Below are 71,047 nucleotides of genomic sequence, written 5' to 3'. Positions count from 1 at the left end.
TCCTCTGACCTTGGCACACATTCTGCCCAGGCAAGTAGCAAAGCAATAATAGAGTAAAAAACCTGAGTGCTTGGAGATAGATTGGGCTGAGATGGTGATCCAAGATCTTTATCTAATTAAGCCTTCAGAAGTTTGCTTTGCTTCTGCAAACTGTTGGTGAATAAAGGTTTTTTAGTAGTAGCTGATGTTTATAATGATTTTGAGAGCAAATCACCCAAATTTTCTGCTTTATAAGCAGTGCAGCTGTGAAAGTTTTAGGGACATATGGAAAAAGGGAAATACAGTGTTATTTCTGTCCAGCAAAATATTCAGCCTTCCAAAGGCAGGCAAAATTTTTGGGTTTTCAGACATGCAGGTTATTTAGGTCTGTTTGCATTTAGATTCAGAACCTTAAAATTTAGTTTCCCAGCAGTATTACACCCCTCCTAAAACTGAAATACCTGTTTGTAATAATATAAGATACATGCTCGGGGCATGGCCATGTAATGAGAAAAAAATCTTATATATTCAATTTTTATGCTAAATTTAAAAAAAAAATTACTTTTGGCCAGTTAAAATATTTTTTTATATCCACTGTGTTCTTCCTATAACTTCTTTGATTACTTGAACACTGAAATCACTTTCTGAAATATGGTAAGAGAAAACATCTATTTAGCATCAGAGTGGGAGGTGTAATCTGTGGCCTTATTGTTCTTATTTTAAATCTGTATGAACCTTTCTTATTATAGTGGAACAGAAAAATGTGGGAATCAATAGTGTTTCAGTATGAGCTAGCAGAACTGAGGAAGTTCAGTTGGGGATAGAAGATGGCTAGAGGCTGCTTTGTAGACTTTACTAATCTACAGTGTGAAATCTTCACCTATGTACTTTTCCTTTCTTCCTTTCCTTCTTTCTTGGGAATAACTTCAGTCAATTTATTGATTTGTTTTTACCCCAGATTTTTTAATTTTAAAAGTTGTTGTGACTCCTGGTATCTCCAGATACCTGTAACCTTTGTTGGAATGCTAGAAATTTAGGTTTAAGATTTTGGTATATCGTAATACATGAGTCATGATGGAGGATTTGGGGTGTTGCCTAAGTCCTCCTCCTTCCCCTTCTTCTTCCTTCTTCTTCATGGGTTTGGGTGGTTTTCTGTAATTGAGTGAAAAAGGTCTGCATTGCAGGCCTTGGGTGATCGTTACTGGGTCAAAACCATAAATAATATAGGTGTCATCTCATTATTGAGGGATTATCACTTAACCTTGGAAAGAGTTAGAAATGCTCCATTTTACATCATTTTTCTAGCTTGCTAGTTAAGCTCATGGCTCGTGAGTCTGTAAATACTGTAAATAGATAAGCTATAATAAACAACCAAGTCCAAACTCGATCCCTCGTTTCCTGTGTTATTCATCCTGACTTTGGCAAAGAGGGAAAAAAGAAGCCAAAACCGCCACAGCCTTGGCAGCATTTGCAGGCTTGAATCATATCGACCATGCATGTTTGGAAAAGTCCTTAGTTTATGAAGGCCCTGCCAGCTCATTGAATGGGAGCATCAGAAACCAAGGCTATCTTACTGTACTTCTTTGCAACACAAAAGTGTACATCGGTGTTTTATGTAAGGTTTAATAAGAGCTTCTTCTTTGACCACTCATGCTTTTAAGCCAAAAAAATAATAATATGACAAATAGGAGACAGGGTGTGGAGGACATGTGAACATGACTAATCAATGCATCCTCATTCTCTGTTTGATCTGCATTATGGAATTTAATCCTGCTTCTTTGTGGATACAGATGGCTCCTTTGCACAGCAGCCAGCCTTTGATTTTCCACAAGAAGACAGAAAACAGTGGATGGCCACATGGGAGTACGTGGGTGATGGACTGCACAAAGCTAAATTTCTTCACTTGCTCACATGGCAATAACATAATGGAAGTAAATAGATGAAGGATAATAATTCTAGAATAGAAATAAATTTAATATTATACACGCAAACAGGACCCAATAAATGTGCTGTCCTACCATAGCAGGAAATGAGGCATCTCTACCTCAGCTTCCCCATGTATAAGCTGAGTTGGTCCACAAAGTTTCTTGGCAACCATACATTTTGAAACCCAGACATAGGTCAGGCAACTTTTCTTACAGGAGACTACTCCTAATTAAAAATAGTTTCTAGTCAGGACACTTTCCTTCATTCTCATCTCATCTGCTTTCGTAATGTCCCATTATTTCTAATTTCTGTATTGCATTATTCTCTCAGCCCACTCCCTGAAGTCCCTCTCCCAACACAGTTAAGAGTTACCGTGCCCGCCTTGGTCAGTGTTCAGCAGCAGTACGTGATTGTCATAGATGTTCCCTGTCACTCAAATTGTTCTGTGCTTAAACATTAGCATTGCTTCCTGGGTTTTTTTTCCCTAAACTCAATGTGTCACCATCTATCATTGCCCTTCTTTTATAGCTTGTCAACCAATTTAAAATCCATGGACAGTGTTCATTTCTAACCCAAATGAGTTTCATTTTTCAAGTACGATTTCTGAGGTATTGCATCTGCTGTCTACTGTTACTGGATACAAGATCCAAAATTGCTCAGGGTTACAAATTTGTGACTCCCCACTGTAGTCAGCCTGGGCTCCAACACGTATGTCTGGGATCATAATTTCATTCATTGCTGTTTATTGCTCATGTTTCTGCTGTCAGCTGCTTGCTTTCCTTTAAAAAACCCCAAACCCTCACTTCTGTTTTCTTCCTAGGGAATGTAATGTGGTTTAGCAGATGATCATTTCCACAATTACTCTTTATTCATCTTCTAAAGTTCAGTGCCATCCAGCCATCTGGTGTTTCATTAGTTCTGCAAAAGCCCTAACCTACAAAGAAAAAAAATACACACATGGCTAATTTTAAGTATGTGAATCCTGATGATGCAAAGAAGACTGCTCATATTTTTTGACAGAGGCATATAGATAACTCTTGCAGAACCAGGCCATAAAATACTCTCAAAATATTTCTGTGGTTAATCATATAAAGTAATTAGCATGAACACTGCAATGTACTTCACACAGAAGTGCTAATAAGCCTGTATTAAACTTTTCCATGCATTTCTTTACTAACTCTTTATCAATCACCTGGGCATCAGATTTGTGACAATATGAAGAGCAGTGTAAGTATTCACCTGAAACATGTTGATGGATGTATACTGTCAGGACATTTGGAATCAGATGCATAGTGTTCATCACTTCTTAATTAGCCACTTTGATTTCTCTCTTCCTCATTGGTGCTAGAGATCCACATACGAGTACCTTCAGTTTAGAATCAGCATGATCTTTTTTTGGTCTTCTTCCTTAAATAGCAGATTTTCTCTCTTTAAACTACTTGTCCTCACTAATATAAGTGTAAAATCCCATCTTATTTGTTTTGTAGTCTGCAATGAGAATTCATTTCTTTCTGTCTAGAGAGGTTTTACTGCAAAGGAGCAGGTTTTCTCATACCCCTTTTCCTGACTGTATCTGAGAAACACCTTTCAATTTGTTAATGCATTGCCTAGTTAAAAAACATCTGCCCTGCACCAATTTTTAGAGTGCCATTATTTAGGTGTGAACCATTTTGTGAAAGGCAGCTTGTTACTGCTTTATATCATAAATATCCTTTAAACACCTACTCTTTGAACTTCTGATTCATCAGTCTGGCATCTGAAATTTCCTTCTGTTAATTACAAAATACTGATCTTGCTCATAACCACCATAACAATAACACCTAGTTAGGCACAGAATGCTGCTTCTCCTGGCAAACTGCAGTGTCTCACGTTTCAGTGCTTTCTGTCACTTAGCTTGTTAAAACAGTTTGCACATAGCCAGCTTTGCACATGCGTCTGCAAAATCCTGAATCTGAATTCAGACCAGGTGATGTAGAATATGCAGGATGAATGTCACTTGTTAGCATTAATTTATAGAGCTTACCCCAACCCAAAAGTGCATTGGTGTGCATTTTGCTGAGCAACAGAGATTATTTATTTTATCTCTTTGAGTATGGATCAGTAAAACAAAGAGAAATGTTTTCCCAGGACCTGTAGTAACTCTGCAACTGCACTTCTAGAAAGCCAGTAAATGGCTCGACTGCAACACTGCTTCTTCTGAAAAGGTAAGGCCTCCAAGGCAGTCCTTATCTGTTGGAAAATATCAGTCAGATAAGGTAAAGGCAAATTCACCTACCTACCTCTAACTGATTTGAGTCAGCAGGGACTATTCAGGGTTACTTTATCTGCTTTTATATCATTTATTTGTTATGTGCTCTTTCCTACAAGAACAGCCTAGGAGAAAGGAACATCCTGAAGATAACTTGACCAGGAGAAACAGATAGACTGGCCAGACTCTGGAGTTGGACTTTGCACAGATGTAAATAATCAACAAATACCTCTTCCCCTGAAACAAAACCACAAAATATCCACAGTAGGATCTTCCAGATTAAAAGATTAAGATTCCCACTATCTACTTATGTAATCACAGTCCAGATGAGATATTAGTAATGATAATGAAAGCGGGTGTTTGGTTGACGTACCAATATTAAACTCTCAGCTGGAAAGCTACACAGGTAGTAATTAAGTTTAAAATAAACACTACAGTGTGTTTCCTGACCTTCACAGGTCAGGAAAAAAAATGTATTTGTATACTTCCTGATACTGAAAGAAAGCCACTTTTAGAAGGTCTTTAGATTAAGATTAAAAGCATCGTGAATTCATTTCAGGCTTAGCATAACAGTGCTGATGAACCAGGATGTTCTCTGGGATAAGCAAACATGGCATATCCAGAAAGAAGAAACTTCAGCAGAGCCGACTCAGTTCAGGATCATTTAATGCAAAATCTCCATGCAATTTCCTTTTATTTAAACCATTATTAAGAAATATCCTTCAGCTTATCACTTGTGAAGCATAAGCTTCCTTTGGTATTAACTTTGACACTTGGGGGATTATATTAATATAGGTGATAGTACCTTTTAGTGAGCATTTGATGGCCCTCAATGCAGAAGGATTTACTCTTGTTATTGATTTGTTGGCTAATATATTGGTTGGAAATCCCCTGGTATTGCTGGTAGCTTCGTATTCTAAATTTTATTGGATTTGTGGGCAATTTTCCTCTGTCTTTAAACTTATGATCACTTTATAAAAAGAAAGGCCCAAGAGTAAGCTGAAAAACAATCCATGTTTTTATTTTGCTGAAAAGGAGAGCTGTCTTGCTTTGCTTTGTTCTGGGGGTTGTTGATCGCCTTTGTCTGGCTTTTGTGATGGTTACTCTCGAGACAGGCAACAAACTGAGAATACATTGCTAGAGGAGCAGGCAAGAGGGGAGCCATTACCTCTAATGGGCAAAGGGTCACCCAGGCAAATTTTGTTTCATGCACAGGATAGAAATCAAACCCACATCCACCCAGTGTACTCACGAGTGTACGGGCTGTTGTGACTTCTTTTACAGCACTATTTTCCTCCTAATCATTTCCCTCAGTCCTTTAGGCAGGGGTTGATGGAAGCCAAGGATAAGCCAGGCTGACCCCTGAGGGCAGGGCAGACAGCCCCTGCCCGCTGACACAGCCCACGGTGGGCAGGCCATGGCACCCAGGGTGTGCAGGGCTCTCTGTCCTCCCTGCAGGTGACACAGCCAGGGAGCAGCTCCTGCATCCCAGAACTGTGCAGGGCTCTGTGCCCTCCCTGCAGGTGACACATGGCCAGGGAGCAGCTCCTGCATCCCAAGGGTGTGCAGGGCTCTGTGCCCTCCCTGCAGGTGACACAGCCAGGGAGCAGCTCCTGCATCCCAGGGCTGTGCAGGGCTCTGTGCCCTCCCTGCAGGTGACACATGGCCAGGGAGCAGCTCCTGCACCCTGGAAGCCCGTGGTGGTGACAGCAGTGTCTGGCTTCCCCATTCCCATGCTTAGCCTTGCTCCGTGCTCCAGTAATCAATATATTCTCAGTCTTTGTTACTTGGTCCCCAGGAGAGGTAAATTGATTGATCTTTTTCTTTTCTTTGCCAAGGTGTAATTCCTCTGTCCTTACAAACTAAAATTTCTGGTAGAATACCATGGAAGTGTCACAAATAATAAATGCAGAATTGGGCCTCTAGGACACAAAAACTCTCCTCTTTAGTTTTCCTTAAGATTGATTCATAAAATTTGGTCGGAATTAACAACAACAACAATGGAAAAGGGAGTTTAATTTAACCCATACTGGGAAATGTCTAAAGAAAACAGAGTGTTTCATTATGTTCTCTTAATATATCCTACAATATTCATCCAATTAAGGTTGGCACTCAAGCTATTTTTAAGATGTGGCATGAATAAGATAACCTAAGATGTCATAGGATTGCTCCAGCTGAGACATAATAGTTGAAAGTAATTTTTTCCAATAAACATAACAGTGAACAGTGCTAATAATTCAATGTAATGATGCTACTGGGAGAAGTGTATGACTTCCACTGCTGAACAATCAACAAAAGTAAATTAGATTTAAGCAACAAAATGTGCATGTATGTTTATGTGTGAGAGTGTAAATGACCTTGAGAATGAAGAATTGAGAAAAGGAAGTTAAATACAGTTTTAACCATCATAAGATTTTTTTTTTTAACTGTGTATTTTGAAATAAAGTCCATGTAAATTCAGTACTCTGCAGAGCGAAATTCATTCAGTATTCATTCATAGTCTCTTCTTACCTATTATAGCTAAAATTCACTGATGTGTACTTGTACCTGAAATATTTCCAAATTTCTGCTTTATCCCATGCAGAAATATGGCCTCCAGTGCATGTGATTTTTTCTTCTAATCAAGAAATTCAGGAGCAAAATATTAAATCTAATAAATCTGCAGTTTCTTGCTCTTAGTTTCTCAGTCCTCACTGAGCTGTAGCTAAAGAGAAAGCATTTCTTCATTGTAGATATTTTTGATCAGCCTTTTCAAGCTGGTTTAAAACATTCAACTTTTTAACATACAGAATTAATTTTTAGCTGTATTTATCTATTAATTTGGGTCCTTCCTTCCTTCCTTCCTTCCTTCCTTCCTTCCTTCCTTCCTTCCTTCCTTCCTTCCTTCCTTCCTTCCTTCCTTCCTTTTGAAGACTAAATATTTTTCAGTTTGGAGTGCTTCATAGCTGGAAAATTAGAATTACCGGATTAAGTGTCGATTATTTAATTTAATAATATCCCCCAATGGCTCTTTCTTATTTGTTTGTTTTGAGATGTTTGTTTGTTTTCATTTTCCATGAAAATGTAGATAGAGATATATAAAGCAGAATCAAACACTTAATGAAATATTGATTTTTATCTTGTCTCAAAAAGAACCAGTACTTCCACAGTTTCTCTGCTACAAATGTTTTGTGCACTAATATATATAAACAGAACATTTTTGTTCTCATAGAACATAACCTCAGAATGGCCACTGTGAAATCATTCTATTTGTTTGGTGTACAACTCCTACCAACAACTATTTTCAAGCAGAATTTATTAGAGCTTTTTAGAACAAATATGCATATTAGGGGACATGTGAATTCCATAGTATTTCTACAGCCTGAAAGTGCAAATTGAATGATGATACATGTATGAGGCATAATTAGAAGCAAATTAGAGATGGATTAGTGTGGACATTCTAACCACGATTGATTTTAAGATACTTAAATCTAACAGTATTGATGTACTTCAGCCCATCAAAATTTCAGGCAAATGTTCATGTGCTTTTGTGTTGCTTTAGAGTCAAGAATCAAGTCTCAGTAATCAGTTATGAGATTCAAACTTCTTTTGATGATAAATCACCTGAAATAAATATTGTGACGTTCACACCTATCTGTTATATGGTATTATTGACTAAAATACATGAATGAGTTTTGTTAAGTACAATATATATGATGAATATATTTGTGACTGTGCTGAATGACAATGGCTAAGTAGACAAATCATGCCTTCCATTGATTAGGATTGATTAGAACCTATGCCTTAGATTTTTGTTGTCTGGAATTATCTAAAACTACAAAACCACAATTAAGCCTGTTCCAGTGCCTGAGCAACCTCTCAGGAAAGAAACACTTCCTAGAGCCCAGGCTAAACTTTGCTAAATTCACATTTAATTCACAGGTTTAGTCAGTGTCTCAAGACCTTGTCATTTGACCAGTCAAGGCTCTGCTGAGAGGAAACGTTCCCCTGCCCTGCATGCTGTAGCTGTTGGTGTGCACAGCTGCCTTTGCTCGGCAGAAAGACAAATTCTGCATTCTACGGCTGTGAGAGGCAGGAAAGACAAGCATTATTCAGTGGGGTCAGTGTGTTCCAGAGCCTCTTGCTTCATGCAGCGCGTGTGCCTGTGTGCACAGAGGGACTGCTGGGGCTTTCCCATCTTTATCTGTAAGTGATGTTTCTATTCAGATATTTGGAGCCTCATCGCTGTTTGGGATTTGTTTTAGTGCGCTGTCAATCTGAGAGGAAGTGGTAACGCGCTTGGGCTTCGTTACTGCGCTGCTTTGCTTTTTATGGTGCCTTGTGAAATAAAATGCTTGATTAAATTTTATAACGGTTAAAAAACTGAGGCTCTAAGGTTCCTGAAAGGTTGGCCGAAAAAAAGAAATCCTTTATGAGATTTTATCCCAAGTCTATTTTTGTTGGCAGTTGCATAGTAACGATGAGGAATTGCAGTGTGCTTTAGCTGTGTCCCGGGAAGAACGCTGGCTGAAAAAGTGACTCAGAGACTTTCCGTGGACTACTGGTGTGATGAAAATATGTGTCAAAATGTCAGTCAGACATCAGAGCCCTAAAGACCTACACAGCTGAAAATAAAATATCATTGTCCCTAAATTCCAGCCACTGTGAGCTTTTAACAATGGTTTTCAGCTTGCTAGATAATAGATGTAAAAATGTGGATTTGGTGGCCCAGTTTTGGCACCCAAACTGGTACTGGATATCCTAGGTTTGCCTGAATCCATATGAACTCAGCTGTAAGAAGAATTGTAAATGGGAAAGCAAAAGCTTCTTTTTAAAATTGCCTCTTTAACCTATGAAATAACACATAGAGTAAGAAACTCATTCACTATTTTTTTTTTTTTAATGTGAATAGCTGCAGAATATTTAAAACAAGTGACCCTTCCATCTTTATCTAACATGGGGAGTTTTAACATAAACTGACTTTAGTGATTGCACTTTGGCCTTGCCTATTAAAATAAAAGTATGCTAAAGAGAAAACTAGAAGGAACAGTTACAAATAACAGATACTTTCATTATTATAAAGCATTTCAATTGCATTTTTGTTGGGAAGGGGCTTATAGGGGAATTAAAGGACATTAATGCAGATATGCTACATAATTTGCTTCGCCTGCACATTTTGAGTTCTAACAAAGTTTTGAGGACCTGAACAGAGAAAGTCCTCCTGAGCAAATAAACTATAATAGTGATCTAACATATGCCTTCAACCATCTGTGCTTTGCTGCCTTATAAAATTTCTATGAGAGTTTGTTTTGATGATGTAAGCAGCATTTTCTCATGCTTTCTATGCATGAGAAAACAAACAAATGCAGGGATATTGCACTGCTGTTCCATCAATGAAATATTGTCAGTATCCAGTTTTCTGTAGGAAACCGTGCTACAATGGCACTCCGTATCTTCTCCACTGCCTATAAACCAATAGGCCTGAGCCTTAGGGGAAAATAAAATAAAATAAAATAAAATAAAATAAAATAAAATAAAATAAAATAAAATAAAATAAAATAAAATAAAATAAAATAAAATAAAATAAAATAAAATAAAATAAAATAGCCTTCTCTATAATACTACAGACTGCCTTTTTCCACACCTGTTTTCTGTTAAACAAATATTTAAGATTTTCTAAGATTGATTTTCATCTGGCTAAAGCTAGAAAAATCTTAGAGACCCCTTCTCACAGGACAAGAACAAATCAATACTGTGATTAATGTGAATTTCTAGAACTAAAACTTTCCTCCTGGAAGGATAGAATGTGTTTCTTTTAAAGGAAGAAAAGTAAGAGGACTCTAATATTAAATCTCTTAGATGCTTTAAACGTGCTAAGTATATTTAAAGCTATTTGTCCTAGAGTAAATATGAACTGATAGAATTTTGTTTCTATTATACTGGGTAGTAAAACCTTCCTAGCAGGTTCCTCTATTTCCATAAAATTTCCAGCTAAATCACTGAGATGGAGCTTAGAAGTGCCTATGTTCTTGAGAACCTTTCTGCTAAAGGTAAGCTTCTATTCTTCCGATTTAGAAATTCATCTGAACACTTATAAACACAAAAGTAGCCCCCAGAGAGCTCTGTCTGAATTGTTGTCTGGACTATGCATTTTGAAAATGTGCATTAAACTTCTTAATTTGGCCTCTTTTAGGGCTGTTCAATGTAAGCACTGGGTGTTCAAAGAGCTAGGAAATCTGCTCACTCACTTGGTTTTTACCTTTCTGGTCAATATTGCAGTAACATGTTGAGAAGCTAAATCTACAGTGCTGTATTTCCTTCTAAAAAATTAGTATATTTGCTTGCTGGATTACTTTTCATGCAAAAATGCTGAAATTATCATATAACTATCCTTGGGCTTTTTATTAGATATGATGGAAATACAACAATATCTGGTATCATCAAGTGTGCTGATGTTCAAGTTTTAGCAGAACACCTATTTTACTATTTTTAAGTCTCTGGGTTTTGAAAATTCATCTCTCCTATTGCTGGTTTCCTAGCTTTATGTGTTATCCAGAGGTTGCTGAAAAAGTTATTGTATCTTCCTGCTCATTATCAATTACTTTTCCTCTTTCTAGCAGTTCCATATTAGTCTGATTCTGTGGGGGGCAAAATCCAAAACAATACTGACACAAGTTTTTAAATACTTTGGGGAAGAAGAAGATAAGCTGGGGAGATATTCCAAATATTTCAATGGCAACAAATTTAAACTGAGAGTGATTTTAACAGGACATTGGAAGGAGATGTTGAATTTGGAGCAGAATGGTGACTCCCTGCTCATGTTGAATGTAGCCAGAAAAGTAAATTTGACCTGTACACAGTGTTATCTTTTTTTTGCTAGGAAAACTGTCAAAAATTCAGTCACTTTTCAAAAGCAAAAAATGGATTAAAGTACCAGGGGAAAGCCTTGCAGAGCTTCTGCAGTCTCATGTAAAAAACATGTACAAAGAGATCTAGAGATGTAGATGAGATTCAGACAGGTTTTGCTAAAATGGCTGGGGTAAAAAAAAACCACAGAAACCTGGCCAGAAGCCATCTTTCAGCAGACAGTATTTCAGCTGTACACCACTCAATATGAGCAGTTCAGGTTCCTGCTGCTGATGGTTGCCTCCAAAAACTTTCAGGGTCATAACAGTATTGGTTTTCACCTGTTAAAGCTGGATTATGTAGCACAGGGGGCTTCCCTCTATGAATTTTCTTCATACAGGCAAAACACACAAGGTAACCAATTCCGCTTCCAGTGCCAGCCCACAAGGAGCAGCTGCTGCTTGCTAAATGCCTCTTTCCACACCCTAATCTGTGTCACCTTCAGTAATTCTAGATCTGTCTTGCAGCCATAGCATTATTCTAATTTTCTGCCAGTGTCTTCTGTTTTCAAGTGCCTTCTGCTCCCTCTCAAACACAAAAATAAAACCTGTGCTCCTTGCCTCTGTGGCAGCATTACTGCTCTTTAATAGCAAATAAAAATGGTATAAATAAAAAATAAAAAATATTTGTTGCTGTAGTAAGAATTCTTTAACCTGAAAACATTGTGAAGGAATTTTTTCTATGTTTAAGATAGAATAAAGAAGTGTAAAGGCTAGAAACCTTGGTGCTTTGTGCCTTATTTTATTTAACTGAGCAGCTCCTCACATCTAAAGAAGCTGCCCTATAATATTCCCTTCCATCCTTTTCTTGCACTTTCTATAGATGCTGGTCATTTTCAAGGACAGAATATTGGATGTGATATGTGGGGCTTGTGCTTTGGCACAGCAGATCCAGTGCTCAAATTCAAGGTGACTTACGGCACAGCTGTTGTCCTTTGGTCCTGGAGCCCGCTCCTATGTCATCCTCTGAGAAGGTGTGGCAAAGTGACAAGTTACCTAGATGTATTTAATGTGAAATGAAATATGTTGCTTTTTTTTTTTTTTTTTTTTGCTTCTGTTTATTAATTTTTTATTTTAATGGCATGTCATCTTAAAATATATACTTGAAAATACTTCTGAACTAGGGAGCGTATTAGCCTACAGGTCACTTTATTATTTATTTATGCTTTCTTCCACAATGTCATGCTACAAAAAATGCAGCAAAGAGATTCTGAGTTTTAGGAGAGGTAGGTAAGGTCACAGTGCAGAGTGAATAAAATAATTAGCAATATCAATTATGATTTTTGTGTCTGTGTGTCTCTCGTACTGCTTTGAAGATACACCTATGAACGCAGAGTGTGGCCCACACTATATTTCCATGTTTGCACAGGAAAATACTAAAGGTTCTGCTAAATCCTTTCCTTTTCTGGCCTTCCAGACCTCCACTGCTTTGGTGAAGCCTTTTGCCTCCTGACCTGTAGCAGGTTTGGTTTGTTACGGTAAATCCTGACAGGTTGTTTCTAAGGTCCAGCACTCCATACACTTGATACTAAGAGCTGTATGTTCTCAGCCTGCTGCACACATATCCTTCACCCCTACTTCATTCCATACAAGCTGAGAATTTGAGTTGGAAGGCAGGTAAGACAGTTCTTTGCCTAATCACCTTTAAAGGCAGAGCTCCCCCATGGGACACTCAAACAGGTAATTAGGTATGAACATCTAAATACTGGAGGTATAGGAGAAAATTCAATTTTTAATAGTTGTGTGGAGAACTGTAACTTTTTCTCAGGAAAACTTGAATTATGACAGAGAAGTTACACTGAGATCAATGTGAAGTTTTTACTTCCATAAAGAGTAGATATTGATGGCTATTGATGATAATTATGTAGCAAAATCTAGGTTAAAAATCGTGCCTGAGTGGTGTGCTCACAATGCTTGGATGTCCAGACAAGCAATGAGTGGAAAAGATGGGTTCATCTGGCACTTGATATCATCTCCTTTAAAGGAATCTGTAAGAGTGAGACTATGCAGTTCAAGATAGGAGAGAGGTAAGACCTGCAAATAAAGCAGGGTGAGATACTTGCTACTGCTTATTTTGAAATCAGGTTTGTGCAATGCAATAAGTTTCTCATTGTCTAATAAAGTTTTGGTTTTAAATAGTTTGGTTTAAAACATATTCTTAAGAGTTGTTATTTTCTGGAAATAGTTTCTGGAAATTCTGTAAAACCTTTCCATGAGAATTGAGCTCAGTTCCATATCCAGTAGAAAGGGGCATACTTAGGGCTAAGAACTGCACTCTTAAATTAATGTCAATAGCAGCTGTGTGTGAGCATCCAAGGACAGACTTTTTTTTTCTCAGGGTACATTCCACTTTGATGTTCCTAGAGTCTACAGCCTTTTAAAGTTAATGGGAGTTACATACTACAGTATACATCAAGGAAAAAAAGATACACCCTGCAGTTAAATATAATAACATTCCTCTTCATAGACCACTACTGGGTACTGTGTTCACATTGCTGAAAAACATGCCTTGAATTAGGCTCTGTAGTAGTGATTTATGTAGTTATTTGCATCTGCCACTGCAAACAGAAATAGAAATGTTGGCCTGTCACGGCAGCGGGCAGACTAACAAGTTCTTACTACACCATGACAAATCATCGGTGTGGCAAATCAGCAGCTCTGCAGCTGCATCTGCCAGCTCCCAGCAGTGCTGCCTGGCACGGGGACTAAAGCAGCAAGGGCTGACCTGCTGAGAGTGATTTCCCTCCTTATTCTGGAGGCATGCATGTACCTAGGACTCCTCTGGCCACTGGTGGAGAGGCAAGACAAGATTTTCTGGGTTGATATCGTTATGTGTCTCCCTGGAATAGAACTTCTTTATAGTTTTCCACCACTCCTTTCAGCACAGTGAAAGCTTGCATGGGTGTGTTTGTGCCCATGAGTTCCCCTGCCTTTCAGGACCCCTTTGCCTGGCTGTGGCACCAGTCAGTTCTCGCTCCCATGCTGGGAGCTCCCCACCTGTCTTCGAGCTCTGCTGCAGAAACACCGTGCTGTGATTGTTTTGTTATAAGAGACAACAGCAATAACAATTTAATAACATAACCAGGGCATTGCCTCAGAAAAGGGAATATGATGTTTACCCTTGAGTATGCAGTATCATTTTATCTGCTTGCTCTGAATGACACCTTTTGCATGCGGCACATTTTATATTGATGAAGCAATGCCATGGCAGCTTCCTGCATCTGCTCTCTCTGCTGCCTGAAAGTGGCTGTAATTATTAACGTGATAGCTAATCAACAAGAATAGCTGCCAGACACTATTTAATGGCCTCAAATTTCTCTTCTTCAGAAACTGAGGACATGAAAGAGAAAACGAGTGTGCAATATGTTCATTGATTGCAATACGTTCATTCTCATCTCTACACGCTTTTTGTTGAAATCCAGTTACATTGTTCCACTGGAGTCTGAGCCACAATATGGAACAAGAACCTGTTCTGCAGTATTTCTTAAAAGGAAAATGAAAACAAACCCTGAAGATATCACTAACTTGTGATTATCATCCTTGAAAATATCCATCTTATACTGTAGTTGTAAACAAGTGGTGTGAGTTCTATCTGCTATGGATGTTCATAACACTATTGTTTCAGTTGAGTAAGCTTGATATTTTAAGCAGTACTGCCATCTTGTGGTACCACAAGTTTTATCATTTTGTTTCTTTTTGCAACTTTTTGATCTTTATTTATTGGCAAGAATTCCTGAAATGCTGTAGCACATGCAAGAGCATAAGTATTGCCGCAGTTATAAAAGATTCACAGAGAGAAAAAAAAAGCCTATATCTGAATGTCATATCTGAATGTTCATCAGTCCTTTAACAATGCAATTTCATCCTCTTCCACTGTAAAGAAGGGAGCAGGGTCATTGTGAGGTACCTGCCTTATTAATGATTGCCCACTTTTGAAATTATTGTGTTCCAGACACATATCCTTCAGCAAGTGTCTGGACTCTCCTCGTGTGCTGAGTAACACCTGGTGTTACATACTCCCACTGAAAGCAGGAGGCTGTGACTTCTGCTGCAGATTGAGATAGGCAAGACATTTTTTCTCTCTCAAGAAAAATGTCAAGCTGCTCGTTTTCTGTTCAAATAACTAGTCTTGTATCAGAACTTCTTATATTCTTATCAATCTTCTGGTGATCCTGAGAGCCAGTGCTTTCCTTATGTGAAGCAAGGCCCTGTAAGTGGGCAATGGTTTCCCTGGGTCTTTGCTCTTTCACAGTCATATTGGAATTGTTCTACCTGCTATAAAATCAGTAGTTTTCAATATTCTGGATTTGAGGTCTTGTAGAAATCTGCCAATTACTAAACAGGTACCTTTGAAAATCTCACCAGTGTGAAACACTCTATAGTGTGTATGAACTCATGAACTCCACCTTTTTTTTTCTTTCAGGACACTGAGCTTATGAAGAAGAATTCTCTGGTTTGGAGGTAAACAAAATGGAGCAGGGACACCACATTGTTAGGGAGGGAATTTTATTGGCAAAAAATTTTTCTTGATAAACCAAGGATTCCTGACAAACTTTCTCCGTATTCAAGCTTATCAAAGCTGTACATGTTGGTGAAGTATTCTGTTTTAACTTTCCTGGCCACTGATCAAAATAGATGGGTTGTGGAAAGTACCAAAGTGGGTAGCCGGCTAATGAAATATGCCAAACACAAAAAACCAGGATGTGTATTTACATATGAGTTTCAGGACTGAGTTATAATGTTTACTGACATTCAGTTCTTCCCTTGAGCAGTGGGGAATGCTTCCAGCATTGCTGGAAGATCTGTGCTACATTGCTCCTGTTTTTACTTCAAAAAATGAATAGCCTATTCGAAAACCACTATTCTGCTTGGTTAGAAACTTACCCTCTGTAAGAAACCAGAAAGCAAACATGAAAATAAATTAAGGCTTTAACAATCTTTATGTCTTCTGATGGAAAAAAGCAAAATAAATCATTCTTTCACCGCAGTGATACCAGAAAATGTAGTGTTGTGATGGTTCAGGTTTCAGAACACACTACATGTGATGTACTGCACATCCTTTACACCTAGAACCTGACTGACATAAAAGATGAGGATTAAATTTATCTGTGCATGAATGTAGTGAACATCTGCCAAAATATATCTATATTTTAATTCTCCTGTTCAACAAAGCTGACCATCTGCTCTGTTATCAGCAAAGATCTTGTTCTGAGAGCTAAATCAAAAGATCACCTGGCTTGCATACCTTGTTCTTGCTTAACAGAAACAACATTTTAATGGTATCCATCTGTAGGAGTGATGGTGACCTGCAGCAGGTACATACTCATAGAGTCAAAATTAGCAGCTGGAGCTGTAGGAAGCAGAATGTCAGTTTAAATGTTTAGGCTCCATCAATGACTAAAAGGCATCAAATTAGGTGTTCTACTTAAAAGAGTCATTCTGTCTAATTGTAATACAGAAAGTTCAGACACCTATAAAAGCCATTTTCTTAAGGCGATACTTAAGGTGATACTAAAGTCTGCAATGAAATCATTGAACTTTTATCTATATATTTCTGGGTACACAATAATGCAGAAAGGTTCTATCACTGCATAAATATAAAGTGTAATACAATCATACAACAAATTGACAAGTGCTTTTTTAATATGAGAAACTGAGGGTTTTTTATGTTCTGTTTTTAATGTAATTTTTCAAACTACAGAAGAGAACATTCCATTTCATGAGAGAAAGTAAGAGGCAGATGTTAGAACCTTGACTCTACTTCAGTGCTCAATAAGAGAAAAGCTCTAGAGAACGGGATATTATCAGATCATTTGACTTAGTTAATGGGTTTCTGTATTGCTTGCACAGCCATCGCTGGCCTGGCAGAATTTTATTGTCTTAATTTTAACAATAAGAATGTGGGAGCTTTTCAGGGTTGCAAAGACTCCCACAAAGTGTTAACTTCCCCAAAGAGGGAGTTCTCCCAGAACCAGGGATATTGGGCTCTGGCTCCCCTGGCTCAGGCTGCAACCCCCAGGTGTTTGTTCCTGCAGCCCCAGCCAGCTGCCCTGAGCCTCAAACCCTGCCAACACTTACAAGGCTTTGCTACAGTTGCCAAAACTCGAAGTTTTCTCTAATTGAGGCTGCATTGTGGATGCTTAGCACTTAGCAAAAGGCACCATTTATGCTTTGTGCTTATTTGCAGTTCAGCAGAAATCTTTTTTCTAGCATTGGAGTGAACTTGTTTCTGTGTGCTGGGTATAGAACTGTCAGCAAAAATTACATTACTTCATCCTTCCCTATCAATACCAATTAGTGGCTATTTTCCAGAACAGTCCAATTTAGACTAAGCTAAGCTATTAACATTATTAGTATTTACATTACCCTGATGATCATGATTCAGCTTCTTTAATTAGGCGCATCAGTATGTCTATGTAAGAATGCATTTCTGTAGACAGTCTTTTTATTTTTATTTTTATTTTTGTTAGAGACTCATTACTGACACTTTGTGTTCCCAGAAACATGTAGCAATTGGGCCTTATCTTTGAATTGCACACGATCTTTTCACAATACTTTTTAATTGAAAAATCATAGGATGGCATTCAAGGAGTAGAGATGATTTGAAATTAAAAAGAAAAATCAATGCTTCTCTTCACTATAGAGCTTCACAGCAGCTGGGATTTCCCAGGCTCAGCCTGTCTCCCTCAGCCTCCTGTCTCTGCAGTTTAACTGCTGGGCTGGGCAAACTGGGGGAAAAGGGCCTCTGATATTTCATATAAATTTGATGCATTTTTTCCTCCACAGAGAGTGGCCGGTTTCAATATATCAGATTTTCAAATAGATGACATCAGCATACCATCTCTGAACAAAGCACTTTCCTCTGTGCTACAGTTGTCTGGATAATGGCAAAAAAGTAATTCCGAAGGCTGATACTAAGTATAATTGAATGCATTCAGGGCACAACTGCAAACCTCTTGAAAATGTCATAAACTGTGCAAAGCTACTTCCATAGTGACAGTTTGTTGAGCATAAAAATGGAATCTGAAGAGCCTAAGCTATTTATTTCAATTCAGTGAGATACTCAGCAAAGCTTACAACTCTGCTACATTCTGTGCAAATGCAGGGTCTCCTAAACACACAGACAATGTCATCTATATTATAAATATAGATCCAACGCTGCCTTTTTGTGTATCACTGGGTATATGCAATGTAAACACACCAGTACCTAGAGAAGAATACATTTACTTTGCACAATTTAAATACTTTCAAAATCAAACAGCAACAGAATTTTGGTTTTGTACACTGTTTACCTCTGGCTTTGTGCATATTGTTTCTAAAGTAAACAGCAGGATAGTTTAAAATAGCAAAATTGTGCCCATGATTTGAATGGTAGCATGGACAGTTTCCCTAAAATCTTTAGACATTTGTTTCAGAAAATTTGTACATTCTCACTTAGTAACACTATGGAAAGTCCTCAATTTTACTGATACAAGCATTTCTGGATTTGTGTAGTATGGCTCCAAGCTAAAAACAGGCAAAGGATGAAGAGAGAGTAAGATAATAGCTTAAAGAATATTACATAGCTGTGAAGAAAATAGTTTTCTAATGACATGACACAAGGAATTAAGTTTTCCTGATGGTTTTTTGAGCACAGAATGCCTTTTATTTTTCAAGAATGGTAGAAAAATGCATGGAGCCATGGCCTGAAGAGTTGTTGCCAAGGTGCTCTACAGCACTAAGTTCCTAAAAGTCCAAAGTAATTTTAATTAGTAACAGCACAAATATATTTTGAACAGCTGAGCAAGTAATTGTTTCATTCTGTATGTGACTGCCTTGAAATGAGACACCAAACTGACCTGTCAATTCTCCTGCTTTCTTTATGAGACTATTCCATATGAAAAGAGAGGAATATCATCTCTTCCTTCTTCCAAATCTGAAGTCACTTCCCACCACAGTAAATATTTCCACTGGCCATGTAGAACCAGAATGTATTCCTGCAAAACAGTGAAGGGAGAAGGACAGACATCGGGTTTCCTTTAAAAAAAACTCCATAAAGACAAGTTTGAAAAAGAACTACCATTTCTGAGAAATAAAAGGAGCAGGAAGAGTTCAGACTGCAGATGCTTTACTGGGTGAAGGGTGTTGGGCTTCAGTAAAAAGTTCTCCACTATTCCCTCATTTGTTAGGATAAGGGTGAATTAAAATTCCATCTCACTGCAAAATCATACATGCATCTTTAAAGATGTTCTAATCTCAGAACTCAATAAAAAATAAGACTCAATATTTCAAACACTTTAAGGGAAATATGCATAAACAAAACAAGTTAACTGTATCTTCTCAGTCTCAGTGCTAATTTTTTTCCCATAGTGATATCTATTTGATCTCAATGAGAATTCTGGATGCACAAGAAATGTGAGATTACACCGTTAATTTTCCCAGGAATAAAAGCTTATTTGTTAATTCTGATTCCTAAAAAGTTATTTTTATTATAAATTATTTTTTGCAGAAATTGAGCACAAAGCGATCCATAAATATTTCATTTAATTTCCAGCTGAGGAAGCATAAGGAATGAGGAAAACCCCCAACACATAGATGTAAATGTGTGAGATATGTGCATATGTGTGTGCATGGATACACACTAGATATCCATATCCATATCCACAATTATATGCTACTTGATTTTACACTAGTCAGACCACTTGTTTCCTAATATTTTCAGGGCAGACAGATGCATTGCAACAAGGTTATTTACACCTGCAATTACTATGGATTAACTAAAAAGTTTATGTGTGTAGGTATCAGATCATTTGAGGCCAAAATTCTACTGAATTGTGTAGGACTAGAAAAAATCTCATTACTAGTTTTTTGTGTCTACCTAGATAAAAAAAAGTGGAAGGGAAAAATGAAAGCGCATTTCATTTTATGGCAGTTGATTTAATTCTTGTTAATCAGCACTATACTGACATGCAGCACATACTTAGTCTCTTCCTATTGATAAGAAATATTGTCAGGGGAAAGAAAAGGGGTTTTTAAGGCAATTAAAGAACGATGAACTATAATATGAAAATGTAAATTTTATCTTACTGATAAAAAGAAATCTGCCATAAAGTCCATTAGGCAGTAGAGTAGCACTTCAAAAGAAGTCATGGATGGATCAACAAAGTCATGTTCAAAGTAGACCAGATAAAACATTTAAGAGGTGTGTTGAGAGGATCATCTTGTAATTATAGTGCAACTGAAATGACCCCAGTGATCTTACTCAACCCTCTGATCTCTAAGTGTGGGATAAACAGAACATGGCATTTGAATGTGAAGATCAAATGAATAGAAAGCCACTTGCGTCTCTAGAAGATGAGTATTTTTCCAAAGTTAGCAGACATGTAAAAGGGCAATTGTATTTCATCCATAACAAATAGGAAGATAATGAATCGTGGCTGAATTATGGGAGGTTTCCTTCTTTTAGAAAAAAACCCTACAGCCCTCCACAGTGAAGTTACATCCCTTCTACAGTTTCTCAGCTTTGTAAATATGCTGTAGACTTGTTAGGACAAATTTTGTCCAGTCTCATGTGAGGTGAAAAAATTATTTGGTTGGTTGTGCAATGAGGTTTTGATACCCACACAGTGCCACAAGGAACATCAGCAAAGATAACACATCGTTTTGCTCTTGAAGATCTGTAGAAAGCATTTTCCCACAATGTAAAAAAGAATCAGGAAAATGGAGTTTTATTTCAGCTATTTTGGCTTCTGTTTTGGCAGTTTTTACATGTGTAGGGGCTTTTTTTTTTTTTTTTTTTCCCCCAGAACTGCCATATTCGCTTCCCTCAGCAAGCAATGGGGTATTTATGTAGAGACCACAACTTAATTTATGATATCAGGGCTGGCAATGAATGTGGTAGCGATTATATGTAAAAAAATAAGCATTTGTAGGAGAGATACTGAAACTGTAGAAAACTAGATCCAAATCCATTGCTCATATTTTTCTGACACATTTCCTTCTCTCTTTTTATCACTTAAGCTCTCTTATTAAGAGATTTTAACATCCTATTCTTCTTATATAGCTTACAAGCCTGACACTAAAATATGGCAATCTATTTGTCAGCACAATGTCTTTACTTTTACCATAAATAGACCGTTTGCTGCAGGTTACAGCACCATAGAGTTCTTTCACAGCTGCTCTAAGACATAATTTCTTCTCCACTTAAAGCATGCATGTCCTGTCTACTAGACACAAACATGGTGCTTGTTGAGCTACTAGTTTTACTCCTGTTTTTGCCATTTCAGACTGCAATTTCTACCCATGAATACAGTTTGGTCCTCCAGACAAGTCATCCAGGACTTTGCCTCTTCTCTGTGTTCTGTCTTGTTCTAGCTATCATTTTTGTCAATATTGGTATTACTCCTAGCTTGCCACCTATCTAAATGTTCTGCCCTGCTGTCTAACACTGCTCTGACTGCTCTGTCCTGTCCCTGTCACCACTGCACATGTCAGCTGCCCTTTGCTAACTGCACTGTCTAGAAAAAGGTAGGTTCAAGGAGTACCTGATCAAAGGCAGAAACGTGCACAGAAGCCAGACTGAGAGACCTCATGCTATATTAGCCTTCATTGCCTTATTGTTCTACCCCATTATCTGACTTAACAAGGTTCAGAGGAACTTCTTGGAGATTCAATGATACCAGTGCATGGAAATACCCGTTCACTCCATGCCAGTTCAGACATCCCAGGGTTGATCTCAGCAGGCAAGTTCTGATCTGTTGTTGTTCCCAATATGATCTTGCTGCAGCTTTACAGTAAAATGTTGTCCTGCCATTTTCTACCAGACCACACAAATTACGTATGTATAAATATAATCAAAAGGGTGATTACAAATGCTGAAGATTTGAGCAGGAGAGTAAATGACAAGTGAAGAGAGATTTAGATGTCTTTAGAGGCGTGGATATATGTTTGTGAAGCTACCCTCATTGTCAGGAAACCTCCATTTAAAGAAATGCTATTCTTGGAATTGTACTGCTTTGTGAGAAGCATTAGCCGGTCTGCAACCAAGGCTGTTGCTGCATCTATTGTGCTTTTAACAGTGGGATGTGACCCCATGACTTCTTAACAAATGTTTATTAACCTCAGTTTTCTTGCTAACTAGAGGTACAGAATAGGCTTTTTCCATTCACTTCGGTTTTAGTACCAGAGAAGAAGACGTGGGAGAAAACAAGAAGAAAACATCTGGGGGAAAAAACAATTACCCTTTTTGTCCTGGTGTCAATTTGTTCAACCTTTTCTCTTCTTTTTACTGTTGCTAAACATTACAACCAGTGAGATTCAACTTGATTGGTATTTAAATGACCAAAATTCATAGATATTCTGCAAGTGAATTTTTTTATTCTGCGAGGTCAGGCAGGAATTATTTGAGTTTAGCCTTGATGATTTCTAAGGCACAGATGTGCTTACCAAACCTCAAAGACAGAAGAGGTTAGACAATAATGGTGCAATAAATGACACATTTTTAAATACAGACCAATTCCAATACTTCAAATCTATCATGAGGTCCTGCAAGATAATGAATCAATATTTTAGGGACCACTTTCCTCACACATTGCAAGGGAACAGCTCAGGAACAACACCAGTGTAAATTAGGCCAAAATCTGAATGTTCGTTATTACAAACATAACGAGTTCCATGTTGTCACCTTGCCCAAACCCTAAAGGTTAACTTTCTTCAAGGATCTTCTGACTGACTTCATGCTCCAGGGTATTTATAAGATTGCAGAAAACAGCATCCACAATTATTATCATTTGTCATCTACAAACACACAGGAAGTGCAAAAGTTCCAAAGCCTTTCTTCCAGCTGAAATGAAAAATAAAATACAGTGGCATATTTACCATGACATCACACTTTCTCTTTGGGGGAGGAAGGAAGGGAGCCCCAAGAAAACAAGAAACCAAAAAAAAACCCAAACCAAACCCCAGTCACATAAATGTTGGAATAATAGGAAAGTATAATACAGTTAGTTAAGTTGGCTGCTTCTCAGTTTTGTTGGCTGGATAATGCAATCAAATTATCAATTTAGGACCATTCTCTGACAAACGTTTAGTATTTCCATTTTGAACTCAGAAGTGCCACAGCACAGCTCACTCTTTACTGCTCTCCTAGAGGGTGTAAGTCACTTTCTTAATCCTACACCAAGTGCTCTGGCTATTTATTCCCACCCTGAGTGCTTTAGTGAGCCAAAATCTGATTTTCAGCGGCTGAAAATCCAAGCACTCACTCTCATTTTGACTCCAGTGACTGGAGATAATTCACTACCATCATCTCAAACAGTGTTACCAGCATTCATTCTTACAAGCATTCTGATTTAACATTAAGGCAAAATTAAAATTGCCACAGCATAAAACACCTGCAAAGGAAATATCTGTACACTGTTCAGAATTGTGCAATGAGACTAAAACACTAAGACTGTTAAAAACACAGACTGCAGATAAACACACAATCAGCAATTTAAAACTTAGTGTTGTGTGTTCCGTTTTTCATTTGTTCCCCCTTAAAAGAAAATAACTTGAATAAAAATTTTACAGTCTCCATAAATGAGACAATAAAGAGACAATAAATTGTTAGTTTCCCTTTACAGAACTCCTTCTCTTAGAAAAGTAGCAGTGATTCAGGGAGATATTAAGCTGGCACAAAGGCATGCAGAGCTGAACAAAAGTTTCTATATTTGCTGTTGCACTTAGCTGAGAAAATAAATTGTCATGAATAATTCAGGAAACAACCTTCTGGTCCACTCATAGACAGTACACTAAGAGTTCATGGTTTTTCTAATCTCACTGTTTATTTCATCTTATCTGACAAATACACAATTTTAACTCCATGGATTAAACCCGCTAGAAGGATAAATTATCAAATAATAGTTTCTTTTTTCAGTTTGGATGAATGTGAAAGTGTGTACTGCCTGAATGTCTCTTTCTCTCTCATATGCTTAAATATGAGCAGTGGTACATACTAGCAGCTATTCACTTTGCTTTGCTTTACTGTGCATCACTTCCATTAAATTCTGATCACTGTTATGCTGAAAGCCCCATTTGGAAGCAGAACTATGGTGGGAAAAATCTCCAAAATAGGAAAAAAAAAAAAAAAAAAAAGAGGAAAAATATCCCCAACACACCATAATTGTAAATTTCCAATGAATTTATCAATTCAGAGATTAATTACACAGCTAAATTCACTATTTGGCCAATAAAAGTGAGCACTATGTCCAACAGAAAATTAAATATTGCGTTGTGCCACAAAATTCTAAAATTTTACGATCCAGCAGATCTGTTGTGCCATCCTGTTGTGCCCTAGCAAATATCTTACCTTAAATATGATAAATTTCATAACATAACTTCAAATTGTCATTGATTATTGATATAAAAAAATAAGGTCTTAGTGTCATCACTTCACATAGAAGAGTAGAAATTATAAAGAAACATTTCCTAGTAATAACATTTTTTTGAAAACTTAAGAGATCAGCAGTAATGTTGACTGTAACTGTGGGTTTAGTGAGTTATCTGAAAGACCTGGTGATGCTCTTGATGATGCTGTTGCTTTCTCATCATCTTTATGTTCAAATTATAAGGCAATGTGCCAAAATCCTGAAATAAAAGGAAAAAACCGCAAAGTCTGAACTCAGGTTAGGTCCTTTCAAAGCAGTGAACATTTGGCCCACAGAGTTTTACTTAGACCTAAAGGAAGTGTCTCATGATTTCTTTTTCTCCATGTTGTATTTAGTACCACTGTGAAATGCAGAGCTACAAGAACCTACATTAGGCAAAGCATTCATTGCACTCCAAAATCCTTGGAAAGTGGATCCACATATGTTCACAGGCACAGACAATCTTCTCCATATTCAGCCTGTTGATTTATGGCCACCTCAGTGTGTGTTGTTTCAGATCAGTGTGTCATTTCAATCATTTGCCACAAAAGCTGTGGGGCTTGGGGACGGATTTGCAATTTGAAGTGCGAACTGATTATTCCATTTGGGAATGGGCAATGCCTGAATAATAGAGTGTGCAATCCTAGTTTCTGAGGGGTAGAGCTGAATGCAGGGCTTAAGACAGTTCCCATCAATTTCAGAGGGGCCCAAAGACTCCCTGACCTGCCCCTCTGGGCAAATAACAGGTTTGTAAAGGCTATCAATGCCCTGCCACACAAGTCCCCAGACCTTTGGCACCTCTCCAGTGGATGCAGGGGCTGAGTCCATGGATCCAGGAGGTGCTGGCCACAGCCGGCAAGGGAGACAGATGGACGTCCAGTGACGGGCCAGGGACACTTCCCACACCATGACTGCCCTGACAGACACTTGGAGCCCTAGGGCACACTGAGAGCCAACATCCACCCCCAACACCACAGAAAGGAAACAGCCCTTAAAAGCACACCTCAGCCTCAAGTTGGAGCAACTCCTTCCATTTTTCCCTCCAGGATGCAGTTTTGGCCTAGCAGAGATTCTGACTCAAAGCAAGGCCCGCACACTCGCTCTCACCTCAGCATCTTCTCACAGCTGACAAGGGATTTGGGAAAAGCTGCCAAACCTGCGCTCTGTTTGCACAATTCTTGGAGATATTAGAGAATGAGGGAGCCTAAGGCACCAGAGGAAGGAATTTGCCATGCCTCAGCCGGTGGCACAAGGTGGAAGCAATGTCTGGATACACGGTGTGTTCTCAGGCACCCTCGGCACCCGCACAGGGAGCGTTCGCTTGCCTCAAACCACTGGGGCAAACGATGCAAGAGCTGAGGCTTTGCTTTGTGCACCAGGTGACTGCTGGTTTCATTGATGCCAAAGGCTGGAATAACTGGTTGGAATGGCCCAGCTTCCTTCAGTGACCCAGACCCCAGGTTTGGTTTGTCATAAAGAAGGGATAAACTCTCTATGTAGGCACTGCTCCTAGCTGACAGCCCACAAGGTGGCTGCTCTGGGGTACAAGTGTGTGTGTATGTACTACATTTTAGCTTAGGCAGGTGCTAGCTCAGATTCTTTTTTTTTTCTTCTTCATTGTTTTTGTTACATGGGAACTGGAGTGCTGCATTGCCATAAAACTTACGAGTGCATTGCCACTAGTTATGAGGGGATAAAGTTTCATCTAATTCATTAAGGGAAAAAATTACTCTTCAATTTGAATGCCATTTATTATTCAATAGAGAGTCACTCATGCTCAAAAAACAGGGAATAACACATGGGGGAAACAATAATACACAGGCCAAACAGAGGAGGACATTTCTCCTGAATTATAATTTGGCATCAACATGAATTGCAATAAACGGATCTTCAGCATCGGTATTAATCTGGAAATTAGCCATTCCATCACGAGAAACAAACACCTGCTTTCCAGTACATTTGTTGTTCTCCTTTTGTCCAGAAATAACATCACAGTAGGTACCAGCAGGCAGTCCAGTTTGCACATAGACATTCATATTCCTATGAGAAAATAAACACAATTTATACAATGTTTTTAAAACAGACATTTCAAATTGTATAAGATTTCTGAACCTGATCTTAACTCCCTAATTTGAAGGGCATTGTAAAGCATGAGCTTTCTGATCCTACCCCTCCCACACTCCCATTTTAGCACTCTGGACCCAGCATGCACTCATGTTGGATTGCTGATGAGGGATGCTATTGTTCTCCCTAGGGACACTATTTCTGTCATGAACTTACCAGTCATCATTATTGAAGATGATGAAGCCTTTATTGCCACGGCCAAAAGCCACTTGATTGCTGCCATTGTCCCACCAGTTGGAGAAAGGCTCACCATCCACCACATTACGGAAGATAACCATGTTCCTGAAAACACAAGCACCGTCTCTCACTGCACCTGCAACAGCTCTAAAGCCACATGGAGCAAAAGCAACTGCTTTTACTGCTTCTTTCTCCCCACGGCCCTACTTGATTTGACGCCAGCGATGTTCACAAACCCAGTCGTTGCCACAGGTCGTGTCCTCGTTGATTGTAACAGGTTTTATGGAGCCATCTGCATTACTTGGGGGTCCAACCCAGTCATTGATGTCCTGTCATTGGAAAAAAGACAGCGTTATACCTTCTGACTGAAAATGCAGAGAGCTCCTCTGGAGAGCAAAGCTAGAGGGAGCATCAAAGTTTCACTGGCTACATCTAGCATGGGACAGGGAAATTACTTCACAAACTGAAACACACTGGACTGCTTCTCTGGCTCTGTTCTGACCCGTAATCCCCATGGATTTATAGCTCACCTTTCCATTTTCAAAATATCTTGGCCAGCGAAAACTTGACATCACACGTGTGAACCCATATGGGTGGGCAAGCATGAAACCTGATGCCATTTTATAGAGCCTGTTTGTTGGACAAACAAGGAATGAGACATGGAAGGACCAACCGGCCAGACAAGACATAGACAAACAAGCAAAAGCAAGAAACATCACCCAGACAAGAGCAATCCCTTACCTGGAATCCCAGAAGGTTAGAACAGAAGCTCCACCGGCTCCATGCCCTCTCTGGTTGTCGTGATTATCCACAAAGACCAGGGCTCTGTCGGAAGGCATAAAGCCCCAGCCTTCTCCCCAGTTCCTAAAGAAAAACACAGGCTTGAAGCTACCCTGTCAAATGGCACATCCAGTGAATCCTGGATAAATTTCAGCACCTTCATCCTTACTTTAAGTAGGCCATCTTTTCTCCGTCCCACTTGCGGATCACTGTCCCCAGTTTGGCACTGTATTTGAATTCTGTCACTCGGCCATTTCCAAAGTATTCACTGCCTTTGATGGGCTCTCCACCCAAGTCAATTACCTGGTATAAGAAAGAAAACCTATGTCCCTTCTTGTCTCACAAAAACCCACAATGCAATGTACACAACTCAACACGAGTTCTTGCTTTACATTGAGAAGTAAATCTTTATGTATTTGTGCTGTGTAGATCAACAAAAAGTCAGTATAAGACATGAGCGACGCACGTAAAAACACGACTGAACAAAAGAAAGGTAAAGTTGATTGACAATCTGTTGTGGAGGCATTTTCAAAAATCAAAACCACCTATGTCTGCAGGCCTGCTATAAGTAAATTTTGAGCTCCTTCTAGGGTAAATTGGATGAAGATGTATTGTTACAAAAGAGATACAAAAGGCAAAGATAAAGGAGAAAACGTGGCGATTACCTCCTGGTAAATGAAAGGTTTAGTTCCAGCAGGAAACCATTGAGTATTTAGATCTTTCAGCTTGTCCAGAAACGCTCTTATATCCCCAGGCCACATGTGCTTGGCAGCATCAAGTCGGAATCCTGCTACACCAATGTCAATGAGATAGTTCAGGTACTCTGCAATCTTTGAGCGCACGTAGTCCTTCTCCAGGGCCAAATCCAGAAGGCTGACCAAGCGACAGTCCCGGACCTGCGCAACAGAAGAGAAAAAAATAAAGATACCTGCGTATCAAAGGAGGGGTGGAGGTGAGATGGTGGTTAATAAGGTTCTATTGGATTGGGAAGAAGGAAGGGAGTGATATTTGGAGCAAAGGCTTTTGTTTTTGCAAGTCACTGTTGCACATTATAAAGCCCTACTGTCCTGGAGAGAGCCAAACACCTGTCTTCCAATGGGAAGTGGGGAATAAATTCTTATTTTACTTTGCTTGTGTGCATGGCTTTCTCTTTACCTATTAAACTGTCTTTATCTCAATCCATGAGTTTTCTCAGTTTTACTTTTCCAATTCTCTGCCCCATCCTACTGAAAGCAGGAGGCTGAGTGGTGTTTAGCTGCTGGCTTGGTTAAATCACAAGTCCTCTTTGGTGCCCAACATGGGACTCAAAGGGTTCATATTAACAGTGGATATATTAATGTGCTAGACTGAATTTATAGCTGTTATTGCTGTTTGGCTAATAACTGCCAGGCTCCTGTGCTTGCCATGGGGCTCAGTGGCCTCACTGCATTAGAGCCCAGGGCTCCTGCGGGGCTGCCTTGTGCTTTGATCAGCCTGTGCTGCGATCCCCTCGCCCTGGGACGTTCTGACCCCGGCACTGGCCTGGGCTGGCACCTGTGCTGCTGCTCCTGTGCTGCTGTTCTGCACACGCTGCAGCTCCAGCCTGGACTCGAGACACAGGGACTGTGACTGTGGCTGACTCCATGGGGGACAGGTACATCTGGAGGTGCTCCTGGCCATGGAAAAGTCCCCCCCAGAGCAGGTACATCTGGCAGTGCCTGTGGCCATGGCTGTGTCAGTGCCACAGCAGGTCGCACCTGAAGGTGTCGGGGCCCAAGGACAGGTCTGTGCTGCAGCAGGACCTTGAAGCCGCGGTGGCTGTTCACGAGGCCGTGCTGGAGCACCTGAAATCCGTGTGTGGCTGTGGATCAAGCCACAGCAGAGCAGGAACACCCTGCAGGGACTGCAGCCAGGGGCAAGGCCGTGCTGGGCGGGTTGGCTTTCTGAGGGGACAGTGGCTGTGGGCGAGGCCGTGCTGGAGCAGGTCTGCTCCTGAGGGCACTGAGGCCCATGGACAGGGCTGTGCTGGAACAGCTGCCCCTCAGAGCCACTGTGGGGTGGATAAATGCACGCAGCAGCAGGAGTCCCCCTGAAGGGCCTGTGGCTCACAGAAATGGCTGCACCTGGGGCAGGTACAACCCCCAGGGACTGCAGTCTCTGGGTAAGTCCGAGCCAGAGCAGGGGGAAGGGGAGGAGTTCACTATAACATTAAACATGATGGTCTAGTCCAAAGGAACTGGGAGAGGACACTGGAATGGAAATAGCTTTAACTTGTTGTAATCCGGGATTTGAGGTGTGTGTTGTAGGTATTACCACAGCAGGAGCCACCTGAACCAATGAAAGACAACCTTTACATGAAGCAGGGCAAGTGCAGAAACATTATGATGTATTGTTCCAAAGTGGCTGAAGGGAGAGCTTGAGAAAGAGCTGCTTCTAAGGATGAAAACCAGTAAGTTGTGTAGCCAGGGCACCACCTTGCACTGCTGTCAGTTTTCCAAGAGGTCTCCTTATCATGATCACATAAGTTTATAAGCTATAAAAATGAGCTTGCAGGCTGAGCTGAGTACACTGGGCTCAGTTCAGGAGCAAAGTTCTGCACATAGGTTCTTGATTCCTCAGTACTTAGAATATTTTTTGCCACACATACCTATGGTCACTACTTCATTCACTTGTCCAGTGACTAAGCACAGGTTTTGTGAGGCACTACACCATTTGATTTTGCTGTAGAGATAACAGAACATATAAAAAAAAAAAAAAAATTTGAAATTTTTGCCAGGGGAAGTTACCTGATATATATCACCATAATTTTCAATTTCTCCACTTCCAGAGTGACATTTGCCATCATTGAAATCCCAGCCAGAGTATGGTACAGCTGGAAAATCCCTGTTTCCAGCATGAAAATAGCTTCCACAGGTAGAATGTGTGCCTGAGCCACCTGCAGCCCCACACATATGGTTGACAACAGCATCCACATAGATATGAACCTGGAAAAGCAATATGTGCATTTCAGTATGTTTTGTAGCAAACATGAAGTCACAGCCAGGGCTTTACCACATCACTATTAAGTTGATTTTAAGCTGATTAAATCCCTTTCAGTTTCTTCTCAATTTACACCTCCTTTGAGGACAGCAGCACCTTCTCTCAGCTGATCCAGTACTTTTTGCTCTATCAGACACATTATCAAGGCACTTACTCCAACATTGTTGCATCTGGTCACCATGTCTCTGAATTCCTGTTCATTTCCTGATCGAGTGCAGAGCTTGTAGCTAATGGGCTGGTATCTTTCCCACCAGGGTCTGTTTGGGTTAGTAACAACAATATTTTCATTTGGAGGTGAAACCTGCAGATGAAATTAGGTACTTTGATGAGAAATCAAATGGTTTTATTTCAGCATTTTAAGGGCAAAATCTGCACTCAGGACTTCTGCCCTCAGAGGAAAGCTAGTACCCAACCCAATCTCTCCCACAGCAGAAGTTCAGGTCTGTTAGATGTCTGTCTTGTACACTGGCAAGAAAGACATTTTGGTTTGCTCCTGTGGGTTGCCCAGGTCCAGCAAGGGCCTGCTTTCAAGGACATGTGCATGGAAGGGCTGAAGCCACAGGAATTATTTTTACTTGTAGTAGTGACAGCCTTAGGAATGCCAAACCTCACTGCTTCCATACTTCCTCTGGAACAAGGTAAAGAGCTTTACCTTCTACTTAGCTTTCAGGGGAAGCCTTTCAGAAGAAAGCATGCCCCTTTGTAATGATTCTGCTAGAGATACACCATCATTCATTGGTCCTGCAGGGTTAGGGATATTTCTAAAAGCAGTTACTACTTCCAACCCTCCCTCCTCAGCAGCAAGGTTACTTGGAGATGACTGTGTCCAGCTCGGGCATTTTGACTTATTAATAAAATATTACAACGCCATTTTCCTACTACTCACAGGAAACAGACATACCTGAACTCCTCCAAATCCATTAGGAGCCAAGTAGCGTTCACACTCCAGAGCAATGTCCTGCCAGCGCCATTCAAAGAGATGCACAATGGAGGTTCTCTTAGGGAGAGTGTTGGGGTTGTACTGCCCCCAGCAAAGCCCTACAGCTGCGAGGAGGAGGAGGACCTGCATGGTGCCTTCAGTGGAAGGTTGTGATCTCTTCACTGGCTATTTATGTGCCTGCAAGAGGACAAAGTTCCTGTAGCAAGTGTCAAAATTCACATGGGTCAATGCTATCAGTTACTATTTAGATAGCTAGTTCAATATCATTCCTTTGGTTTGTTTTGTCTCCTGGATTACCCAACACCTGAAGATAAAATACCTTTTCACAATACGTCATCATAAAACAAGTGATCCATGAGCAGTGCACCCAAATCCAGAACTGCACTCTTTCCAATCATGCAAATAAAGATACTCTAGCAAACATATTCCAAAATGTAACACACAGACCCTCAAAGGGGTCTCTGGAAGGTAAAAGAAATGGGAGGTGATTGAAAGATGAATGGAAATCTAACAGCATTAGGAGAATGAATGAGTTTGCCAGCATTCAGGGGTGTCTTGCTCTCAGGATTAGACTGAGATCACACCAGGGTATGAACTGTCGTGATTTGACACTGGCCCAATGCCAGGCACCCATGAGAGTCGGTCCCTCACACTTCCCTGCTACAGCTGGACAGTGAAGAGGGAAAAAAAATTCAACAAAAGGCTCATGAGTGAGATAAGGACTGGGAGAAAACATTTCAAGGGCAAAAGAGGTTCAACTTAAGGTTGCAAAGTGAATTTTATTACTAGCAGAATCAGAGGAGGATAATGAGAAGTCAAATAAGCCCTTATAAAACACCTTTTCCCCCAGCCCCTCCCTCCTTCCCAAGGAGAGTGCAGGGATACAGGGCAGGGGGTTTGGTCAGTTCATCACTGACATTTTCTTCCACTGCTCAGGGAGAGGAGTCCTTCCCCTGTGAGGCCGTGGGGTCCCTCCCACAGGAGACAGTTCTCTATGAACTTCTCCAGCGTGGCTCCACTCTCACGAGCAGCAGCCCCACCACACCTGCTGCAGTCTGAGTCTCTCTCACGGGCACACAGCCCTCCCAAAACCACTGCAACGTGGGTCACTCTTTCCACGGGATACAATCCACAAAGGACAGGCTGCTCCAGCCTGGAGCAGGGCCCCTCTCTCCATCAGGTCTCCCACGGGATCACAGCCTCCAGGCATCACCTGCTCCAGCATGGGCACCTCCCCCATGGGCTGTGCATGGATCTCTGCATCACAGGGATCCATCCCCACGGGCTGTGCACGGATCTCTGCATCACAGGGATCCATCCCCACGGGCTGTGCACGGATCTCTGCATCACAGGGATCCATCCCCATGGGCTGTGCATGGATCTCTGCATCACAGGGATCCATCCCCACGGGCTGTGCATGGATCTCTGCATCACAGGGATCCATCCCCACGGGCTGTGCACGGATCTCTGCATCACAGGGATCCATCCCCATGGGCTGTGCACGGATCTCTGCATCACAGGGATCCATCCCCATGGGCTGTGCACGGATCTCTGCATCACAGGGATCCATCCCCACGGGCTGTGTGTGGATCTCTGCATCACAGGGATCCATCCCACGGGCTGTGGGTGGATCTCTGCATCACAGGGATCCATCCCCACGGGCTGTGCATGGATCTCTGCATCACAGGGATCCATCCCCACGGGCTGTGCGTGGATCTCTGCATCACAGGGATCCATCCCCACGGGCTGTCCATGGATCTCTGCATCCCTGTGGATCCCCATGGGTTGTGGGTGGATCTCTGCATCCCTGTGGATCCCCCCAGGCTGTGGGTGGATATCTGCATTCCCCACAGGCTGTGGGTGGGACCCCTGCATCCCCTGTGGATCCCCATGGGCTGCAAGGTCTCAGCTGCTTCACCATGGCCAGCAGAGGAATGTCAGCTCCAGGGCCTGCAGCACCTTCTCCTCCTCCTTCTGCACTGACCTTGGTGTCTCCATGTTGCTTCCCTCACATGTTCTCACTCCCTCCTCTTTTCGGACTAGAAGCAAAACCCCGTGACTTTGTTTTGATTTTCTTAAATATGTCAGCACAGAGGCTTTACCAACCTCTCTCATTGGCCCAGTTCTGGCCAGCAGCAGGTCCATCTTCAGAGCCATCAGGGATTGGCTCTGCTGGACATGGTGGAAGCTTCCAGCAGCTGCCCACAGGAGCCACCTCTGTGGCTCCCCTGCTACCAAAACCCTGGCAGTGCAAAACCAATACAACAGATTTATCACACGAGAGGTTGTGGGTGAATCCCATTGGCAACTAGGAACCTTCTCTTACCTAATGTTTCTCTGATGTCATTGTCCAGTCCCTGCTAAGAAATATTAGTAGTTTTCTTCACACTTCTCTTTGTGAAGAGCAGCTGATGGAAAGTGATCAACTACATTTGCCTCTCCAGCAGAAACTTTGCATAAGTTTCATCTCATTTTAAGTGATCAGTGATTTATCTGAGTCAAGGAACAAATCCCAAAATCAAATGTAAAGGATAGTGCAGGAGAGTTTTAGCTGCCTGAATTTGAAAGCTAGAGCTGTTATCAAAGTCCTTTCTTGCATTTCCTACAATTTCCTCCTTCAGAGAAAAGACCTTAGACTTTTCTTCATGAAATGATTTCAGGTCTTCATTTAGAACTGACTTCTAAGATCAATGTCACAGTGAAAATCCTCCATGAATAAACTTGAGCCATACTAACAATAAAACAATACTCCAAGAGAATACAAAGACTTGAAAATCATTGGCATTTGATGAATACCTGTGTGGAAAAATAAGTTTTAAAAAAGTATCACAGTTATTTCAGGAGAAAAGAAATATCAGTGCACTTCTTACCTGAACTGCTTTTGGTGTGTTCTTTCTGGAACTAGCCATGCCAGGGTGTCACATGCATCCTTCTCTTTCCCAGATTTAGTCTTCAAGGACAAAACATACAAGCAGGTCCCACTTTTCCACCTGTTCATTTTCATATCTAGGCCTTATTAAAGGCCTTTTTCCACTACTGCAGTGAAATAGTAAGTTACTGCAAATGACCTTGCCTACTCACTAACAGCAAGGAACCAGTCAGTGATTGCACTTTGTGATTACCAACACAGTGAAAACAGACTCCCTCATTCTTCAATGTTTCTAAAAGCAACCAAATGTGCCTGAGGTTAATTCTTACATCACTATTCCCTGTGGAGTCCCATTGAGGTGATGGAATGTCACTGCATGACTTCCAGTTTCCAGTAGCATGTATTTTCCAGTGAAAAATATGCTGCTGTCAGCCAAGAACAGGATGGACCTATCCTCAATAACCTGATGCAATGGATGGCAAAGGCACTGGCAAAGGCAGGCTCCGCAGGCTGTGACTGCTCAAGCAGGCTGCAAAAAAATGCTGACTTAAAAGTCAGCACAAAGGGCTCACAGGTGGCCTTTATTTCAGATAAACAACTGTGCCACCTGAGTGCATCAGCTGAGAGTGTTAGTTAAAAGGCTGGGAAGGCTCCTTGGTTTAGCCAGACCAGCATGGGGAGGAGTGTACACACAGCTCAGCATGAAGGATTATACAAAGTTAACAACAAATAAAAGTTTCCTGAAGGTAGCAATGGGCTTTAGCTGGTTTCAACCCACATAATCCTTTCCTATAACTGGGAGTGCCCACCATCCTAACGGTGAGTGCACTACAGGCATCAGCAAAGGAGTTCAAGTCAGTATTAGGGGAACAATGGAAGATGTGTGGTTTGATTTGTACAGGCACAAGCTGACTGTGAACCAGGTAACACAGAGGCCTGAATGATGCCACAGGCTGGAATAACTGATTGGCATGGACCAGGTTCTTCTGACCCTGGCCCTGTTTGGTTAGTCACAAAAAGTGATAAACTTGATGCCATTTTTCATTCACCAGATAGAGAGAATGTACATACCAACAGAATAAACATATTTTCAACTGATATAACTGGATATCAACTTGAATTGTGCCATGTCTCAGCACAAAGGGGTCTCCTCTTGGTTTCTGGATATCCTGTCAGTTCCCAGTTCTGCTTGCCCCTAGAGAGAACTACATTTCCACTTAAGTACACAGAGCAGCATGATCTTAAATTTAATAAGGCAATCCGCTCCTTCCATTTTTTATTAGTACCTTAACTGAATAAAGTGCACTTACAAACGCACACAGATGTAGAACACCACTCCCAGAGCTGCCCTGGCACCACCAGTTCCCATCTTTGTACAGCAGCTGCTCACTATTTCATTAGTATTACAGCTAACACACTTGGCTCTGTCTCAGTTCACACAGTGCTGAGAGCCAGGACATTCTGCACATCTGTCTGCTGGTCACAAAGATACAGAGAAGGAACAGCACACGCACAACATATCTGGTTACAATCTAGCATCAACATGAATGGCAATGAATGGGTCTTCATCTTCATTCCCAATCAGGAAATTAGCCATGCCATCAGCAGCAACATGAACTTCAACTGCTGTACAGAAGTCACCGTCCTTTTGCCCAGAAATGACATCACAGTAAGTCCCAGCAGGCAGACCGGTCTGTAGAGATACATTCAAGGGCCTTTGGAAAAGAATGAAGTGCAGTAAGCATTATGAGCACTCTAAAATGCTCTTCAAATCATATTGGAGACCTCAGATGTTAAGTAATTCTGGAGTTATCCTCTAGTACTTCTCTGGACACTGCCTAATCTATTCAATCACTACATGCTTCAAATTTCTCATCACAACCTACAGCTAATTATTACAGCCCTGACATACCTCTCTTATCATCTCATGCGCTCTCTTATGATCTCATTCTTGCATAAAAGATTCCAATAGAATTTTTTAAACAGTCACATTTGGAACATATTCCCAAGTTCACAAGTTTCCTCACTTCTAAAAATTCAGACTTTGCTGGATGACCAGGCCCAGTGACACAGCCAGCTTAATTAATGGGAAACTGAAAGACCAAAGTACAACACCTAAACTGTCAAGAGTGAAGAGTGTCTACGGTAGAGTGGGAAATCCAAAGTTTACATTGTCAAAAACTGAGCCATCCACTAGAAGCATCTATTCAAGCTAGCAACACCTTAAATGGTTTCACCCCTAACAAGATTTTTTAAATACATATTTAATATATAATTATTTATAATCATAATAAATTAAAATTTATTTCCCCCTTACTCACCAGTCATCATTATTGAAGATGATGAAGCCTTTATTGCCACGGCCAAAAGCCACTTGATTGCTGCCATTGTCCCACCAGTTGGAGAAAGGCTCACCATCCACCACATTACGGAAGATAACCATGTTCCTGAAAACACAAGCACCGTCTCTCACTGCACCTGCAACAGCTCTAAAGCCACATGGAGCAAAAGCAACTGCTTTTACTGCTTCTTTCTCCCCACGGCCCTACTTGATTTGACGCCAGCGATGTTCACAAACCCAGTCGTTGCCACAGGTCGTGTCCTCGTTGATTGTAACAGGTTTTATGGAGCCATCTGCATTACTTGGGGGTCCAACCCAGTCATTGATGTCCTGTCATTGGAAAAAAGACAGCGTTATACCTTCTGACTGAAAATGCAGAGCTCCTCTGGAGAGCAAAGCTAGAGGGAGCATCAAAGTTTCACTGGCTACATCTAGCATGGGACAGGGAAATCACTTCACAAACTGAAACACACTGGACTGCTTCTCTGGCCCTGTTCTGACCCGTAATCCCCATGGATTTATAGCTCACCTTTCCATTTTCAAAATATCTTGGCCAGCGAAAACTTGACATCACACGTGTGAACCCATATGGGTGGGCAAGCATGAAACCTGATGCCATTTTATAGAGCCTGTTTGTTGGACAAACAAGGAATGAGACATGGAAGGACCAACCGGCCAGACAAGACACAGACAAACAAGCAAAAGCAAGAAACATCACCCAGACAAGAGCAATCTCTTACCTGGAATCCCAGAAGGTTAGAACAGAAGCTCCACCGGCTCCATGCCCTCTCTGGTTGTCGTGATTATCCACAAAGACCAGGGCTCTGTCAGAAGGCATAAAGCCCCAGCCTTCTCCCCAGTTCCTAAAGAAAAACACAGGCTTGAAGCTACCCTGTCAAATGGCACATCCAGTGAATCCTGGATAAATTTCAGCACCTTCATCCTTACTTTAAGTAGGCCATCTTTTCTCCGTCCCACTTGCGGATCACTGTCCCCAGTTTGGCACTGTATTTGAATTCTGTCACTCGGCCATTTCCAAAGTATTCACTGCCTTTGATGGGCTCTCCACCCAAGTCAATTACCTGGTACAGGAAAGATAGAGCATTTCTTTCTACTCAAAAACCAAACAAATAAAAGACATTGCTCTAGACATTGCTTCAAGTCAGGGCACAGTACTTTAGCTAATTCTTTCACCTGGCTTTCTTGCAAAATTTTAGGTAAGGCTATTTCCTCCTTTTAACGCAGCCCAGCTGTGAACCCCTTTTCCATCTCTATTCTTTATCTTTGTACCCTGACTGATCACTTATCCATGATTAGGGCTTGGGCTGTACTTACTGTATATTTAGTATGATCACCAATGCCTCTGTGTCCAGCAGTTGGGCTGCATCCTTTCACTATGGAGCTAAAGAATGTTTCTATTTGTCTAGACTTTGCAGGCAAGATACTAGTTTAATAAAATGTGTGCAACAAGTTTAGCTTCTGCTGACTGTAACCAACACTTACCTGCTTGTTCCAATTTGTTATCAAAACGTAAAACACAAATTTGAAATCACAAATAATAGTTGTTATGCTATTAGAAAATAAAGTTTCAGACCAAAATCAACATTTATATCTTCTGTTGCAATTTATTATTCAGAATTTAAAATTCAGGAAATGAAGTCTCTTATTTAAACCAATAGAATTCTTACACTATCTTCAATGTAGTAAATTTCATCTCAATAAAATTTCCACCTTACCTAATTACAGAAGGTCCAAAACAAACGGGGCATTTTGCACAAAAATTACCGTTTACGGGCGGATGAGATATTTGTAGATTATGGCTGAGTATGATTTCTGTAGATCTGCCTGGGCTCAGCCCATGCAAAGCATTGCCATGTCTGACCGAGCCTGTACTGGGCCTGCAAGAAATATGTTTGTGAAGTAAAATTTAAAAAAATAAAGATTACCTCCTGGTAAACGAAAGGTTTAGTTCCTGCAGGAAACCATTGAGTATTTAGATCTTTCAGCTTGTCTAAAATCGCCTTGACATCCGCAGGCCACATGTGCTTGGCAGCATCGATGCGGAACCCTGCCACGCCGATGTCCAGGAGGCGGTTCAGGTACTCAGCAACCCTGGAGCGCACGGAGTCCTTCCCCAGGGCCAGGTCCAGCAGGCTGACCAGGCGGCAGTCCCGGACCTGGGAAAAATCCTGAAATCAAACACTTTTCACCTGATAAACTTAATGTACTGCTCTACACATGCTTTGAATGATCCTTTCCTATATTGTGATGCCAAATAAAACCTTCAGTAGCCTTTCTTCCCCACACATACCTTTCCTTTGCAAAGTCATCTACACAGAAGCTGCAGTAAGAAATTGCATTTACCCCTCTTTTCTGAAATTGAGACCAAGGAAAACTTCCAAATTACAATAAAAGGTAAATAACTTCTACTTTTTTAACACACTAAATAGATCTTATGAACCTTAGAGTATCTTTATTAATTACCTAAGCACATTTGTCTGAATCTGAAATTGAGGCATTTCGTCAAGCACAGCTATCCCTTTAAGAAGTGGCATTCCTGATAGCAACACTAACCTTTGTTATTAACTGGATGACTTTTCATGAGGCTTTTTTATTCCCTTTAAAAAAAAGTCTCACTGTACATGAGAGCAAAGAAATCACAGCACAGGAACAGATGTACATGAAAACTGTAGCTGTAGGTTTACCTGAGAAATATCATGATAATTCTCAATGTTTCCACTTCTAGATTTACATTTATGATCATTAAAGTCCCAGCCAGAATAGGGCACAGCTGGGAAATCTTCAGTCTTTGCATTGAAATAGCTTCCACACGTAGCATGGTCACCAGCCCCAGCATTAGCTCCACACATATGGTTGATTACTGCATCCACATAAATGTGCACCTAGAGAACAGTATGCACATAGCAATTTGAAAAAGCTACTTCCCACAGCACCACTCGTTAATGTTTCCTCTCCCATACCTCCTGTCCTATCCCCTGTTTCTGCTTGCTTGCTTCACCCAGTATTTTCCTCAATTTTTTTTATTAGCATACAGCAAGGGTGATAAAAACATGCAGCTCAACAGAGAGGCAGATAACATTGCATCCATTTTTTAAAATGGCAGAATCACTGTTTGGCTATATCCTTGCATTGCAAACACCAGAAAGCTTTAAAAGTACTCACTCCAACATTGTTGCATCTGGTCACCATGTCTCTAAATTCAGTTTCATTTCCAGATCTTGTGCACAGCTTGTAGCTGACAGGCTGGTATCTTTCCCACCATGGTTGCCGCGGGTCAGTAATGATAATGTTTTCATTTGGAGGTGAAATCTGTGAATTAAACAATGGCTCTTGGAAACAGGATACTGATAATGGTTAATTTGTTTGCCCAGTATTTTAAGAGAAAGAACATAACCCATTTAGATTCTCAGTGTCCTCTGCTTACACTATAGTAGGCTGGAAATAAAAGGACTTAGGCCTGGCCTTCAATAGATAGAAACATAGTATAAAAATTAGGTCCATAAACAGAGTATCCTAATTATCTTTGTGACTGCAAGCTTGAAAAAGCAGCATCTGAAATGGAAGAACTAGGTCAACAGAGGAAGGAACTGACTGCATAACAACTAATGCAACATCCTGCCTTTAGAATTGATCCAACTTACCATAATGTTTTGGCTGAATGCATTCTTGACCTAATTCTTGTATGTTTCCAGGTGAATTATACCTCTTCCTTTTACAGACTTTTCAGGATACATTTTAAGCAACAAGCTTTTGCTGCTACCTCCAAGCCTCTGAGCATATCAACCTGATCCAACCATTACTCAGAAAGATCCCTACAGCCTCTTAGCTCCCACGCCTTCCTGACCAGCTCAGCAAGTCATCTGAAAGAAACTTCCTGAGACCTTGCCACAGAATGGATTAAAAAGATAAACAAGCATAGGCCACAGTCTGAGAAATCAGTTTAAAATCCATTTGGTGTTTGTGCCTGGAAAGAAGGTCACAAGGAAAAGATGATTATTTGAAAATAATGGGAAAGCTCTCACTCAGGCCAGCTTGCAATCTTTTGGACTACAAGAAACAGGCAGACTTCACACCAAGTTTTCCTGAACAATCTGACAGGCAAACTGAAATACTTTAATAAGTGGCTGTCCTCCTGCTGCGCTACCCCACCCAAGTGCCAGTAGTTCCTGGTTTCACAGGAACATGTCTCTGTTCTTCAGAGAGAAGACTTCCACAGGGACACCTTCATCAGAACCTGTGCTTAGTTCACTTCCGCCTGCTCACGCCAGATTCCTGCCAAGAAGGGTCTCCAAGTGGCTTACAGTGACACTGCTTTACAGAAAGAAACTTGCCAGTTTGAGTGAACACAATTACCAGCCTTTTGTACTTAATTATTTAAAACCTTCAGCACTTTTTTGTTCTCTTTGGAAGTCCTTTGTTCAGTCATAGTTCCATTTTGCATTTATCTAGCTCATAAGAGCTTCCCCTGATTTAAGTAACATCAAGCAGATAAACACAGGTTACTCTTCACAGCAGTTTAAAAAAAAAAAAATTAGCCAGTGATGTGCAATTCTAATTCATCTAAGTGTAACAGCACAGACTGCAAAACATGCAATTTGGAGCAATGAAAGAAATTCACGCTTACTTGATAGCTGAAGAATATATTTGTCAGCATTTACTACCTCCATTACCGATTTCTGCTTTTCTTGTTCAGTACCTGTCCTTTGATGCATTGAACACTTTCTGTGAAAAACAAATTATCATCTATGTAGCAATTTTACTACTTACTGATAGGAACAGACATACCTGAACTCCTCCAAATCCATTAGGAGCCAAGTAGCGTTCACACTCCAGAGCAATGTCCTGCCAGCGCCATTCAAAGAGATGCACAATGGAGGTTCTCTTAGGGAGAGTGTTGGGGTTGTACTGCCCCCAGCAAAGCCCTACAATTAACAGCAGAAAATAGGCCCCCATCCAGTGCCCTGTGACCAGTCCTGCTCTTCTTACGGTCAATGTTCCTGCAAAAGGGTAAAGCACACATTACAAAATACACATTTAAAGACAAACACCCATCTCTGGCATCATATTTATTTGCTTGCCATTTTGTATGAGAACTGGATTTTATCTAAACTATATCAAATTCCCACACTAACAGTAACTTTGCTTTCATGCAGTTAAAATTCAGATGTTGCCTAATGCAGGCTGCCTCCAGAATGCAAAAGTTGTGGTTTTATTGGTAAAAAGCCAAAAACTACCCCAAAAGGGCAAAGGAATACTTACATAGACTGAAATGGACATTCTGTTTCTCATTTTAATGTACATTATTTTACATTCCTATTTATCCTTGAGCGGCATCTTTTTTTTTCAAAATGGTGTTGCTACAACTTGAACTTATTTGGACAAGACCCTGCAGAGGCAGCATATTCCTTACCATGATTTGCTATGAAACCCCAGATATTTTTGAGGTTTAACATATGCGAGTCTGCCATCCATGACATGCATGACATCTCTCATTCAAACAACAGCCCAAAACCTGGAAGATCTCTCAGATACGGAAATGATGAATTACAGTGACTCAAACCCAGAAACGCTAAATGTCTGATCTCTGCACACCTCTTTGATTTGTGTGGAGATATTCTCCTTTTAAGAACATGGGCAATGGCATGAGGTGCTATGAAGCTCCATAACCAAGAAATCTCCTTCTGAGTGCCCAAGTACAGAGTTCTGCAAAAGGAGCTTTCCAGAGGCTTGAAACCAGCTACGGTCCCTTCTGATGAGCTAGGCTAGGATCCACATTTCCCGACTCATATCCTATTTGTGTTTACTTAGGGACAAACAAAGACAACAATCGTTATGTTAAAGATGCCTCTCCTTTTCCTCACCTAGAAAGATACATGTAATAAACCAGAAATGAAACAACTATCATGGTTTTTGTTACTGAGAACCTTATTTCACACTCCCCAATTAGTATTTGATTTACAGAGTCTGAGATACAAAGAAGTCCTAAAAGAAGAACGTCTACAAACAAATGGCTGGATTAATACTTCCCTTAAATAGCAAAATACACAATCTTGTTACTTTCCTGTATCTATTCTTTACAAAAAGTTATCTCACAGGAACACACAGAGCAAAGAGAGATTCCCATCACAGGGGAAACAAAACACCTCAGTGAAGGTTTAAACATGAACACAAACGCCCTCAAGTTTGCTACATGAAGGTAAACAGTGCTTTTCCAGATTTAATACACATTTGGGAATGTACTGCTGAAAACTCCAACCTGCTGTGATAGTTACCCAGATATAAGTTTATATAAAAATTTATGTGACTTCTACAAAACTGCTCTCATTTCTGCTTCAAGGAAAGGATAATCCAGGTCTCTCACGTAGTGGAGCACTATTTGGAGCAAATTTAGGCACAAAATATACCGGTTTATAAGTGTAGAACCTGCCTTCCAGAGCCTACTGCTATCAGCTGCCACTGCTCTTCAAAAGCAGGCAGAGTTATTTAGCGTTAAGCATTTGGTATACGTAGCTTGCTTTTCTGCTTGTGAACACAATAACTTTAATACAATTATTTAATTGTAGATCTTCAGTAAAGTATACAGATTAAGTTTCAGTCACAAGCAGTTGTTCTCCATTTTCATGAAGGAGCGTGCTTCCATTTTTTTGAAGGAATGCTTTTTGGCCCTGATAGGAACATACATTACAAGAAAATGACCTAAGAAAATTCGATCTTCTCTGACGAGGGAAGCCATTTATCAGATTGGCAAGTTTTACTTACAGCCGTAAATACACAAAGCAGTAAATTACACAAAGTAGTAGGAATAATGTATCTTAACCCAACCAGCCCCAAAGCCTAGTGCTTAAAGACTCGATGTAGATTTTCATTTCTCTTAAACAGGCTTATGGCTGCCCCGCCTCCAATACAAGCAGTAATAAGAGAATGGGAATTTTGAAATCCTCACCGCGTTCTGAAGGCTCTAGCTTCAGAATGTTTTTGAAACTCGGAAAAACGGTAAGAGGCCAAGCGGAAGAGAGCAACACTGATTGTAACACAGAGAACTTGGGAGCGGAGTGTCTCTGCAGAGCTCTACTGCTGTCTTGGCCCGCACAGGAACTCGGGTCACCTTGTCCTCTGCTGGGTTACAGCCTGAGCTGTGACGCCCAGCCGCCATCTCCAACACCCCAGCAGCGGTCTGTAGATCTGCGGGGCGGCCGACGCTGAGCTGCTGCAGCTGCTCAAGGCTGTCACAGCGAAGCACAACAGTGGTGTGTCCCTTCTAGCGGCTCCCCACAGAACCCCCCTCAGCAGTCCCGTGTTTGGCGCAAGCAATGCGCTCCCTCACAGCCCCCGGCAGCGCGGTACGTAGGTGCTGGGGCCGCCCCTTCCGCCCCGCCCCGGGACAAGGCGCACACGGCAAGCTCTCAACATACACAGCCCGCCCCGCCTCGGGACACTGCGCACAGGGCACGGCTCTCAACAGGCACCGCCCGCCCCGCCTCGGGACACTGCGCACAGGGCACGGCTCTCAACATGCACCGCCCGCCCCGCCCCGGGACAAGGCGCACAGGGCACGGCTCTCAACAGGCACCGCCCGCCCCGCCCCGGGACAAGGCGCACACGGCACGGCTCTCAACAGGCACCGCCCGCCCCGCCCCGGGACAAGGCGCACACGGCACGGCTCTCAACATGCACCGCCCGCCCCGGGACAAGGCGCACACGGCACGGCTCTCAACATGCACCGCCCGCCCCGCCCCGGGACAAGGCGCACACGGCACGGCTCTCAACAGGCACAGCCCGCCCCGCCCCGGGACAAGGCGCACACGGCACGGCTCTCAACATGCACCGCCCGCCCCGGAACAAGGCGCACACGGCACGGCTCTCAACATGCACCGCCCGCCCCGGGACAAGGCGCACCCGGCACGGCTCACAACAGGCACCGCCCGCCCCGCCCCGGGACAAGGCGCACAGGGCACGGCTCTCAACATGCACAGCCCGCCCCGCCCCGGGACACTGCGCACACGGCACGGCTCTCAACATGAACCGCCCGCCCCGCCCCGGGACAAGGCGCACAGGGCACGGCTCTCAACATGCACAGCCCGCCCCGCCCCGGGACAAGGCGCACAGGGCACGGCTCTCAACATGCACAGCCGGCCCCGCCCCGGGACAAGGCGCACACGGCACGGCTCTCAACATGCACCGCCCGCCCTGCTTTAGAGAGCGTTTCTGTCCTTGAGCACAGCACCACCTGGGGTTACCGCATCGCGCCGCTTTGAAAATTCACCTGGGGGCCGCTGCTCCTGTACGTGTAGCTCAACATGGGTGTTAGGACACACTACTGTAGAACCACAGAAGTGTTTAAAAAGCCCTCTAGGATTGAACGGACAATTACACAGTCCCCACGGGAATGTAGCAAGTAAGCTAAGAATAATTCCAGTAAAAGCATTTTAAAGCAATCTGCTAAGCCACTTCATACTGGAAAAAATAGCAAAGATAGACTTACTTAGATCCAGCCACCAATAGTGATTTAGACTGTTTGCAGCTGGAATAATGATAAACCTTTTACACCAGCCAGCTCCTACACCACCGACTATCATTTAGTCATTTATGGAATAACTTTAAGTCCACTGGACTAGTGTCTCTTGTCAATTAAATGTCATTGCAATGTTTCCCACATGGTTTTGGACAGTTCCTCTAACCAGCCCAATATGTAGCAAATCCTACTATGTGACTGCTGTTACTATCACCCTCAAGAGGGCAAGGACCACATCTATACCAGTTTTAATGGCTACTCTGGTTTTTATGACTTCAGTCTCACCAGTGAGTGTTCAAGCTGCAGATGAACAATGCAAGTTAATTACCGAGGAAGAACAGTGCCCAGTTTCACACTACAAATTCAGGCCAATGCACCAGTCGTTCTGCTTGGTATCCAAGATAAGATCTATCCCACTCAAAAGCCCAAGAACAAAAGTCGAAACAAAAAGATGGCAGCCAAATGAAGAGAAGGGAAATAATTTATTAGATTTCACAAGTAATCTAACATACATTTATGATGTAAGTCTTGTGATATTTAAAGATATGTGGAATCTTTAAGACAGTAAAATTTATTCTCTGCCTTAAATACTTTGGAAATGCTACTACGCACAGTTCAAGAGTCCTGATGATTACACTGCTTCTTCCCAGCTTGATAATACTTGAAAGAGATGGAACACAAAAGGGACCTGGAACATCACAAAGGCATGTTAAAAGTAAGAACTACCAAAAAACAGCAGTTACACTGGCTTTTGACAACTAAATTGAAAGATGCTTAGTGTTTTTTAAAAAGTGCTTAATGTCTGTGAAAAGTACATCTTAGTAAATGCAGGCTGTATTAATTTTATATTATAAAAAGTTAAACGGTAATGTAGAATGAAACCCACAGGAAACATGTAAGTCACTAGCAACGACACTACCTCAGTGCAGAGAGCAATCTAACCAAACTCAAACAACCAACAAAAAGGTAGCAGTGATTAATAGTTGATTATTAGTCCAGCCCCAATACTTAATTGCAAGATATAGTTAATTTTCATCTTTACTCAAAAAAAAGACTAAGTAAGGAATGTATAAACTAAATAAACTCCAGATTGTTTCTCATGTACCAGGACAACAGTAATCATCAAATGATCTAAAATTCTGGTCAACCCCTATTAAGGCTGCTCTGGAATGTATTTTAGCCAACATATTATATTCGTATGTATTTAAAGAAAAACAAGATAACTTGGTCAGTGTGAGCTCAGCACAGCTTCACACAGATCAACTGGTGTGAGCTAGAACTGTTCCACTAAGGAAGGAATAGGACAAATTAGTAGGGTATCTGAGGAAGAAGGAGAAGGCCACCTTTTAAGACTAAGAACCTTCACTGTGTCTATTCACACAACACAGACAACTCATTGGCTTCTTTTTTCCCCCCTGAAAGAAATTTGCTTTTTAAGATTATTAGATTAGCTCAAGTTTAAAACATGTTAACTCCTCCCCACACCTACTCTACATGAATATTTAATATGCAGTTGAGTGCTACAGGAAACATTGCACAAAAAAGGATACAACAAGAAAGGATACACTCTGCATGACAGTATTACTGCAGTATTTACGCAGGAATGTTTCTAAAGAAGAACAGCAGAATGTGGTTTAATTTTACTTGATTCTCAGTATTGCACACACATAATTTTATGTTACCTAGCAAAAAAAAGTAAATATGCCTCTTTGATAAAAAAACAGTTCTAACCCCTTATGAGATTTAATGAGAGCTGATAAGTCCATCAACACTAAACTTCATGTTCAAAAGTAAATACATTTTTGATATCTTGAACTATTAGGACACCAGCAGATTTTTCCATCTCTTTCAAGTCTTTGCCATTTTACAGACTGGCTTTATTTCCATCAGGTCCAAACCCCAATCATATTTCCATTTAATGCCAGCTTTCAAACAACTTCTTCCTAGAAGCTGGAGATCTCTCAACATCAGTTTCTTCCACATAACTTTTCTCCCAAAAAGTTGTAGCTACAGGAAAAAGTCACTTTAGGTGAACTTTTTGCCAGTACATCAATTAAAAAAAAAAAAAACATTTCAGCCAGCAAGGAGTTCTGCAGTATTTTTATAAACCATATATATTGTTTTGTCCAAAAAAAAAAAAGGATAAAGCCTTTGTAGAAAAAATTTAATTTAAAAAAAAAAAAACCACACCAAAAACCCCACAACAACCCTAAACTCAGGTTTTTATCATGTAATTTTGCATCATAAATCAGCATCCATCAGAATATTCCAGCAGGAACAGAAAAACAGTGATGCAGAAATAGGGTTCAGCTTAACCATTACTTGGGAAATACAGTGAATACTTTTTAATTAAACCCCATGGATCCTTGCAAACCTGTGTATGTTTACAACACATAAACAGTCAAGGTAAGTGAGAAGTTCTGCCCATGGACAGAACACCAGGGACACTTGTAAGATGGTAACTCATGGAAGACTTTCAGGTGCACAGTTAAATCTTGCCTAAGCATGGTTTGCTCACTCTAGAAAAAGCTTCTGAGTTGACCATCAACGTAATAACAAATAAGCACCCTGTTATTTTCTTTATGCGATTCAAGTATTTAGCATGTTTAATGAATTCAGAATTAATGTACAAAATTAGTTGAAAAGACATGGAATTCCTAAAAGAATAAACGTGTTCAGACTTCATCTATCAGGCTCTCCAATAGCTAAAGTGCTTCCAATTTTTAATCCAAGAAGCCTTAGTAATCTTATTAGACACTAGATAATACAAATAGAAGGCTTTTTATAACAAGAAAGGAGTGAGAAACAAGACTGAAATATTCTCATAAATATTTGATCCTAACAGAACACTTTAGTCAAGGCTCTCTTCTCTCTTTTCAATGACCACTATAGAAGAAGGCCTACAAAAAAAGTGATCCTTGACAAAACACAGATATTGCAAACCACAAACAGTAACAGAAAATAGGAAGTAAGACTGAATAGCATCTCAGCGATGAGGGAAACAAATCTGATTTTAAAAATCCTTAGACAATGGATAGAATGAAGAACTTAAAATTAGAGTAGTGGTAAAAATAGATATACTACCATCAGAAAAACCACACCGTGGGCTTTACAGCCAGTTTATAAAAATCAACAACCGTTCACAGCCTTTATTTCAAATTCAGGTTTTCTTCAAAGTAACAAGGATCAAACTCCAGATTAAAAACAAACCACGGGTTAAGTAATGTTTCATAAGCACTCAGGCTAAGATTTCAGTTAATTTTGTTTTAAGCAGAGGCACAACCAGAGTGATCTCAACTGTAACCAGAGATTAAGGTCAATGCCCTTTAAATTTGAGCTAGCTCATGTATCAGAGGGTGCAGATTGAGAAATAAATGCTTTTTATTCTTGCACCAGTTACTTCACATGGTCATTTGAGAGCTCACTATGTAAAGGTTTGCAGGCCATGAAACCACTCAGGTAAATTAGAGCTGATTTTGCTTGACTTACTCTCACATAAATGAAAAAAACAGAGTAGGTAGCAGTGATGTAAAGCTACATGGTAAGAAATAAAGTTAAATAACAACTTTCTGCTAGAAGTTACTTTCTCGCCAAAAATCACGACCTACACATTCCACAACAAAGGAAGCCTTGACCAATGCAATACTAAGCATAATTTTCCAACAGAATATCCTTCACTAATTCAGACAAGTTTAAAAGACGCTGCAACAGCATTAAGAATTCATTTTCTAAAGATAGCAAAGAACCTTTACAGTTTATTGCTGGAACCGGTTCTTCAGGATCACTTTACAAGGGCAGGGATGGTAAAGAAGGAGTTAAGAAGCAACACTTTTCAATACCAAAACCTTAGAAGATTTCTAAAAGATAACTGGTCCAATTCCACAAAATTATTCTCCTTATCTTTGCAGATTAAGGATTAGAGGAACTGACAAGTGCCCTATGATGTCAGGATTAGGAAAATACCAGTCTCTGAGGTTTTTAACAAAGAAAAAAAAGCTAAGTTTTCAACTTACACCAACTATATACCTTGCACTCTGTTTTTCTGATATAAGCACACATTTAAGAAAAGAAATTTGTATGGCACATTTCCTCTCCATCATCAGTATTCCTAAAGAAGCTGTTAAAGAGAGAGTAAATAAAACCAAACACTAACAAAACCCTCCAGCCCAATACTTTATTTTTACTTTCAGGCAGAGTCCATACCTTGTGCAGTGTTTTACTTTTTTCTTTTCCCTTCATTGGCATCCTGTTTTGGTCTAGCTGAACGAGCAAATTGCTTAGATTCTGTTAAGGACTACAAGTGTCTGGTAAGTAGAAGGCTTACATTTAGAAAAGCAAAAAAGATTACTCCTGAAAGTTAGTCTAGAAGGTGATCTTTATCTGTGCCTATTAGTCAAAGATTGGGACCACACTGATACACAGTACAGAAGTTATTAGAGAGCCTGTAAGGAGGACTAACTGGGAATGGGTTAGATGCAAACAGGGTAACTAGAGTAGGACAAATGCTTGATATTTACAAACTTCCAACCCAGCATGTTAATTCTTAACTTTGATGTCTCAGTATTTGGGAGGAAAAAACAGTAGAAGCAGCAGGTACTGGGGTTAATATGAGTATAAAGAAACGGAAATATTTAAGTGAAAAAAAAAAGATATTTTTAATTGAAAATAAGAAAGGACTCTCACGCAAAAAACCCAGTGCTATGCAATCAAAAAGTGACAGTTCCAGCTGAAAAACCCGTCTAGAGACCACTTACTCTAACAGGAATATTTCTTATGTTCTTGATTCTGTAAACACAGATCTAACCAAGTCAAAAACCTTGTATTTAATTTAAATACAGGGGTCATACAAGCTGTATTATCTTTTGTATTGTTTTTGCAGGATCAAAGATGTAAGACCAGTGAATTTTGTTCTTAAATACAGCACTTTTACTTTCCTGTTTCAGAAGAGTTGCCTCTCTATTTTTCAGCTACCAGAAATAGTGCAGTATGTTATGCTGACTGGTTTTCTTTTGGCATTTTCCATTTTGCAGAACACTATGACAACAAAACTAGAGACTGGCACAGATTAGAAAGAATATAATGTAAATGCTTGAAGAAAAGGATACAACCACCATGGGTTTTTCAAATAAGACATAGCCATTTGCTTCTTTTAGTGCTTTAGCAGCCGCTTTCTCATTGGGAAGTCCAATGAAGGCCTGTCCCTTCATACGGCCTTCTTTCATCAGACGGATATCAAACCTAGGGGTGCAGTGGAGAACTGGGAATTACTCAACTTTAACAACACACATTTCACAGTACAGATGCACTTTCATGCTTCACGTGGGAGAAACAGCAGAAACAGAAGCAAAGCCTACAAGGAGGCATGATGTCCATGGAGAACATTTTGCTTGGGGAAACCATTTACTAAAAGGTAATATTAAACCGCAGGATGCCAAATCGATGTGCAGGACTACTAAATAGGACATGCAGAATGATCAGATACACACATGCACAGTTCATTCTGTGTCACACAGCTGAGAAAAGCAAATCTGGGAATGAAAATATGAAGGCAAAAGAATAGTGTCTTCAGTCACTGTTCAGAAAATAATTCTATTTCTTAATCTTCATAAATGAAGATTTTTAGGTGTAACACATTTTTTTGTTTATGCAGAAACACAGAAAATGTGAATATGACTATTTTTAAAATTCTAGTTTTCAGCAGTGTCAGAGAAGTTAATATAAAAGGCTTCATTTTAACCAAGTATGAAATGAACTCACATATTGCGTTCCACCTCTGACTGGAAGTCGACGTATCTTCCAAAAATGAACTTAAGATCCTGAAATTAAAGTGCAGGTGTAAGAAAAACACTAAGAAAAAGCCTTTTGATAGGTATTTAATTTGCTTGTTTACCTACCTTTTCTTGAACTTGTTTAGCTAAATTCTTCACATATATCCTGCAATTTGGATCACCAGGCTCGTAGTTTTTGAAAACAGAGTATTTTTCCATTTCTTGAAGACAAAAAAAATAAACCATGCTTTAGGTCCCTTACTTTGCACATTTGCTCAATATAAATGAATTTACTGTATGCTCAATTAAGAAAAGAAACACTTATTTAAGCTATTTGTTGCAACAAATCAAAAAGCTATTACTAGATAATCCATTCTCAGTTATACCTTCTCTAGAAAGTCTGTTTTTTTCTAGATCCTTTCTAGAAATAAATTCTGATGGTATTTCATCATCCTCCTCTTCTGTTTCCATTTTATCATTCGAGCTAGGCGCTGGGAAAATCCTTCCAAAGCCTGTATTATTGATTTCTTCTGTGGTTGCATAAAGGTCTGAAATTTCAACAAATTCTGTAAGTGGTTTGTACATTTATTCTCACCAAGATCAAGAGTCAGCAAGAAAACCATTCTATTTCCAGCAACACTGTAACAGAGCAGACTTTGTAAGACAATTTGAATACATCCTTAAAAGAGTCGTAATCCCAGGTTTGACAAGAGCGCCTGCTCTGTACAGTCCTATAAAACCCCACGTAGTACAAAGAAAGGCCATGCCATACATTAGTTAGCATAAAACTTGTCTTCCTGTTCAATCCTGTATCCATTTCACTATTTTCGCTTAAAGACACTGGATATTATCGTAAAGTACCAAGAACCACAGATTGACCATAACCCCCTAAAAAGCCATCACACCTCATTGCTATCATTGCCCAGGATTTTTATGGCAGTGCACCAAAGAAAAGGGATGGCAGTCACTCAGATTCTGCTCTCTAAGAGCTGAAAAAGGAAAATCTGAAACTAGCCTGATATCTTCATTTACACCACAGAACACTGAAAATTTGTAACATTTGCATCCTAACATTCAAAAGACAGTGCAATTTACCATAAACCTATAGAGCACATGGGACAGCAACCTTAAAAATCCTCTGGATCTTTTCCAAAGCTTGTAACATGGGGAAAACAGCAAATACAAATATGATGCAACTTGGTGTTGAAAACTCTGATGCAATAAGGGAAAAGAAAAGAAATTTCCTGGTGTAAATTTCAGCACCCTTTTACATACTGAAGCCACGACTTTAACATTAAATACGTGTGAAGTACAAACTCTCTTACCATTTTTTTCTTCTTTTTCTGAGTTTATCTGCAGAACAGCTGGGATCTCAGTACTAATATGAAACTCTATTTTTTTATGACCTACATGCTGCGGCTGCTCAAAGACATCCGAAGGTGACAGTGTAGGGTGCGAGTTACTGTTTAAAACAACAACACACTGATGAATGCATGGTCAAATACAAGATTTCTTCCAATCAGATCTCATGCTATTGTTTACCACAAACACACATTCTCCATTTCATACATTTCACCCAACAAGAGTTTCAGGTGATTACAATGCTGCAGATACAGTAGGTATGTCTGGCAGTGGGAGCAAAACCAACAATCATGTACTAAAGTTCAATGCACACAGGCATTTATTATAACCTTCACCAGTACCTTAAGTATGAAAAAATAACTGGCCTTGCTGCTGGTCTCACCTAGAGTATAAAATATACTAAAATTTTAAAAAATGTAGCAAATCACTTGGAAGAAGCAGGCAGCCATTAGTAAAAATGCATTCACAATCATTTATCACAACAAAGAAATTCTGCACTGCTGTCCACTGTGGCATAGAACTGCAGTTCCAAGACCCAAACTTATTTTAAAGCAAGCCAGTTTCTATTCTTCTAGTGTCATAGTTTTAATTTTTTGTTTTAGGAAGTAGTCCAACAATAAATCCAAATTGCTTCTGTCACAGCTGTGATGTGAAACTGGTTATCTTTTTATGAAAATGAATTTCTATTAGTTTGACAGGAAGAGAAACGGAGCTTGAATCAGGCACATTTTAAGGTTGTTGAGCAGACTTTAGTTCAAACTAGAGGAAAATTTGGATTTTTAGAGCAATAAAATCAATAGTATTAAGTCCAAAAACCACAAACCTGTGGGAAGTACACACAGGAACATTCAACATGTCTTTAATTCTTTGCTTTTTTCTAACACCACGTTTCTTTGTGTTTATTGGTCTTTTAGGCTGAAGGGTTGCTAATTCCATCAACTTGGTCATTCTATTTTAAATAGAAATAAAAACAAAACAAAAACAAGGAGGTTTACAGTTTATTTGTAAGTTATTTTAAAAAACCCTCATTTTAAAAACCCTCCCCCTTTCCTTAAAGCCCTTGACATGAAACTCTTCAGAATTATAAACCTACCTACCTTAAAACTGAAACTGTAACACACAGGGAAACAATATAAACAGAGCACTTGAGGACTGACCAAAATCCTAACATGTCAGTGATGCCCTTCCTTCCCCAGGCATGCTCCTTGCTGGGACACTGAAGCTGTGATGCCCCAGGCTGAACCTGATTTTGTAACACTCAACAAGGGTACCTTTTTCCAAATGATGTGTTTTTCCAAATACAGCATAGGGACTTTCTGATTTACTTTTGAGTTGAGACAGCAGAGAAAAAAAGCTGCTTTTTAATTTAGTGTTAGTTTAAAGATGAAAAAAATACAGCTATGATGTAATTCAGTCCCAAAACTGCAAGAGAATCATCAACATAAATATCATCCCTACCAATACCTGCTGATGTGCAAAGAATGTTCTGGAAGTTGGTATGCACGTATGATTCAGCTGAGGAGACAATTTAGAAAGGTGTGGAACAATGAAGACTGCAGAAAATAATATTTTTGCTTCCTTACATCTGTAACTCTTCAAGCAGAGTTTCTGTTTAGTTGGGTTTTTTTGGACATGGGAACAAATGAAAATTTGCACACCAATAGGCCACTTTCCTTTTCTTACTGCATTTAAACCTGCACTGGCCTTCTGCACTCTAGAGTTTCTCTAAGCATCTGTAAAGATTTCTACATACTCTCTACTAGATGCTACATCTATATACTGCAAACATTACCCTCTGCTGAACTAGAAGCTAGAAAAGTAAAACCACCACTTTAAGCGAGCCCAACACCTTGCAAATGACTGTAAAATGCATACCTCTCCTTTTCCTCATCATTATCACTTTCATATTCTGATTCATCCCCACTAGACAGTCGTTCTTCTTCCTCTTCAGGCAAAGGAGGCTCTTCAGGAGGAAGAGGTGGGATTGGAGGAGGTGGCACAGGCACTGGTAAGTACTCTTCATACTAATAATGGGGGGAAAGTTTAAAAATTAAACTCTATAAAGGAAAAAACCTAAATGTATATTGTTTCTTCAATAAAAACAGACAAAGCAATAGATGATAATTAAACAAATTATTTTCTCAAAGCATACTTATAGGGATCTAGATACCATTTTGGTAAACTGCATTACCAGTGAAAAACTTTCCACAAGCAAAAAAAAAAATCTGCTTTCTGAAGCGTAACAGTGAATGTTTTAATTCTTTTAAGTTGAGGTGATAAAAAATACAGCAACTGCGGCTTTGGATTTTCACTTTGCACTCAGCGTCAAGGACTTTCCCAAGAAGAACATAGTCAAAGCATATAGGTGGAGGCTTAGGCTCCAAAGCCATCTCAGCTTCAACAGTGAACCAACAGTTTGAAGCATTCCAGTGCTGCTACCATAGACGGGTATTTCTTTGTTCTAAGTACAGTCAAAAGAATTGCTTTAGAAGACCAACCCAATGTACCCAACAGGACTTGCAATCCCCTTAAAATTCAGATCTCCTACCATGCTGCTAACATTTTAAATTGTGAATCAATTCTACAGTACTGAAAACATATATTTAAAATGCTACCGTGGGAGGGCGAGCAGTAATTGGTCCAAAAGGTGGAGGAAGATTCATTTTATTCATCAGATGAAGTACCTGAAATGAGTCAAATATGCAGGTTTCCTTTGAGTAAGTTAGTGATAACAATTCCTTGCTAGGTAAAACAGCCAATCACTCCTGGCACGTGTAAATCAGCACAGTTTTAATGCTCATGAACAATGGGAAACCTGTGTTTGAGATCCAACACTAATAGTCAATATAAGCAACACCCTAACAAGACTAATATGAAAAGGACAGAATCTTCTCAGAGTGAAATTCCAGGTACTCAAATCACATCTAAGGAAGAGCATATCCATTTAAGTCTTCAGTTTCAATTAAGTAATCTACCTCAGGTTAATAAAATGTCATTACCTCAGCACAGCAAAAAACTAAGATTGGTTAACACTATCACAGAAAAACCAAGTTCGTATTTACTATGAGAAAAATAATTACTTCTGTGGATAACTAAAAGAGGAAAAGTTCACTGTTTTTAAATTTATACTCTTTTTTCCTCCTGTTTTTTACTTACCTGGACATAAAATTTGGGCACGCTTGCCAAGGCATTTGCTATATTTGCTAGAATTGCACTTGAAGGTGGCGGATACAAATATTTGAGGCAAGAATTGATGGGAAAGGTGAGGCTGAGGAAAAAAGATTGAAAACAAGACCTTAACAATACTGCCACTTAATCACCTGTAACAATGTTTACTAGAGGCTTAACTATTGCTTACATCTGAAGTAACACTGAAATACTATCACTTCCCCTTGAACAGTTTTGGGCCACTTACGACGCCTTTAACATCAAGGAGTAGTCCCCAGTGCATGACAGATGTACTGGGCTTGGGCATAATGAAAGTATCAAGCCATGCAGAAGCCTAAAGCAAACAGAAACAATCAACATGTCCAAAACCAAAAGCACAGCATAGCTGGCTGTACAAATATCATAAGCTCAAAGGGCTGCATTAGCTTAAAAAATTTACTATTTCCTGTATGCTATAATAAAAATAGGGGGAAAAAAGAAGAAACATGAGGAAAAACAAGTCAGTGGTATTCTGCTGTTAACACTGGGAGAACCCCAGCCTTCCCCAAGGAAGCAATGCATAGTGCTAGAAGGCTGTTCCACAACTTCACAGCTAAAGCACCAGTCACCACCCAGCTGTGAGGATTCTAAACTTGAGGAACTGAAACTTCATCTTTATAACAACTTCTACAGCTATGCATGAGCAACAGCAGCATAGAAGAAACAAAACTCGTGTTCAGCAGTACGTAACGCATTTCAAAATAATCTGTAACAGAATAAAACAATTAGGAAAAACAAAAACCTAACACTAACCCATGGTTGGGTGCAATTCCATTCTCTATTTTAACACAGTTCAGTTCTATCTTCTCTTCTTCTTTCACTGGTTCTTCTAAACTGAAAATTAATTTAGTCTTAATTAAAACAGGGCAAAATTCAAGTATGCCTTATGTAATGTATAAAGTATGCATCATGTATTAATAAATACAAAAAATAAATTAGCACAGGTATTCTAACATCTCTTACCAGTTGCATTACTACAGCTGTTATCAATTCTTCATAATTAATACATGTGGATAATTACAGTAATAACAATGTTTTAAAATAAATACTTATGTAGATTTAAGTAAATCTCCCTATATTCAAACACTCCTGACTTAAATCCACCCACAGGAAAAGAACTGAAATTATCATGCACTCTGTTCAGAGACCATAAATTCCAAGGTATTAAATTATCAATTTGTTCATATTCAGAAAGTATTTTTAATTAAGCACGATCACATAGCCTTTACCACTAATTTACACATTCCACAGGTAATGACAGTTCTGCTGGGAGGAATGCAGTCACTCCCCTGTAGATCTGAACCTGTTTACTAAGACTTTCAGGTGGTTACAATTTATGCTTTGAGCTAAAAGTACTACCAAAGTATCAGAACCCATAATCCCCTTTATTTAACCACAGAGAAAAGAAGGAAATTATTCTGCACATACCTTTTGCTCTTGTCTGAGACAGAAGGCTGACTAAGTACCTGTGCACTCTCTTGCTCCTTTGCAAATTCAACAACTAACGTGTGACCTAAAAGTTTCAGCTGATGCAGTCTTGATAACGCCTTCAAGTAATTACAGAGGAGAAAAGAAAGGGAAGAGGAAAAACATGAGGATTATTTTAAAGCATAACTGTTTTTCTTTTGAGTGATACACTGGCCATAGGATGCAGTCCTAGCTGCTCTAAGCTAACTCTGTGCTGCTATGGACACGAGAGTTCCACACTGTTTGTGTCTTCCCAGCCCCACTTTTAGCAGCATTTCCTGCTGGCAGGAAGGAAAGGGACCAGGCTGGACAGGCAGAACCACTGCAGAGGTCACCTGAACACAGCAGCAGCCTTAACAACCAGACTTTCCACACAGCCAACTTAATTGCTGGAATTTCAAGTAACCAGCCTTTTGCTCATGAAGTACACACGTGCTAAACTCTGTCAGTAACAGCTAGGAATTTTAAAATCAAAATTCTAACAGTGGCACTAGGAAGATCCAGCATTCTTCAAGTCCAGAACCCAACAGGCTGCTAACAATTGGCACACGCACCTAATTCACCCCATTCACCTCAAACAGTCTTTAACTTTTTTAGTCTTTAAAGTGTGACTAAAAAAAAAAAAACAAACCAAAAACACCACCACAACAACAACAAAGAAACAAACAAACAAACACAACAACAACACCAAAAAAACCACCCCAAGATATAAGGGGTAAGTTCTGACACAGCCTTTTTAAACCAGACTACTATTTAAAAAGCATTATTAGTATCACCTTTTTGGCATTCATATCCACTCTTAATACAGTAGTTTTCTTATCAAAGTTGGGCATTCAAGGCATACTTGGGTTGTGAGTATCACTAGGGCTGACTCTTGCAGCCAATACACTATTACACAGGAGACAAGGAAACTCTGTTTGCTTTACAGTTGGTCTATAAATGCTCACACATCCTAAAGAGGCTCTGATCACACAGCTTCTGTAAGTTTGCCAGGCTCTGTGTGACAGGCTGGATCAGATGACTTCCACACACCCTTTCAATCCACCCTTCTTAGAGCTCTACAGAAGTGTTCAAGAATTTCATCAAGTCCTGCAGGCAAATCATGAAACAGAACTCTAATACTACGTTGTGCTGCTTTGTTTTTTCCCTAGCACTAAGTACCAGATGATGTGTAAACCATATTACAGCACTGGAAATGCAGTGCTTTGCTAAAACATTAATAACAAACTCAATACAAACCTTTGCAGCTGCATTTTCACTGGGAAAGGTGGCAAAAGCAGTATGTTTCTAGAAAACAAAACAAAAGTTATAATGTATTTGAATCAAAAAGGAAGAGACTGCACATAAAACACTGAGCCACAAGCACTTTGTTAGTGCAAGTTTATGTACTCGAAAGCTTCCAGATGGTAGTCATCTAATTCCCATTCGGGACAAACACGAAGAACTAGAAAACGTTTTTCTAATTAATTTAGGAAAAATACCTCCTGCAGTCAAAATTAAGACATGAGCTCATCAGTTTGAGGAATACAAGACAACTGTTTTTTTTCCTAGCAAGCAAAACCCATTCTAAACTGCAAGAAAGTATATATGGATAAAGAGAGCGAATCCTCTTCCAAACCCAAAAATTCATTTGAGCACCTCACAAAACATTTTCATCCAAGTAACTCCTAAAAGTAATACTCTTTCTGCTACAAAAGTTGCAACTATTGTGCTCTGAACGCTTGAATGGTTTCTAACTTTCCCCCCTAACTTTCCCAACTAAATCAAATCCTCGCGGAATACACATTTCAAAGTTAAATGTGTTTTAACAAACTTTATTACCCCATCTTGCCACTACGTGATTCCATACCCAAAATCATTGCAACAAAGTCCGTATATCTGATCTCCTCTATAAGGCATGATCCTGATAAAATATGCAGACATCACCTATCTGCAGTTCTGCAAAATACAAGGCTGTTTATGAAGAGTATATATGACAAAACAAGTACATCCATATTTCCATAACCTGGCGGAAGAAGAAAGCAAAACAGGGATTTCGAGACCTGTGAAACTGCATCCCTGCACGACCAAGAGGTCTGTCCGCACCGCCTCAGCGGCAGCAGCGAGAGGCCAAAGCCGCGGGCACAGGGCTGGCGGCGGCCGGGACGAACGCGGAGCCGGCCGCTGCCCCGCCCGCCCCGCGGGGCTCCCCGGGAGCGGGACCCCGCGCCCTGCCTGGCCCCGGGCTCAGCCCCGCCTGCGGCCCGCCTCGGCCCCGGCCCTCACCAGCCGCCCGTGGTCCGACAGGACGCGCACAGACACGGCCCCGAAGTGCTGCAGCAGATCCTCCTTCTCCGCCGCCGTCAGCTCGGCGGGCAGGTGCCGCACCAGCAGCGTGCGCCCGCGTCGCCGCGAGACGCCGGGGTGCGGCGGGACGCCGGGGTGCGGCGGGACGGCGCCCAGCGCGGGTCCCGGGCCCGGCCCCGGGCCGCCCGCGGGTCCCGGGCCGCCCGCCCGCAGCTCCTCCGCACCCGGCGCCGCCATCGCCGCGCACGGCCGGCAACGCCGCGCGCCGCCGGAGCCAGCGGCGCAAATCGCGCGAGAGCCGGGGCGAGGCCGCCGCCTCAGGTCTCGCGAGACCGGCGCCTTGGGCGGAGGTGGCGGGAGGCGGGAGCTGGGTCGAGAGCGGCCTCTCTCCGCTGAGGGCGCCTGGGTCGGTGATACTGGTCCCGAGCGAGACCGGGGATCTAATCCTGTAATGCTTAGGAACTTGTCTTCACACCAAATCCTCAGAAGTGTTGTTCTCAAAAGTGCCCTCTCAGCCTTAGTTGCAGACACTTGTCCCTCCCTCCCTGACCTGAACAGCGAGGTATTGAGGCCTGGCTGGGACAGGGAGGAACCTGCTGCCTCGATGCAGCAGCTGTGCCTGGCCGAGGGAAACACAGCCATACCTCTGACGGGATGTAATATGTAATTACACTTGTCACGCCATGATGGACAGATTCCTGCCACTTAACGCTGCAGCCACAATAGGCAGCTCTGAAGCCTGCCTTGTTTTGGAGCTCAAAAGAGGGTGAAATCCCCAACCTCGACTGATGAAATCTCAGGTCTTAACTGTGCTTAATTGGCTGTTTTGTGGCTGGCAAAAGCCCTGCCTGCCTGTGTCACTTGCCACTGGCCATGAGTCCCACAGAGGCCCAGCACCCGATGCTGCAGTGCAGGGCCTGGAGGACTTGGTGGCTTTGAGCAGCTGGGGCACACAGGGACACCCAGACTCTGGCACTGGGCTGGGCTGCACTGGAGCCAGCCACTGAGAAAACATGTTTGGTGCCTGGTCAATAGCTATGGGTGATTCCTACACGTCTCCATATGAAAAGCAAAGCCTTCAGTCCATAAAGTTCTCATGGCCTCAGTTTTCCTGAACGGTTGTGATGGACCTGGTGCCGTGTTCACGGTGCACCTGAAGGGTCTTTGCTGCGTGTGTTTGGTGACTGAACTGACAGTTTGGGCAAAGACATGGCCACTGTGGGTGGTCACAGCGGTCTCAGGTTGATCAAATGACAATCTAAATGCATTTGGGAAGGAGTTGGGTAAAACGTCTAGAAGGATCTATGAGAAAAGTTGAAATGCAGGAACAGTTTCTTACAGGAACTGTTACTGCTTTTTGTTGCTGCCATAAGTATAAGCTAGGAAATATCTGTGAACTGGGAAACAGGTGGAATAATTGACACAGTGTGCAAATAAAGCCGTGTATTTTCTTGATAACACCAGCAGTACTGTGTCTTTTCTGAGGCTGTTGAAACTTTAAAAGTAACACGGGCCAGCCTAGCCAGTTCTGTGTGTGGCTTGTGGTTTGCATGAAGTCCAGAGGACTTTCTGGGATGTGCTAGTCAACATGCAATTGTAGCAGATGGGAAGATAACAATTGTAAAAGCGAGCCTGTGGTGGCTGTGCTGCTGCATCCTGTTTAAATTGGCCTGACTTTTAGTTCACTCCTGGGTAATGACTTAAGAGAACTTTTTATGCAGCAGATCTGTGAAATTTGTAGGCAAAGCAAACCTTCCTGTTTCCCTTTTAGTGTTCTAGTACATTCCAATTATTAATCTGCACATCATTCACCAGATGGTGAAATAATGATATAACTTCAAATATGTTTTCCCTTCAGAGCTAAGGAACACTGTTCCCAGTTCTGCTCAGAGAAGGCTGAGGAAAATATGTATTCTTTTGTTACACTGAAGAATTGACAAGAACTGTTTCACTTGGTATAACTAATATCTTTTGGCTCTTCAGCCCACCTGTTCCTCCTAGCACAAAATCCCTCTCAAAAAAGGAGAAAAACTTTTTAAAGTCTCTTTACCCTGTTAGACCAGGCTGCTGAAGCTGAACACCTCTAGAGCAGAGGTTTAGCATAGCAACATGCAAGTCAAGCTGATAAAAAATGCATGTGTTTTTTCTAAGAAAAAGAAAGTTAAAAAAAAAATTCTCTCACCATCATGTCTATAGTCAAAATATATGAATAATATGTTCCCTTTTTTACTTTCCAAGATAAAAAAAATTGTGAATTTTTGAGCAGTAGAGTTCTGCAACACCAGTGCATCATGTTTTTGTGTTGAAATCCACGGCTTAGAAGTTCTTTGCTCATACAAATGCAAATGGTTTAGCAATACCAATATAAGCCAGAAGTACAGACTCATTCAGGTGGGAAAGGAGGGAGATCCTTTTGCAGCAATCTCTAGTCCGGTCTCCTGCTCAAAGCAGGGTCAATACTGAAATCCCACCACATAGTTCAGGACTTTCTCCAGCATGATATCAAAAGGCCCTAAGGGTGAAGATTCCACAGCCTGCATAGACAAGCTTTTCCACACCTTAATTAACCTGCTAGTGATTATTTTCTCCCTTTTTTATCCATCTGAACATGAGTATAATTTTTATAAATGTGTGGTAACTTCATGAGGACAAAAATTCAAATTCCAGATAAAATTTGAGTCGGTAAGAATGATATTCTTATCTGTAACTATACAAACAGTGACTTGCAGCACTGTAGATTATGCAGCCAGCACTGTTTTGAGTGGTTCTCCAAGTGGGGTCTGCTTTTTGTTAATAAAATCAAAATGTGGGTTCCAAATGCTGTGTAGCACTCCAGTTTCTGCAAAGCTTCTAAGCTGTATGTTTGCATGCATGTGTGTCTCCATACACATCATTGATTCCAGGGTCTCTGCTGTCGTGCTAGACCCATATTTCTGTCTTAGTGATAAATATTTCCTTCTCCACACAATAACTGCTTGTTACTACAGCTTAGACCAAATCTGGTTTTCAGCACAGAGGTAAAAGTAAATGAAATTTGGCATAGCCACCTTGTAAGAAAAAATGATGCTACATCTAAACAAGTTAAGACAGAGCTCCAGACAAGCCTATGTGAGTTCAAGCAAAACAAATCTGACATCCCTCAGTCTTGAGGCTTTGAAAGCCCGTGGTTCTTTATTAACAATGGCAATACTGTATTTATGGGCCTGCAGGCCAACATCCTGTATTACTAGATCATTGCTGCAATAGCAATTCTGTAGATCAAAAATATTGGAGTTACGGGCAGTATTATATGTTCAGTATCCCAAAGGATATTTTTCCTGCCTAATTTCTTGTGAGCTACACAAGCCTAGCAAGGTGGGGTTTTTTGTTAAGGGTTTTGGAAGCCTCAGGCAAAAATGTTTTGATTACTAAGGTAAAAAAGAAAACCACTAGAGCAGCTTTGAGGTACAAATGACAACACTATTGGGTAAAATTTGATTTTCATGGTGGCAGTTCAGTAACTGTCATCATATCAACAGTGTGATGTAAGAAAGTAGCTTTAGAAAGGAGGCAGCAGAAGGACCCCAGTGAGGCTGGCAGGATCCTGGCTGTCACTGCCAGAACCGTGGCTGTGGTACAGAGGCTCCAGGCGTGGGCGAGCTGTATTTTGTCAGGTCCTCTTGCACAGAGTTTGTGTGGCAAGGTTTTGGTAGCAAGGGGGCTACAGGGGTGCCTTTCTGGGAGAAGCTGCTGGAAGCTTCCCCTTCTAGAAGAGCCGGTGCCAGCTGGCCCCAAGGTGGACCGGCCACTGTTTTGCCCAGGACAGGCGTTCCCCATCCAGATCTCGGCCCGTGAGCCCTTTGTTACATTTCCTGTGCCCTGTCCTGCTGAGGAGGGCAGGCAGAGAGGAGCTTTGGTGGGAACCTGGCATCCAGACCAGGCCAACCCACCACAGCTACAGCCTCAGAGACTGCAAAAATGACTCCTGTAAAAAAAGAGAAAAGAGAAAGTTGATATTTTAAAAAGGCTTTAAGTCAGGTAACTGCTGTACTGAACATAAGCAGCCATTTTCTTTATGCTTTTAATATTTCTGTCTGAATAAAATACAAAAACAATGGATAATCCACGAAGAATTCTCCTTTTCATATTTGACCACTAGATGATGCTCTGACTCCTAATTGCAAATGATACTGTACTGTTAACATTGTGGTTTATTTTATAGTACTTTTTTTTCCTATAAACATTTGTCATGCCAGGCATTGTTTCTGTTTTCTGTTTCCATAAGTCATTTCCCACTTTTATATTTAGAAGTGTAGTGATTTGGTCCACACCACACTGCTGAGGGTCTTAGCCAAGAGCTCCATTAGACTTTCACACATGACACCATTGTACTGATGATCTTCTCAAGGTGATTTCAAGAGAATGACATTCTTTCATGTGAGCTAATAGTTTTTCACCGTTGCCCATTTCGATGAACTCCTTTGAACACCTTTAATTTTTTGCAGCAGTTCTTCCATCTTCACATCAGAAATGTTAATACATTAAGGCTGAATTGATTGCAGCACACAAAGCAAACATACTCAACCAGCTATCTTCTGTACAGAAGTGCTAAAGGCACAGCTCCATTCAGGTGATCCCCATATGTCAAAACCAGAGAAGGAATGAAAACAGGTTACACAACTCAGAACAGCTTGCAAGCTAGGTCAGTGCCTGACAGTTCCAGCAGAAAAGAGCTTTGGAACTAGCTTAATATCAGCCTTTCCCACTTTCAGACATGCATGTAGCACACTTCTGCCAGTCAGAGATCTGGATCTTATTTTCAATATGTAAGCAAGGAAATTACACTCTCTGAAAGGTAAGGAGTACATAAAGCCTGTTCTTCCCTCACTGAAATGGCATCTGCCACTCACACTGGGGTCTGATCGGGAAATGCCTACATGACACTACAATTCCAACTTCACTGGGACATGTTCTAGCCACAGCAGGCTCTGAGGTGAGGGATAATTCACATTCATTTAAAAAGTAAGCTTCATTTTTGCAAACCCATTAACACATATCCTGAAACTGAGCTCCTGTCACATAACCGTGCTTTAAAAGTCTTCTGGAGATTTATTGACTTGTATTACAGCAGCTCACTTATCACCAAGGCTTTGTGTAAATCACAGAAAAGGATAACAAATTTCATATGGGAAGGAAGCGGACTTCTCACTTTTACTGCTAAATAGAAGAGCTCAAACAATCATTAATATCTGATGTATACATCTACACTTCATATATTGTGCCAAAGTCAGCCTAGAGATTGGAATCAGCTCTTATTGAAAAGAAGTGTAAGAGAATGAGAGGACACTATTTTAAGCCAAACAGCAAAACATAAGGATATTTACTAGTGGCTAAATCCTTTCCAATGCAGAGTGCCTATAAAATTTATTTTGCAGCTCTGCTTCATTTAAGACACAACTATAAATGGCTTTATTTCCCCCTAGGACCTGTTTGTTGTACCCTAATTAGAGGTTTTATCTAGTGTGTTATTATTCTGGTTCTGCTGAATACGAGCATGACTGCTTTGAAAAGCTTTCAAGTACACACTCTTGTAAGTCCACTTTTTTCCCTAGCTTTTATAAAACAAATTATTTTCATGTTTATATTGTGATATTTAACTGTTAATTATCCTCCCAAGACAAACATTATTTTTCTAGATAAAAAAAGTCTGGGGCTAATCAAGTTTATACACTTAGAACAGTTATTGTAGTGCAGTTTTTATAAAATCTGTGCAGTGAACCATGGCATTTCCTTCATCTGTATGCTTCCAGAATGATCTGGGAGAGGGCTGTAAGTGAAAGATCATCATCTTACTAATCTTTTTTTCCGATAAACATTTGTCAGGCCAGGCTACCTTGGGCAAGGCCACTTTGTGGAGTTTCATGGTATCCCAGTGTTACACACAGACTGCTCCCTTTGTCAAAAGCTTCTACGGGCCTGGGGCTGAGCACTCTGCCTGAAGCAGAGCCCTTCAGAAGCAAGCTGGAAGCACATTAGTCCCATTAATTAGTGGCTGGATTGAAGTCTGAACGTTCAGTGTAGCTCAGATCAGAAAGCCACCGGGAAAGCTGCAATTTAAATTTACTGTTCATCAAAGGAGAGTGTGCAGATGGCATACTTTGTCTAGGGGATCACTGGAATTTCCTACTCTTAGTTCCTTAATTTAGGAGGAAGAAATACTGCTTTTTTAGTTACTAAAGTAGCCTTTGCTTCTGCTTATAGGGATATAGCGGTGAAATGAAATGGTGGAACAAATGGAAACAAGGCACTGTTGAACACAGCCTTGGGAACACGGTAGTCAGGAGGCCATAAAAAGCTTTTGACAATCAGAATGACAAAGGGAAGGTTTGGAAATGTAGAAACCTTGGCTGCTGTGGTTTGATTCCTGTCACAGAAAAAGAATTTGTAATGAACCATTACCTGACACTCTCAATTGCTTGACATAGTGGGGAAAAAAAAAAAAAACACCGAAACAAACCCCAATCTCATGCTCAGCAAAAATGCTTGGACCAGAAAGCTGCAAAAATGAATGCTGGAGGAGTGGGAGATGAATGATTTTCTTCATGAGAGCTTCCCCTAGCCATTGTAACAATAGGGATAAGGGCAAGCTGCTTTGGTGCTGCTTCCAAGAGCTGTGCTGAGGCAGAGCCCCACTGTCCCTGTGTGGCCATAGTCAGGTGCTCTTGGGGGGCTTTGGTTTGCAGTGATTTTTTCCCTGTTGGTGTTGTGGGCTTTTTTTTTTTTTTTTTTTCCCTTTTGCTTCATTTTTTTGGTAGTGTTTTTTGTTTATTTTTATTTTTCATTTTTATTGTTTGCTGCTTTTGTGGTTTTTACTTTTCTTTTTTCCCCACCTAGCCCTTTCATTTGTAGATCAGTTCAGCAGTGTAGAAAATACACCACAAAGTCTGCATGGGGTTCATGACATCTCCTAGTAGTCTTTCTGGTTTGTACCCCCTGATGGAAGGAGCCGAATAGCAGATCCTTATTTACATTCTGCATAAGCTTTAGTTAGCAGAGGAAACTTCTTGTCTGCTCTGAAATAGCACATCTATCAAACACTGTATTTACTGCAGAACATTCTTCTAACTTATTACTTTAGCCCAGAAATTAACCAAACCAAACCAAACTTAACCAAACTATTATGGCATTTTTCTTTCTGCTTACTCAGCAAGAATTTTGGCAAGAGAAACTTTACATGAATATTTTAAACTGGAAGAGCTTTGGGAAGAGCTAAGATTCAATTAAGGGAGAACCTGGCATTTTATTCTACACCCAACACCTCCCTCCTCCTCAATCCTCCAAGTGCAGTGACCTTTCTTGGATTTCACTAAGAGTATATAATAAATTATTCTAACTCCTGAGATTTTTCTCTTCCTTTCACTTTCTGTAAAATTCTTCTGATGTATTTTATGAGGAAGCTGCCTGAGGAAGTGCTTGATTTAGGGACAGATCAAGTCAGAAATCTTCATTCATCAAGGATAGGCTTGAAGTAGTTCTACTGAAGACAACTGTCAGGGATTTCTTAGAGGAAGGAGACAGGAATTTGAGAGAGGAGAGAGATCTACAGCTAGGAGGCCTAGTGAGAACCTGAGAAGAAGGGTACGAAAGGAAGGGCGAGATCAAGTGGAAACCTGAAGAGGAAAAGGAACAGAAAATCTAGAACAGAAAGATTCAAATAAAATCTAATAAATATTAATTACCACTGCATAATGAGAGGATACACTGAAGACTAAGGACAAGCTGCAGAAGAGTAAGCCTCAGTGGGCAGCATCTCTGGCCATCAGGAAAGGTGAGGTAGGAGCTGAGCAAAACAGAGCAGCCAGGGCACCTGAGCAAGGTGAGCAGGAAACCTCCACAAACAGCCACCACATCCAACTAAGAGTCCACATCGCAGGACAAGGTCACTGTGATGATACAGCTCTGGCGTGGAGGGACAGAGTCAGCCCCCACACACCAGGATCAGTTCCAGGAGTTGCCAGGCAGATCCACAGCACTGCAATAGTCCAAAAGTCTGAAGGTCAAGGCTCAAATCGAGGAGCTCAGTAGCCAAGTGCAGGTATGGCCAGCACTGAACTAGGCCAGCACTGAGTTAGACCAGCACTGAGCCAGACCAGCGCTGAGCCAGACCAGCACTGAACTAGACCAGCACTGAGCCAGACCAGCGCTGAGCCAGACCAGCACTGAGCCAGACCAGCACTGAGCCAGACCAGCACTGAACTAGACCAGCACTGAGCCAGACCAGCACTGAGCCAGACCAGCGCTGAGCCAGACCAGCGCTGAGCCAGACCAGCACTGAGCCAGACCAGCACTGAGCCAGACCAGCACTGAGCCAGACCAGCACTGAGCCAGACCAGCACTGAGCCAGACCAGCGCTGAGCCAGACCAGCACTGAGCCAGACCAGCACTGAGCCAGAGCAGCACTGAACTAGACCAGCACTGAACTAGACCAGCACTGAGCCAGACCAGCACTGAGCCAGACCAGCACTGAGTTAGACCAGCACTGAACTACACCAGCACTGAGCCAGACCAGCACTGAGCCAGACCAGCACTGAGCCAGACCAGCACTGAACTAGACCAGCACTGAGCCAGACCAGCACTGAACTAGACCAGCACTGAGCCAGACCAGCACTGAGCCAGACCAGCACTGAGCCAGACCAGCACTGAACTAGACCAGCACTGAGTTAGACCAGCACTGAGCCAGACCAGCACTGAGCCAGACCAGCACTGAACTAGACCAGCACTGAGTTAGACCAGCACTGAGCCAGACCAGCACTGAGCTAGACCAGCACTGAGCTAGACCAGCACTGAGTTAGACCAGCACTGAGCCAGACCAGCACTGAGCTAGACCAGCACTGAGCCAGACCAGCGCTGAGCCAGACCAGCACTGAGCCAGACCAGCAGTCCTCCAGCAACGCTGCCCATGCCGCTGAAAGCCAAAGGCTCAGCTTAGAAACAGCCCCTGCGCCTATGGACACGGGCTGTGAGTGGAGGCTCCAGCTGAGGCTGGTCAGGGCCCTTCAAGCCTGTTGGTGCTTGAGGGCTCTGACACCAAGAGGACACGAGCACAGTGACCTTGGCCTTCTGTAAGGCCTTTAAAATGTACCATCTACCTTCAGGATATGAAAATCCACTTTACAACTAATTGTTACATTTGGCACAAATAAGTACCGCACCAGCCAATTTAAAATTAATTTGGTGTGCAGCAAGAATGCTTCAAAGCACGCTAAAAAAAACGGAGCACATCTCAAATGACACTGCCATAAAGATGACACTAGTAACTGAAACCGCATACAAATGCAAGTTTTAGTCATCTGTTTTCTTTCGTGGCCTCTTTGTGAACATTACGAGCATACAGGCTCTGCTGTTCCCCGTGCCAGCCGAGGGCTCCTGCTGTCCCACCACATGGGGTTTCTGCTTGCTGCTCTGGCTGGGAGCTAACCCCACAAGAGCAGGATTGTTTCCCTTTCTTTAACACGTGCCTGAGATGCTGCTGCTTCCCAGCCCTAGACAAGATTTATAACACAGAGCATTTTTAGTAGCTCTTCTTCCTTCATTGGCTTTAGGGATCATAGAGTTAGTCTTTGTGAGTAATGCCTCAAATAGATACCTATGAGCATTAATATTTATTGTCATTTTGAATGTGGGGTTTGCAGAGTGCCTAAGTTGGGTGTCTACATGTTAAAAAGGCACTTAGGGTATGTGAAAGGTTAGGTATTTTGTGTCAGATTTTTTTTACATTGACTAAGCCTCAGGAATAACAAACTAAAAGTTTCATTAATATTTTTATCAAAAAGTTCATTTTTCTATTAACCCTTTTTACTTTTTTTTTTAAGCTTTCTATTCTAAGTATATAAACTTTTTCTTTTCTTTTTCCTTCAACACTAATAAAGGTCATATTGCTGCACGCTGAATCAACTCTAAGTATTTCCTGTGAGTTGAATTTTATTTCCGAAGTTGCTGACCTGACTTCTGTGTACGACTGGATCAGAGAACCATCTGGGAGACATCTGTTAAGCTGTAATATCTCCCAGATAGGGAACATATCCCACAGTTCAGCTGCAAAAAGCTGAGGTAACCTTCCACTTCTATGCAAGTGTTCTAATAAATAGCAAGCAGTAAATAATAAAACACTGAGCAAGTTGCTTGGATTCTGTCAATAACAGTGCATAAGACCCACTTATTAATTTGGTCACCTTGTATTTGAATACAATAAACAATAGCTCAAGATTTTTGTTGCATATCTGTGTCACTTTTTTGTAGTCACTGTTTTTAGCTATCCCAACATGCTCCAAGAGATTAGAATTTCAGAAAGCAACCGTACAGATTTTAACATATTTATTCTAATGTGTTTGCTGGTGCGCCAGTTGTATTTTTAGAGGTTATAGTAGTCTTAGGTATATATATATATGTGTGTGTGTGTGTCTCTGTCTCTGTGTGTGTGTGTATATATATATATATATATGTGTGTATATATATATATATATATATCAGACTAAGGCATACACAATATAAGAAAAAAACCAAACCAAACCAAACCAAACTCCCCCAGTGAAAGCAGAGTCTCCATAAATGCTGAGTTGTAGAAAAGTAGCCAGTGGGGAAAAAAAGTCTCTGATAATTATATTTCTGCTTCATACTACAGCTCTCTCTTGACAAATTCATGCCTTTTCATTCTAAATCCATTTATTTGACTTGTATTATTCTAGCATTATAAAGTGCTCTAGCTGGAAAATGAAAAAAAAGGGCTCCACACTGCAGACAATGTAAACTCAGAGTAAGTTATAACTTTCAAATCTCAACTCTAGGTTTCAAGTTAAGAAAACATACTTTTTTCCTTGAGTATATTGTGTATATTCTTTATTAACATGGCCTAAACCACAGCTTTTCTGCATTTAAATCTCTCACCATTGAAGAAGAAAAAATCCCAGTGAATATCACTGAACTTGAGTAATTCTCTGGTGAATTATACTGCAAAATGAAATTGTCATTGGCATTTAACACTGTGGTTCTAAGGAACATCAGGAATGGTCTTGCTAGCTATGGATATTACCATTAAATACATAATTTTTGTAAGTACAATATAACACATTCACTTGGCTATCAAGAAGATATGGAAATGAGTCACAGGAATTTTTTTTTAATTGTACTTCTGTATGATTAAATAAAAGTAAATCCAAAATTAAGATCCTTCAAATAGTTTCATACATAAAAGTACTTCTTTTATTACTTAGAATGTACATACTGCAAATTCATTCAAGGATGAGGGAAATAAAAGTAATTCACAGAAGCCTAATAATAGTAAAGTAAAAATGGTGTAATTCTGTGTTACTTTACAGCTGGTATTACAGTAAATCGGAGGAAAGCAGGAGTCTAGAAAGGTTTTTACCTTGTGTTGGTGCTGCATTACTAGAAAACAGGGGAACGGACAGTATCTGATTTTCACCTTACTGATAATCTCTTCTGCCTCCCGGTACTATTTAGCTGGGAGGTGTGAGTACAAGAGTGAGAACGTGATCAGCCTTCGGCCCCAGCACTGCAATGTCCTGGCCCTTCACTGGACTGACCAAGCTGCAGATCTCCCAGGATTTTCTGAATTATCTTGGACAGCTGTGCTTTCCATGAGCGTTAGATTGTGCTAAGCCGCTCTTCTGTGCAGTGTCCAGTACAGTCTGTAATGGTATAATTTATTTTTAAAACGCTCAGAAAATGGCCTCTGCTCCTGTTGTTCAGCAAAA

At 40.9% G+C, this 71,047-nt stretch overlaps 3 protein-coding genes across 5 annotated transcripts; all 3 read right to left on the bottom strand.

Annotated features, from left to right (window-relative positions):
- Positions 1–26,257: 26,257 nt before the first annotated feature.
- Positions 26,258–34,862, bottom strand: LOC120756324 (pancreatic alpha-amylase). Its single transcript, XM_040072512.2, has 12 exons — positions 34,660–34,862; positions 34,332–34,411; positions 31,423–31,638; positions 30,676–30,822; positions 30,269–30,466; positions 28,169–28,399; positions 27,673–27,806; positions 27,465–27,587; positions 27,254–27,353; positions 26,931–27,052; positions 26,703–26,828; positions 26,258–26,462 (listed from the first exon to the last, which is right to left on the bottom strand). Exons 3-12 carry the CDS (start codon positions 31,588–31,590, stop codon positions 26,273–26,275), a joined length of 1,539 nt encoding a protein of 512 aa, XP_039928446.1. The 5' UTR covers positions 31,591–31,638; positions 34,332–34,411; positions 34,660–34,862; the 3' UTR covers positions 26,258–26,272.
- A 690-nt stretch (positions 34,863–35,552) lies between these two features.
- Positions 35,553–44,061, bottom strand: LOC120756323 (pancreatic alpha-amylase-like). 2 transcript variants are annotated; one of them, XM_040072511.2, is made up of 11 exons: positions 44,041–44,061; positions 41,478–41,689; positions 39,855–40,001; positions 39,377–39,574; positions 38,618–38,848; positions 37,620–37,753; positions 37,412–37,534; positions 37,201–37,300; positions 36,880–37,001; positions 36,652–36,777; positions 35,553–36,045 (listed from the first exon to the last, which is right to left on the bottom strand). In XM_040072511.2, exons 2-11 carry the CDS (start codon positions 41,643–41,645, stop codon positions 35,856–35,858), a joined length of 1,539 nt encoding a protein of 512 aa, XP_039928445.1. In that variant the 5' UTR covers positions 41,646–41,689; positions 44,041–44,061; the 3' UTR covers positions 35,553–35,855. The 2 variants fall into 2 exon arrangements, with proteins under 2 accessions (XP_039928445.1, XP_039928444.1); XM_040072510.2 differs by lacking the exon at positions 44,041–44,061 and adding an exon at positions 43,636–44,034.
- Positions 44,062–45,667: 1,606 nt separating this feature from the next.
- Positions 45,668–59,539, bottom strand: RNPC3 (RNA binding region (RNP1, RRM) containing 3). 2 transcript variants are annotated; one of them, XM_040073200.1, is made up of 15 exons: positions 59,274–59,539; positions 58,248–58,295; positions 56,970–57,088; positions 56,295–56,375; positions 55,491–55,602; positions 54,950–55,018; positions 54,210–54,358; positions 53,158–53,283; positions 52,298–52,434; positions 51,359–51,520; positions 51,099–51,193; positions 50,962–51,020; positions 50,310–50,442; positions 49,408–49,480; positions 45,668–46,813 (listed from the first exon to the last, which is right to left on the bottom strand). In XM_040073200.1, the coding sequence occupies exons 1-14, from the start codon at positions 59,529–59,531 to the stop codon at positions 49,421–49,423; spliced, it is 1,608 nt and encodes a 535-aa protein (XP_039929134.1). In that variant the 5' UTR covers positions 59,532–59,539; the 3' UTR covers positions 45,668–46,813; positions 49,408–49,420. The 2 variants fall into 2 exon arrangements, with proteins under 2 accessions (XP_039929134.1, XP_039929133.1); XM_040073199.1 differs by having other exon boundaries at positions 45,668–45,892.
- Between the last annotated feature and the right edge of the window lie 11,508 nt (positions 59,540–71,047).

The sequence above is a fragment of the Hirundo rustica genome, chromosome 9 (assembly GCF_015227805.2).
Source record: "Hirundo rustica isolate bHirRus1 chromosome 9, bHirRus1.pri.v3, whole genome shotgun sequence".
NCBI classification, from domain to species: domain Eukaryota; kingdom Metazoa; phylum Chordata; class Aves; order Passeriformes; family Hirundinidae; genus Hirundo; species Hirundo rustica.
Note: the sequence above shows the minus strand (reverse complement) of the source record. Positions and strands in the feature narration are given on the sequence as shown.

What these genes read in the sequence shown, in the direction of transcription:
- LOC120756324 (XM_040072512.2), bottom strand. Translation starts at nt 31,590, where the DNA reads ATGCAGGTCCTCCTCCTCCTCGCAGCTGTAGGGCTTTGCTGGGGGCAG. An exon ending in ATGGATTTGGAGGAGTTCAG is followed by an intron (nt 30,823 to 31,422) that starts GTATGTCTGTTT and finishes TTTCATCTGCAG; the next exon opens with GTTTCACCTCCAAATGAAAA. An exon ending in ATCTTCAATAATGATGACTG is followed by an intron (nt 26,463 to 26,702) that starts GTAAGTTCATGA and finishes ATTTTCTCATAG; the next exon opens with GAATATGAATGTCTATGTGC.
- LOC120756323 (XM_040072511.2), bottom strand. Translation starts at nt 41,645, where the DNA reads ATGGGGGCCTATTTTCTGCTGTTAATTGTAGGGCTTTGCTGGGGGCAG. An exon ending in ATGGATTTGGAGGAGTTCAG is followed by an intron (nt 40,002 to 41,477) that starts GTATGTCTGTTC and finishes TTTAATTCACAG; the next exon opens with ATTTCACCTCCAAATGAAAA. An exon ending in GAAAAGATGGCCTACTTAAA is followed by an intron (nt 37,535 to 37,619) that starts GTAAGGATGAAG and finishes GTTTTTCTTTAG; the next exon opens with GAACTGGGGAGAAGGCTGGG.
- RNPC3 (XM_040073200.1), bottom strand. Translation starts at nt 59,531, where the DNA reads ATGGCGGCGCCGGGTGCGGAGGAGCTGCGGGCGGGCGGCCCGGGACCC. An exon ending in GTGAAAATGCAGCTGCAAAG is followed by an intron (nt 57,089 to 58,247) that starts GTTTGTATTGAG and finishes AATTACTTGAAG; the next exon opens with GCGTTATCAAGACTGCATCA. An exon ending in TCAGAGGTGGAACGCAATAT is followed by an intron (nt 50,443 to 50,961) that starts GTGAGTTCATTT and finishes CTGCACCCCTAG; the next exon opens with GTTTGATATCCGTCTGATGA.